The following is a 55,293-nucleotide window of genomic DNA, read 5'->3' as shown; positions in this document are numbered from 1 at the left end:
GATAACTTTGGGATGACATGGACACATTAACTTTAAAGTTTAACTGATAATTTTGAGATGATTTGGATAAGTCAATGAACCCCCAAGGTGGCAGAGATGCATCCATTCCCCTTACCCCCAAAAAGCTATAAAAAATGAGGCCTCAGGCTCCCACCCCTCCCCCCAAAGATTGTTCCATCTCCATTGGGTCCATGCTGCCTAGTGGTCCCAACTCAAATCCATGGATATGTGAGCAATCTTCTCTGCCTCTCCCTTTTCCCTTCCCCACCCTCTTCCTCACAGTGTCTCCTTTCAGCATCCAAGGCAGTTCCCATTCTGTATCGCAGTAGCTACTTGTCTCTGTACCCTCTGTTAAGTATGATTGCCACCCTGTCTCCCCACTGCCAATCATGGTTTTCTTTCATGAATACCCAAAGAACTGAACTGCTCCCATTTCATAAATCACCAATTCTTATTTGTATTCACAGCACCTAGCACGTAGTAAGCACTTAATGAATTCTGGGTTTGGCTGTTGATTTCCAGTCCATGCTAGAAATCATCATTCTAGGAAGCATCCCCAGTGGAGATACAACCTGGTAACTGCTCCTGCAGGTGTTACAGTCACATCTACTGAAGACCTAGAAAAGAAAGTCCTTGCCACCAAAACCTTTGGCACTATCAAATGGTTCAACATTGGACATTGGCATGACTTTATTGATGGAAATGATAATGAAGAGGCATTACCATCTACTTTGCCACTGCACTCTAAGACCAGGAAACTTTCCACGTGTTGACTCCCATATTGGGAGTCATCTTGTTTTTCCACTTGTATGCACAGCACAATGCTTTGGACATAAATATTTAATAAATTTTTCATTCATTCATTTGACAAGCCTACCCCACCAATCCCTTGTGGCCAACCCCGCCAACCTGAGAGATGTAGCAGCCTTCATTTGAGGTTCTGAATCAAGTGAGGGTTGGAGTAGGAGCCTGAGTACATACAATACTTGCACCCCCAATATCTAGGCAATACCTGGAATATTGCTTAATAAAAGCTGGTTGACTAAAGACCTGTTTTCACATAAACCACCGTTAATGGCACAGAACCAAGGGCAAGTCTTTGGGGGCACTCCATTAGACTCCTCCCTCTAAGTTGACATTGATACACTAATTATACTTTGGACCTCTCTATTCTAGTCCATAAACAAAGCATGAGGGGATTTCTCAAACATTTTGCTAAAATTGAAGTATACCATATCTACAGAATTTCTTTGATGGGGGGAGGTTAGCATTATGCATTAAGATCTAGGAATATGACCAAATAAGAGATAGAGAACATTATGAAATGCAAAATGAATAGTTTTGATTATATTAAATTGAAGTTTTTGCACAAAGCCAATGCAACCAAGATTAGGAGGGAAGCAGAAAATTCGCAAAGAATTTTTACAACCAGTATCTCTGATAAAGGCCTCATTTCTAAAATATATAGAAAACGGAGTCAAATTCATAAGAATATAAGTCATTCCCCAATTGATAAATGGTCAAAGGATAAGAACAGGCAGTTTTCAGAGGAAGAAATTAAAGATATTAAAGCACATGAAAAAATGCTCTAGATCACTATTGATTAAAGAAATGCAAATCAGAACAACTCTTAGGTACCATATCTCTCCTGTCAGATTGGCTAACATGACAAAACAGGAAAATCACAAATGCTGGAGAGGACATGGGAAAATTGGAACACTGTTACATTGTTGGTGATGTTGTGAACTGATTCAGCCATTCTGGAGAACAATTTGGAACTATGCCCAAAGGGCTATAAAAATGTGCATACCCCTTGACCCAGCAATACCACTTCTAGGGTTGTATCCCAAAGAGATCACACAAGTGGGAAAATGATCCATATGTACAAAAACATTTATAGCACTTCTTTTTGTGGTGGCAAAGAATTGGAACTCAAGGGGTACCCATCAATTGGGGAATGGCTAAACAAGTTGTGGTATAAGAATGTAATGGAATACTATTCGTGCTATAAGCGATGAGGAGATGGACTTTGTAATAACCTGGAAAGACTTACATGATCTGATGCTGAGTGAGGTGAGCAGAACCAGCAGAACATTATACACGATTACAGACACAGTATCTGTGATGACTAACTTTGATAGATTTGGCTCTTCTCAGCAATACAAGGTTCTAAGACAGCTTCAAAAGACTCATGGAAAAAGCAATTCAAATCCAGAGAAAGAATCACAGAGTCTGAATGCAGAGCGAGGAAAACTATTTGCTTTTTTTTTTCTTTCTTTTTTTGGTTTTGTTTTTTTTCATGGTTCATTCCATTGATTATAATTCTTCTTTACAATTGACTACTGTGTAAATAAGTTCAATGTGAAGGTGTATGTAGAACCTATATCAGATTACATGCCATCTTGGGGGGTAGGGGGGAGGAGAGGAAGGGGGGAGAAAATTTGGAACTCAAAAACTTGTGGAGCTGTGTTGTAAACTAAAAATAAGAAATAAATTAAAATAAAATAAAATTTATATGAATACAAGTCATTCCTCAATTGATAAATGGTCAAAGGATACAAACAGGCAATTTTCAGAGGAAGAAATTAAAGCTATCTAGTCATATGAAAAAATGCTCTAAATCACTATTGATTAGAGAAATGCAAATCAAAAGAACTCTTCGATTCCACATCACACCTATCAGATTGGCTAACATGGCAAAACAGGAAAATTATAAATGCTGGAGATATGGAAAAATTGGAACACTAATTCATTGTTGGTGCAGTTGTGAACTGATCCAACCATTCTGGAGCACAATATGGAACTATGCCCAAAAGGCTGCATACCCTTCTAGGTCTGTATCCTAAAGAGACCATAAAAACAGAAAAAGGACACACATGTATAAAAATATTTATAGCGGCTCTTTTTATGGTGGCCAAGAACTGGAAACTGAGGGGATGCCCATCAATTGGGGAATGGCAGAACAAGTTATGGTATATGAATGTAATGGAATACCATTGTGCTATAAGAAATGAGCAGATGAACTTCATTCGTTCTAATTCTTCTACACAACATGACTAATGCAAAAATGTTTAATAAGAATGTGTATATAGAGCCTATATCAGATTGCATGCCATCTTGAGGAGGGAAGAGAGGAGGTAGGTGGAGAATATTTAAAACTTGAGGAAATGAATGTTGAAAATTAAAACTATATTAGTTTATTTTTAAAAAGATATAGAAATGACAATAGAGGAAACAGATGGGAAAGTGTGATAAGAGTATTTGAAAGATCAATGGAAGAAGAAACACAAGGGATGTCATTGGTGTATATTATAAACCATTTGGACAGAAAGAGGAAATTGGTGAAGTGTTTGAGGAATAATCATAAGCCTGGCACAAAAGCATGATTAGTTATGATGGTGACATGTTCTGAAGCTCATTCTACCCCCAAGCAAAGCAACTGACACACACAAAAAAGCAACTGACAATTTCTTGACTTACCTCAATGACAATTCTATCTTTCAAAAAATGGAGAAATCAAAAAAAAGGACCTTCCATTCTGGATCTGTCACCAGAAAAGAGGAACCAGGTGTACTTGGGTGGGGCGGGCGTGTTTGAAATGTTAAAAGCCTTAGAAAATGACCACACATGCCCTTGTAGAGTTTGTGATGAGGTACTCCAGGCATAGTCTAACATACATTCCAGATCACTGGAACGTAGATTTCAAAGTGTTCATAAAAATACAGGTAAGATCCAATGGAATCTATAAATGCCAAGCCCAAGGGAGAGATGAGCTCTAAAGAATTAAATTCTCAAACTTTTGAGGTTGTGGAGCAGAGACAGAAAGCTAAGAGAGGCTGCTCTATCCTGGGGTGAAGCTTCTTGTGGCTCTGATAGTGCCCTAGTGTGCCTAGTTATTCTTACTAACTAGACGCTGAGCTGTTGTTTGTGGGATGCTCAAGAAGTTTAAGGGTCGTCAGTGCCCTCTAAATCAGCACCATGGGAAAAAGCATCGGCTGCCCTATCCTAGGTGTAGTTCTACATAACTTTACAAAACAAGCTTTATTTTTATTATAAAACACAAGGAGGGATTCATTAAATTCTTCATTTAAAAAAAAAAGCTGACGGGCAGCAACCACGATGTAACTGTTTTCTGTCCTATAATAGCTAGCCCCATACCAAGCACACTGTGGGGGTGTCAGAAATGTTTCTTGCTTTCAAGCGGCTGGCAGAAGCGATGTGGGAAGCAAGAGAGAGGCTACAATTACCTAGGACATGAAAGTTTAAATAAGCCCTATCTTTCCGCCTCTTAGTCCTTTCTGGAACCGTATAGAAGCACATCAAAAACCTTTTGGGTTCAACTGAAAATAATAGTATTTCCTCCAGCCTAAAACTCTTTGTGGACATTGCCCTCTAGGAAGGTAGGGAGAACAAAAGCTAAGGCCTCCCTCTTATTTAAATGGATTAAGGGTAATAACCAAACTTGGGTCTAGTCTTGCTTAGATCCTGGCTTTCTCCATCCTCTGAAGCAACAGGTCAAAGAGCCAAGTGCCCTCTTCTGTTATTCAGAAAGCACTGCAAGGGCTGGGAGCTGGCTTTTTCTTCAGTCCTTAAAGGGAGTGGCCCGGAAATGAAGTAATGACTATTGCTCTGGAATGTTAAACAAAACTGTATTTAATCGGTTTTATTTTTCTTGTTAGCAAGTCCCCCAAGTGCTCCCCAAATTGTTTTGGGTTAGAGACATGCTTGAGAATGATGCCAGTTTTGACATTTCTCTCAAGAAAAACTGGGATTAAAGAATAATGTTAATTTTTTTGTGCCTGAAACAAAAGTATGGTACCAATGCTTTTTCTTTGACAGCCTCCAACGCACCAGCACTGGCTGGACTCTTCCTTATCCTAATCGTGACCTCTTGGTGAATCAACTCTATAGTCTCTTCTGTAAGACAGAATAATCGCTAACCTTGTCTTGCCAACCCCCAACTGTGGATTACTTCAACCATCTCCTCTTCTTACTCATGGGCTGCTTTAAAACGTTGGAGAAAAGTCCCCAAATCACATTGAGTGGGGCTGCTACAAATTTATGTTACACAAAATCTCGTCTAGGCCCTCACTGAAGCCAGGAAACCTCAGGGTGTTCCCAAACCTTTACCTCGATCCTCTAACTTCCTTCTCTGCCTACCCTCACAGATGAAGTTCTCAACTCACACTTCATTGAAAAAAAAAAGAGGCCATTGCACCAGTCCCCTCTTCCTTTCTCTCAAACTCACTCTACGTGGCCAATGTTGCTGAGTGTCATCTTTCCCATTTCACATTTACTCTAGGCCCTCCTCACCTCTAGCCTGGATTGTCATCACCATAACCTTCTGGCTGGCCTACCTCAAGTTTCTCCCCACTCTAGCCTATTCTCTACCCACTGTCAAAGTGACGAGATAACCATACTGAGGCAACAAGCATTTATTAAACACCTACTGTGGGCCATGAATGGTGTTAAATACTGGGGATTCAAAGAAAGGCAAAAACCAGCCTCTTCCCTTGAGGAGCTCATGGTCTAAAAGGGGAGGTAACACATGAACAGCATCTGACAAATGTACGCGTGTGCACACACATGCAGGATAAATTGGAGATAAAGCAAGAAAGGCACTAGCATGGGGAGGACAGCATAGATGGTCTTTTGTAGGTGAGATTTTAGCCAGCACCTAAAGGGAGACAAGGGATGTCACTCCCTACTCAGTATCTCATGGCTCCCTATTATCTCCAGGACTCAACATAAAATCTCCTTTGGCATTTAAAGCCTTTCCAGTATTCTTACCCTTGACATACTCTATTCAGGGAGACTGGCTGTGACTCATGCCTGGAATACTCTGCCTCCTCCTGGCTGCCCTCAAAACTCAACCCAAATCCCACCTTCTGCAGGTCTTCTCCCTCCTTCTATTACCATCTGCTGTTACACTGGTCACACCTTGTCTCTCCCCTTACAGGTGACTCCTTTGAGGTGAGGATCATGTTTTTGCCTTTCATTGTGGCCCTGGTGCTTAGCACAGCCCCCTGCAAATCCTAAAGACTTAATAAGTGCTTGTTGAATGGGTTTTGTTCTTCCTTTTATTGAGCCACTATCAGCAGCCCTGAAGCTTCTAACCAGTGGTCCTTGTTCTATCTACATTGGGCAAAGGAGAATCAATCCAAACTCTCACCTATAGGAAAAGTCTTCAAAAAATCTGAGGACAAAGATAATGTTTTCTTCCTTTCCCCTTCTTTTATTAAGCTAAACATTCCCAGTACCTTCAAACAACCCTCAGCTGGAATGGTTTCTGCTCCCTTTACCATTTAGGGTGGACACCACAGCGTAGCAAAGACTGGATTTGGAGTTAAGAAGACTTGGGGTTGAATCATAGCTATTACTTCCTGTGTACCAAGGTCACCACCACCACCACCACCACCAATTCACATTTCTATGGAGTTTTAAGGTTAACCACTCAAAGCTTCAAATATCTTCATCTGTAAAATGAAGGGCTGGACTGAGGTACGTGATCTTTAAGGTACCTTCCAGCCATAAATCATGTGCCTATGACTAGCTTCAAGCTTCAATGCCTTTCTCAAATATGTCACCTAAAGAGGGAGGAATGTATAACATGAAGGTGACAACAATTTCAGGCAGTGAGCATAATGCTCAACTTTGAAGCTTTCATTGGAGTTTTAAAATTAGTTTTTAAATTAAAACTCACTTTAATGTTTCATTTTACATTTTAGTATAGAACTTTACAGATGCATCTATACTAAAATGTAAAATGAAACAGGGCACACTATCATTTTGATAATCTCTTATCATGACTCGCAAATCTAAAAATTACTGTACAGTAAGTACATTCATCTTTATAATGCTCTTTTAGAGCAGAGGAGACAAGGAGTCCTTGGAAAATGCTGGTACTTCCTACACTGCTTAAATAACCAGAAGACACTGCACGCTTTACAAAAATTTCAGTGATAGAAAAACATATTTTTAAACATCCTAAGCCTTTTTGGGTCTCTAAAAGATCTACACATTTTTATCCTCAAATCACATGATTTATTCTCTTTCCTCCAAAAAACAAATATACCAATTCCTGTTACAAATACAAAGAATCCACAAAAAAACCCCATTCTTTCCTAAGTAACTTCCTCCAAGGGACAAGCTATACAAGTGGAGCCAGCCCTTTAGTACATTACTAGTATGACACCAGCAGCCTTCAACTCCTCTTTAGTGAATAAAGGAAAAATGAAGATGAAAATAAAAATCTTGAGAGTATGTTTAGGCAACTAAATCTTAGTTTCGAAATTTCTTCTTTTTCCGAAACTTCTTTCCAGCTGCATTAGTGGCCTTTTCCATCATGATCTCCGTGTATTTCCTTTTATTGTACCTGAAAAGACATTGAAATGTCAACTAGGTATAACATAATAAGATAAAACTAAAACAAAATAGAAAAAATCTTGACTTTTCTAAATCTATCAAATGTCTTCAATTTCTCAGCAAATACTACTTTCAGATGCGGCAAAGCATTTTAAATGCAACGAAGCATGTGGAGAAATAAGGACTGTAATACCGTAAAAAGAAAGGAATTTTACTTTCATTTGAGGAAATAAATGATTTTTTGAAGAATCACAACCCGGAGCTTTCCCCTAAGTAAAGCCTTGCTGATGTTTACAAATGATGTTCTTCTCTTGGATCTCAGAAGGGCTTAAGTCTTTCAGTCTAAACAATAGCCACTGTTCATAGTAACTCAAGAGGTTATTAACCATTCTTATTAAAAACTGCATGGCCAACACCTCTCAAGGAGCTACTGGAGCTTGCTTTTGTTTTTAGCCATGTCCTCACACCGTCACAATGATCTTTTGATCCTAACCTTCCCATGATTTAAACAGCACACATGCCAGACCAAACCAACAGAGATGAAGTGGCCCATGGAGGGGAGGTTGGGGCGGGGCGGCGGCAGGGAGGGCTGGGCAGAGCCTAAAGCACGGCGCCCCCTCCTCCATCTGCCACCCGGCTGGCCCTCAGTGATCGGCTCTCCTTGGATGTGCCCATAACTCTACTCTGCATGTGGTTTGAGTCATGCTTGTTATCTGTCATCTGTGTACAGGCCTCGGCTCCGCTACTAGACCTTACACACCCTATTCACTTTGTACACTCTTTCCTAGCCACAAGCAGAGGTGTGTGGACATTTGTAAGCACTAAATTAGAGGACAGAAAGGAGGAGTAAAACCTGATTCCATCTCCTTTCCTCTAGGCCAGGAATGGGGAACCTGCAGCCTCAAGGACACATGTGGCCCTCTAGGTCCTCAAGTGCAGCCCTCTAACTGAATCCAAACTTCACAGAACAAATCGCCTTAATAAAAGGATTTGTACTGCAAAATTTAGACTCAGTCAAAAGGCTGCAGGTTTCCCAGTCCTGCTCTAGGCCAAACTATCCCCTTTAACAAAATTAATATTAAAGTTCTCTTAAAGGAAAAAAATCCCAAAACCTCTCTAGGCAACTCATCATTTTGTATTTACTCATCTGTGCATATGTTGTATGCCCCAGTAGGATTTAAGCCAAAAGCAGGGGCACTGACTTCATATACTGGTAAGTTCTCCGAATAGTAGGCTTTATTCAAAGCAGCTTTAGGCTCTTTTGGCATCTCCTCATGCCCACTTCAATTTATTATTAAACAAGTCTTCCCATGATTCACACACAGTGCTCCTGGCTCCTGCCATGGAGCTGTACAGCTGGTAGTTAGTAAATTAAGTGACAATTCACCAATACCACAGGCAGAGTTTACTGTAAGAAAGCATATTATAAAAATATGCTTTTCGCTAAAGAAACATTGTCAAGTAACCTTTTGCTTTACAAAATAATTATACAAGTCTTTTGCTTCTCAAACTCCTCTAATATATTTTAAAATGATTTGAATTACAAAAATTCATTTCCAACACTTTTAAAATAGGAATACATTGATAGGATGAGATTTAGAAATAAAAGGGACTGAGAGATCACCTAGTCCAATGCTCTCATTTTACGGATGAGAAATTGGTACAGAGAAGCTACATGACTAACCAGGAGAACTTGTAAACGGTGTACACCTGAATAATTCTCACCTTACTGAGCCTGCTTCCTCACCTATAAAATGGGGACACTTCATGTGAAGAACTTACCTTACGGAGTTGTGAAGACCAAATGATAAATGGCCAATTCTAAGAGGGCTCACGTAAAGCTGGTTATGATTAAGTAGTAGGACAGGTATTCAAACCCAGGCCCTCTTTCCACTATTCCATGGTGCATTTCTGAGATTTATGTAATTAAAACCCAAACAAATGATTCTACCTTCTGAATTCAGAATCGGCCAGCAATTCTTCCACAATCGTTCTTTTCCTTTGCTTCTTAGGGATTCGTGAATGATAGAAGTCAGCGGGATTATCAGCAATTGTCCCAACCTGGAAAGATGTAGTGAAATGGGAGTCCCAAAGTCAAGTCAAGAAGCACCGATTAAGTGTTAACTCTGCGTCAGGCACTGGGTGCCAAGGGCTAGGGGTGAAAACAAAGGCAAAAACAGTCTTTGTCCTCGAGGGGGGGGGAGAAAAGAGGCAAATAACTGCACATACAAGACATAGCCAGGACAAATGGGAGGTAACTTCAGAGGGAAGGCTGGGGGTCATGGGGAGAACTGAAAAAGGCCAAGGACACTAGGAGTAGTGGGGAGCATTCCTGGCCTGGTGGATGGAGTCAGGAGATGGTGTATTATGTGTGAGAGAAGCAGCTAATCAGGGCAGACTAGGAGGGACCAGCTAAGGTTAAGGGACTGACACTGGCCCCACAGCAGAGCATTATCCAGCAGGAGTGAGGTGCAAGAGCCAAAAAACAGATGGTAAAGCTTTATCCAAGGATTCACAGGCTGAGAATGGACCATAAGAGCTTCTAGGACAGGAATCAGTCAACTATGAGAGGGGCAAACTAAGGGGGCCAAGTTAGGTAAGGAGGACAGAGAATGAGTGGAGAAGACTTAGTGAGGAGAGATATTTAGGACAGAGTAGGGTCAGCGAAGAAGGAGAGAAGATTGCACCAACTTTTGATCGCCGGTACTAAAAACAACCAAAAGAGATGTGCGCAATCACTTCTTTTTGAGGGCAGCTGGACTCCCAGCTATTTGTTATCTCCTCCTGGGTTGCTTCAGAAGCGCAGTGGAGAAAAAGCCTTCAGGTGTCGAGTCAACCACTATTAAGTGCCAGGCACTGGGCTAAGCCCTGGGGAAATGAGGAGAGGCAAAAACAGTCCCTGCACCCGAGGAAGTCACCAAGCTACAGCCGGGAGAACGACGTGGGGGGCAATCTCAGAGGGAAAGCTCTAGCATTAGAGGGAACCAAGAAAGCTGTGCTTTAACTGAGATGTGAGGGTGTGGATAATCCTCAGGGCTGAGAACAGTTTCCTATTTCCAAAGGGTGGAATGATAAATCCTCCACTACAACATGGAAGTGGAAAGTGTTACGCATGTCATCTGAGAATCAGACTAATTTGGAAAAGCTCATTCATTAGGAAGTTGGCTATAGACCGATTTTAAAAAGCCGTAACTATTTTCAAAAACTACCTCCTAAGTCAGAGGGACTGAGAACTGAAGGAAAATACCTACATGGACAAGAAGCCACAGGCCTTTAAGGACTGTCATCCCAGCAATGAAGTAAACATTTGGTTTTCTGAAGGCAAGTTCCCCTATGCGTATCAGTAATTCAAGCAAATAACAGGACAAGAACAGAAGGCCAAACTCCGTCTCATAACCAGAAAGGTCAAGGCACAGTAAGTTTTACTAATGAGACATTGTGACATCTTATCCTACGATGCATGGCACAGAATCTTGCTCAGCCCATAGACTGTAACATTTCATCAACTTTGAACAAAGCTGACACTTTCTGATGTCTTTTTATGAAAAATAACTTCATTTTGGAAAAAGCACCTGCAGAAAGTCAATGAATACTTTACCCCAAAATAAACTGAATGAACAAATCCGAATAGAAATTTTAGAATACTAGCTATTTCATTAAGGTGACGTACCAGACAGGATACAGCAAGTCTAAGTAAATAATGAGGATTCCAAAATTTCATCTAAAAGAAGTCTGACAGCTCCTGAAAAACACTCTGAACTGCCAGACTTCCTTTTTCTGGAACCCTGCACCATGGCTTCTATTTTAAAACGATCAAGAAACCTTACACTTTTAGGGGGTGGAGGGAATGGGGAGGGGTTGGAAGGGTCACACGTGAAAAGCAGTGGCTGCTTAGTTAGCAGAAGACCAATGCCAAGGCAGCTGCTTTTTGGCCTAAAATTCTAAGGCAAGACCGGATCTCTGTATCTGTCTCCTTCTCTCCCTCTCTCTGCACTTAGGCACCTAGGCAGAATTACTAGAATGCCAGGCCTGCAATCAGGAGGACCTAAGTTCAAATCCATCTTCGGACACTTCCTACCTGTGTGACCCTGGAGGAGTCTGTTATAGGTGTTTCCCCACCTATAACATGAGCTGAAGAAGGAAATGGCAAACCACTCCAGTATCTCTGCCAGGAAAACCCCAAATGGGGTCACGAAGAGCCGGACACGACTGAAAATGACTGGACAAAGATTTTAGCCGCTGACTACGCACGGAGGGTGTACGAAGAAACTCTTTCCCCTCCTCTTTGTTGCTCCTGATGATGTCCTGACTCTGACGAGTACTATCAGCATTACTGTTTGGCTGTATTTTGGTTGAAATAGGCTTTTCTCCTCTAGTCAGTAACCTATCCCATTTTTACAAGAATGCCCTGGAAGTTCCAAACAACCTAATTAAAAAGTTCTAGAACACGATCCCTTTGTAAACTCTTAACTACTGTAGGGAATGATTTCAAAGACTGGACCAGATCTGCTCTCTGAGGTCTTTCTGATCTAAAATTCCCTAATTCTGGCCACTCTTCTGGGGGCAGACAATATAAAAATTAAACTTCTGAAGGCCGTAAAAAGAAAATAAATTCCAGTTGTTAATCCAAATTAAAATAAAGGAATAGTGTTTCTTACCTGGAAATATTTAGGGAAACCATCTCTGTCATTTTTCTTATAAAACCTTTTAGGGTCCATACTGGCTCTCATCTGCAGTGCTCTGAGATCATTTTTTAGTTCAGTTGTCAATTCTGGGGCTTTCATGCCAAACCAGCCATCTCCTGCTGTTTTTTTCCGTTCCTCCTGAAATTCAGATTGCAGAATAAACATCATTACATCTTTTATGTGCCAGTGCAAAACACCATTTTCCCTCAAATTGCACACTGAAGAATATTTTGTGAATTGGCATCAATTAATAAGATTAAAATTTGGGGAAAAATTATCTCCTGGTTTTTCATTTTATATAAAAAGAGAATGAGCATGTGAATAGAAAAGGGATTTTTCAGACAACTGTAAGTATACTGACTATCTGATAAAGGAGAACAGATGGGAGAAGAATGGAAAAGAGTTATTACTCCCACAGTAGTTTTTCCATTAAAAATACTGCCCTTCTAATTGTCCATGTAACAAATAACTTGTAAAATACCTCCACTCAGGAGTTTAAGAAAAACAAACACAACCAAACTTTTCATTCCATCTTCCGTAGTTTAGAAAGCCACTTATTCCTATTATTTTTAACAGTGCAGAAAAAAATAAAAATAAAAGAAATAATTGTTCTTCCAAAACTACCCAGGGGCAAGATATTAAGTGTGTATGCCCTCCTCTGTTTCACATTAGTGATAGGAACCTTCATCTATGGTTTTTAACAGCTCTACGATTTACTCATAAGGGTATTCTGAGAAGATAGGGCCCCTGGACTTCATGTAACAGACCCTCAGAGTGTGTTCAAATGCAGGAAAAAGTTGAAAATGGCATATTTTACCACTATGTTCATTAAAAACAGAACGAGATTCACTGACTGAACTTCACTCTGTTGAACTGGCTACCAGCTGATAAATGCGAATTGCACTGTTTCTCATGTGCTATGTTGTCTGGCCACATCTCAGTTATTCACAGCCATAAACACTACTCTGAGCTCTCTCCTTAGCCTCAACACACCATCATTCACCATTTTTGGTGCCACCTAGGTTCTGTAAAACACAAATTACTCGGTATTCTACAGCCAGTGAATCTTAAACCGGGATCGCTGTACTTACTCTCCGTTTTTTCTTAAGTTGAAATTGTGATTCCTTGTACGGCGGGATGCAATCCTTCTTTTCAAAATCAGGAGTAATTATGGATTTCTGTAAGAGCTGATAGAAAGAGAATGAACAAGCACCTGAATGCTGTTAGAAGAAGCTAAATAACCAAGTGATAGTTTGTGTCTTAAATTGACTACACTTAATATCCTCCAAAGGCTGGAGTCTGTCTTATACTTTGTTTTAAGCAATATTCCTAAAAAGCTTTGTGTAAATCAGACCATGCACTAGTGGTGCTATGAAGAACAAGCTTGGGGAATTCTTTCATAAAACAAAGAAATATTCCTTTAATGTTTATGAATATATACATTTTTCTACCTGTGTAATCTTGGGTAAGTCACTTAATCTGTTTGCTTCAGTTTCCTCAACTGTAGTCTCACTGGGTTGTTTGTAAAGCACTTATCCTATGTACTGCTCATTCTGTATATATTTGTTTGCACGTTGTCTCTGACTGTAAGCTCCACGATGGCAGGGACTGTCTTTTGACTCTTTGTACTCTCTGTGCTTTTAGCATAGTGACTGGCACACAGTTAAATGGGGCATAAATGCTAGCTATTATGCTGATTACTCTTAAAAATCTAGATTCCTGTGACAGACTTACTCATTAACACTGTGCTCATTTTTTTTTATATTTATCACCATAAAACCAACTACCCACATAAAACAACAGAAATATCTGGAATACGTAAGGCAACGGGGGAGGTAAAAAGTCTCTTCTCTTACCAGAATCTGACCGAATCATAAGTGACATATCAAAAAAGCTTTTTTTCCTGTTAGTCTAACACAGTTATAACTCATCTTAACTTTCTGTGGCTAGAGAAAAAAGTATGATATATTAAAGGGATAGCCCTAGAGATACCCATTTTGGTGGTTTTAGCAGGCTGTAGTTTGGGAGAGCAAATGACTATCTTTTGGCAACATCGTAGATTTCCACCATAGTTGCTCATGGCTCTGAGAAAGAACCACAAAATCTTAAATGATCATTTTTTCTGAATATGAGCTAATTTTCCCTAAGTACAGATAAAAATCCTCTTGCTCCATTGGCTGTTTGAGGTTGTAATCCCAGATACTGACATCCAGTCAGTTACTCAGTAAAGGCTACAGGTTTACACAATTTGGGGAGATTGCTTCCTTGAGTTTCCTATATGCACTGCGGCAACATCCTGGGAAGACCTAATAGCACAGGGTAAAGAACATGGGATTTGGAGTTATAAGAATTGGGTTTAAATCCATGCTGATTAGTTGTGACTGCAGACAAGTCATTTAACTTTTAAGCCTCAGTTCCTCCATCTGGATTTGGGAGGAAGGGGCACTGGGCCAGGAATCCCTAGACCTTGATTCTAGTCCTAGAACTACTGCTAACTGGCTGTGAAATTTGTGGAAACCTTAACTTCTGAGTCTGTCTCTTTATTGTCAAATGAAGGGAGTTGAAAATTTTTCCCAGCTCTAAAAATTCTATGAATTATTTATAGAGCATCTACTACCTTACTTCACCATCTCCATACTTTGATTTACTTTTAAAAGTTTTAAGATTTATTTGGACATATGTGTTCACAATTACAAAAATAGCATTCCTACTCCACATCATTACATTCCTTCTGTTTTTTGGTATGCCAGAATAACACAACAGATGGCTGAAGGGGAGTTGGAGAAGACTGATGGTAGAGGCCCAGTCCGAGGACAAAGCTAATGAACCTACAGGCACTTCTAAAACTGGATTTGATGTTAGCAATCAGTTCTGAGTAATGTATTAGTGATTTAGAGGAGAAAAGTCCAAACAACACGTCTTAAAAGCTGTCTTCAATTCACCAAACATCTATATGTGTAAGGTACCATGCTAAAGGCTGTGGAGGACACAGAGCAGTCCCTATTTATCCACTACAGAGCATGTGCTTTGAGGACCACGGCAGACCATAACACTCATTATATAGATTGAGAAGTGGGACCTGCCCTAGGTCATAGACTGAGTAAAGGTCAGAGCCAGAGAGGTCTAATATTCTTGGTGACAGCAGAAAAGCTAAAGCCTGGTCACAAATCAAAAGAAAGCAAGATGTGAGAAGAGGTAGAGAGGTGATAGTAGCAAGGCACGCCTGGCTCAGAGGAGGGAAGAGAGAACTTCCTGCTTGGGGTATGCCGGCTGGGTGTGGCTTTCAAAGAGACTGTTTCTGAGGAGGTCCTTGAAAGACAGGTAGGATTTCAACAGGTGGATGGAGAAGACAGGACAGCACAGCAAAGGACAGAAGAAGGAAAACACCCGTGAAAACAGAAAGCAGCAAATAGTTCATAATGGTTAACGTGCAATGTATGAAGAGAAGAAGTAGGGAAGGCAAGAGAGGAAAGCTCTGGGAAGCCCTTGGATAGTCTTAAGACATTTGGACATTATTTGATAGATGACAAAAACCTAACTGAAGGTTTTTGAGCAAAGGGAATGAAACAATCATTTATGTTTTATGAAAGTTACTCTGGCAGCAATGTGAGACTAGCGGATGTGGAGACCAATCAGGAACGTGTTAAAATAAATCCAGCCAGATGGATTCTTGAAGGGCCCTGGCAAGGATGGAGGAAATAAGAAGGGACAGAGCGGTCTGCAGCAATATGAACAGAAGGGGGCAGAGGACAAGCTGAAGATAACACATCTACATGACAGAGAACTAACAAAACCAGGGAAAATGAAGAAGAGCCAGCTTCAGATGAGAGTGAGATGACCTTTCATTTGAAACACCTAGGTACATACAGTTAGCATACAATAGGAAACATGGGCCTGGAATCTGGAGGCTAAAGATATAAATTTGGGAGTTTTCTGAATCAAAATGGTATTGAAACCAGGCTCCAAATAAAAAAGGGAGAGAAAATCATTTCCCAGCAACAGAGTGTTTCAAGAAGCTTGAAGCAAGCAGTAAAGTTCTGTAAATGGAACTTAAAAATAAACGCTGTAGAGAAAGAATGAACATTATTCCCAAATTCACTTTTTAGTACCGCAGTAAAGAAAATACTCATCAGATTGAGCATTTAGGGGCAGCAAGGCAGCACAGTGAATAGAGCACGGGCCCTGGAGTCAGGAGGACCTGAGTTCAAATTTGGACTCAGACACTAGACACTTAGGTAGCTATGTGACCTTGGGCAAGTCACTTAACCACAACTGCCTTGCCTTACACACACAAAAACCAGGTTGAGCATTTAACCTTTAGACAAATAAAGGAAAATGTAAATATGTTCTAGAGGTTTGGGTGTGTGAAAATATAACTGGATATGTTAGGCAACTTACCTCCTTTTTGTTTTTCTCCTTTATTTGTGTAAGGGCATTTTTGCTGAAATCCATTTTTTCTGCATTGAAGTTAATATACAAGCCTCCAAGTTGCTTAATACTCAGACCAGGGTCTATGCTGCTACTTGACAACTTCAAGCTGAAAGAGAAATGATCACTTAATTAAAAAGTTAAACCACTAAAGAAGGAAATAAAAGTGCAGAACAGTGTGCATTGACCTGAAAATAGTTTATCTTTCCCTCCCCTGACCTATTTTACTTTCAATATCTCACATTCCACAAAAGATAAATTCCTCCTAAATTACACACAAATTAAATTTTTGTATATGTTTGTCTTAAAATTTCAGTACATGAATGGAATTTTTGAAGTAAAAGAAATACGGGAAATATGCTAGAAATTAATAAGATAAGTTTATAAGTTTGCATGCATACATTCCCCAAAGCCTTATCCTTAAATATATCCTACTTATGTGAATTCAAATGCCCTTAAAGATCACAAACAATTTTTTTTAACTCCTAATTCACCTGTGTTCAAAGACATTTAGTTCTTCCTCTAAATGTTACGGGGAAAAAATGACCACTTTGGAAATATCCTGTCAGATTAAGATTGTATCTGACCTTATCAAGAACCTTCAAATAGCCACTTTCTTTCCGATCACATGACAGAAAACATCTAAATAATCCACTTCATTTTACTGTGCTGCCTCTGGAGTGCAACGACCCACTGACCCACTTCCCTACTTGGTCCCTGATCCCCTCCACTCTAAGTCCTAGTGTTGAGAACCTATAAATGCACCTGGTAGGTAGCAGAGCCCTAGGTAATTGCAAACAGGTAACTTATTCACAAATCTTCAGATATTAACTACTTTGCCTTGAGACCAAACTATTCATATTACTAAATATTTACCGACTGCAAACACTTTAAGGTATGTCTGGGTGTATTAGACACCAGGGAAGGAAACAGTAACCAAGGGGAAAACCTTCTAAGAACTATTTATTCTCCATTTCAATTCACCAATCTTGGTGGCAGATAATGTCCTACTTAATTGCCTATATTCCCAGGTACTTACTCTGCCCAACAAAGTGGCTAAAAATGACAGCTTCCCTTCCCCTTTAAGTTGGCCCCAATTCTGATGCCCAAAAACCCACTGTTAAAAGCAACCGGATGCTTCTCTCCAACAACTCAAAATACCTAAGTGGGTGTGCTTCAGAGATCTCACGTCTACACACCATATGCCCAAGCACAGAAACAAGGCTGATTGAGCACCTCTAAGGCAGAAAATACTCATCCTGTAGATTCACTGTCCAGCTTACCAGTCTCCTATCATTTGCTGAGCAAGTTAAGGGGATTTAATACAACATACAGGCAAGAAACCCAAATTCTTCAAATAAATATACAAACTTACAGTTTAGACTTGGTGTTATTTAATATGTCATCTTCATCTATGAACTCATCTTCATTTTCTTCCTGGTCTATAGGTTCCTCCTCTTCACTTTCTTCTTCCTCATCTTCCTGCTCACTGGCTACTTCACTTGTTTTTTCTTCCTCTATGTAATAATTCTTATCAGAACTCAATCCAGGGGTTTTATCAATGACAAAGAATATATCATTTGATGGGTTATCTCCTGAGTCTTTTTCCGATGAAGGCTTTTGCTCACTACTCTCAATAAAACACTCTTCTTCTTCTTCATTCTCATTAACTTCAGATACCTGGTCCTCATCACTGCTGAGAGCTAACAGGATAGAATTACTGTGATCAGGGGAACTGCTGGAAACAGAGGGAGGGCTTGTATTACTTTTTAAATGTTCTTTTTTGTCATCAGTGTCTTCAATGACACTGATTTTGCTGTCACTATTCTCACTGCCAGTAATTTCTGTAACATCACTGATTTCCTCTGCCTTTTCATTCTCTTTGCTCTCCTTCTTACACTCAACTGAAAGCACAAAATCTTTTCTTACCCTGTCAGTACCTGCTTTTTCATGCTCTGATTTATCTAGTATCAACTGGTTTTGAGAAGTAAATTGTTTTTCAAGGTTGCTTTCCTTAAGTTCTTCACAGCCTGTTTCTCTTTCCTCCTCCAATATATAAAGCTCTTTGTTTAAATCCTTTCCTTCTGAAGATTCTTTTGCAATAACATCTTCCTCCCTTCTTGTCTGTACCTCTGGTATTTCTTCTGAACTTTTCACTAAGCATTCACCATCAAATACCTGAATTTCATCTTCACATTGACTGGGCCTATTCCCTGGAGAAGGAGCAGTCTGTTCAGTATCTGAACTCACACATGTGGACTCACAGATGGTCTCTAGATGGGAAGGAACTACATGTTCATTCTGGTTTACATTTTCCCACCTATCCTTATTATCTTCTGCATCTGCATCAGCTTCTTTCTTTAATTTCCTCTGTTGGCTTCTTGTTGTCCTCTGGCTTCTGATGGATGAAACACCTGAGCACCATGACTCAGCATCAGAAGTCTCCTCTGCCAATAAAGCAGAATTGGGATCCAAATGGAATTTAGACTCTCTCTGTCTGGCCCTTCTGGTTTTAACAGGAGATGACAAAAGGGAAGAAAGAACTGAGGAGCAGGACTCGGTTTCGGACACTTCGCCTTCATCACCAGATTTGATGGATCCGCTCCGGGTGGTCTTGCGCCTACCCCTGCCTTTGGACTCTGGCTGGTAGGGGATTATGATGCGCCTTCTCCTGGTGACCCTCACTGTTGGCTCCTGTAGTTCGGAGGCGTAAGAACAAGTGGAATCGGCCTCGGAGACCTCTCCATCCGTCACCGATTCAATGGTCTGTGCTAAAGAACTCCTACTTCTACCCTTCGCCGCTCTGACTGTGGGAGGATCCTGCAGGAGGGGCTTGGAGTCAGCCTCGTTTGGGTCGTCAGTCTTGGGGTCCTTCATGTCTTCTGGCTGTCTGTTAGTCCTCCTTGTTCGGGCGGAAGGTGAACTCTGAAAAACAGGCAGAAGTAGAAATGCTGTTAGAGTGACGCGGCAGGGAGCACACAGAGCTCCAGCACGGGAGTCAGAGTCGGACTCTAGTCCCAGCTCTGCAGCACACACCGCCCTGCGGAACCCCCGACAACTTACCGGACCCCTCTAGGCCTCAGTTTACTTATGTGCCACAGGGAGGGGCGTTGGAGGAGATGACCTCCGGCCTCCTCTGCAGCCCTCCTCCTCCACTCTAGGGCAAAGGTTGGGCACCAAGCCCCACCTGGGAAGGCTGCTCGCTCTGCCTGGCCGGACCTGATCCCCGAACACGGCCCGGACCTGAGGTCCCAAGAGCTTTGGGATCCGCGGCTGTTTTAAGCACCGGAGCTGAGGGAAGACTTTCAAACTCTGGCTGCCAGCCACGCTTCAGGACGGGGCGGGCCTAACGGAAAGGCGGGGTTACGCACGGCCCGCCCCGCGCGCATGCGCCCTGACGCCACTACGTTCTTCCCCGCGCCTGCCAGGCCTGGGGTCTGAGAGCTCGCGCTATGTTACTCAAAGGACCCCTCGGCGCTCCGAACCGGTTCCTCTTCCCTAAAACCGAGACTCGCCTCCTCGGGTCGGGCTGACAGTTTGCAAAGCGGAGGCGGGGAATGGGGAAGAGGAGTAAAAGCGAATGCCCGTCTCCTACCCTGCACCCCGGGGATTCAGTCATCTCAATTCGTGTCGGCGAAGGCTGCTTCGGCCGCATGGATCTGGTGGCCACCATCCTGCCGCGTCTCTCATCCGCCAACTGTTGCAGCCTTCACGTTCTGACACTTCCTTTTTTTAGGACGCCCCGGAAATACGTTTTCTAATCCGGTCTTAGCCATTTTTTCCAGCCCCGGAGCGTCCCTCCCTGGATGACGTCACTCAGGGGAGGGGAGTGCCGAAGTCCCGCCTTGCGCCGGCGTCTCCGGCTCCCCTTTTGGTTCCGCTTCCGTAGCCGGAGGTCGCTGAGCCCGGGAAGCCGAGGAGTGAAGGAGGCGTGGACACGCCCCTTCCGCCATCCCGCCCCTGGTGGCCCCGCCTCTTCGAATCCTTCCGGGTGGAAGTACGAGGGAAGGAGGCGGAGACTCGGGATCGAGAGATTGGCTCCTCTGGGTCCTGCGTCAAAGTCTGGGGAAGAAATGAGCGCGGTCCATCCCACTCCACTCTAGGGCCACCCCGGGCCCCGTCCAGTCCGAAAGCTCTAACTCTCCGTATTCCCCCGTGGTGTTTAGATAACTTGCTTGTTGAGGCAGCTTCAATCTGCAAACCCCAGGTTCTGATGCTGATTCGACCACTTTTTGTGATCTTGGGCAAGTCATTCCTTTCCCCCGCCCCCCTATATATTTTGTATTTCTATCATCCACCGTATTAAGCACCTTCTATAAATCAGGCGCTGTGCTGGGCTCTGGCCTTACAAGTACCAAGGATGAAACGCAATTCCTACTTGAAATTACCTTACATGCTAATGAGATAAGAACATACCAAAACACAGAAATATAAAGTGAATGTGCAAAACTAGTTAAATATAAGGTAGTTTGGGAGGGTTGGCACTAGTAGCTGACATAAGGAAAAGTTTTGCCTGAGCTGCGTCTTAAGTGAGGTTATAGGAGGCGAAAGTAGATGTTCTATCTCCACCCATATTGAGTGTAGGCTCCTAGATTGCAGGGACTGATTTGTCTTTCTCCCTCCATCCTGGTACAAGATTGTTTAATAAATGCTTTTTAAATTTAGTTGTGCTTCTTTTCCCCATTTTAAAATGAAGGGCCTGGACTATATGTTTTCTTAAAACCCCAATTCGGTTTTCACATCCCCTAATGCAATGAAATGGATTTGTTCTGCTTGGCCTCAGAACGATGGTTAAAAGTTGGAGAGAAGTATTTTAGTTTATGGAAAGTATATGGAAAGTATATTTAGTATATGGAAAAGGTTCCTAACAACTAGAACTCTTCAAAAGTGGAATAGGCTTGTGTTAAAAAGCATAGGATCAGAGATTTGCAGGTGGAAGGGACTTTTTAAGTCCTTTGCAGATGAGGAAACTGAGGCTGAGAGAGCTGGTGACTTCCCCTGGCTCACACTTCCTGACTCCCAAGTCCCTTCCAGACCTTCAAACCGGCTTTTCATCGCAGAGACATGCATAACAGGAAATCAGTTATGTTTATCTGTTCCAGGGCACCAGGTCTTACTCTACATCCGTGATGAATTTCATTTCTGCAGTGGCGGTACCAGAGAATTGCACAGAATTTAGACTATGTAGTCATTCATTTAACTATTAGAATGCTAAATGTAAAATTCTTTTCAAAAGACCAACAAGTCTTTGAAGGAAATTGAAGTTATTGTTAAAATTATTGAAGGAAATTGAACTATATCAATAGGGAATTTTTGCTATATGTGAAACCAAAATATAAAAGGCATTTGTAGCTAAATGAAGATTGTTCATGAGTTTTCCTAAGAGAGGCAAATGAAAGAGTTGACATAATCAGTTTCATCCTACCACAAAAGGTGGCAAGAAGCATTTTATGAGGTGCTTGGCTCTTACTTCTTGCAGTGCTCATGATGAACTTAAGCAAAAAGACCAATATGAAGATGGTACATCTTACGTGCTACGTATGTTACCAAGGATGAGGTAAAGAAATTTTACAAAGAACTCAACAAGATCCTCTAAACCAAGAAAAACATAGCATTAAGAGATGAGAGGTTAAATGTTTATAGATTACTCAGAAATCTCATGTCTATGTATTATGAATACTTTCCTAAAGAACATAACCAAAGTCTAGACTTAATAAGAACTGGTCACACACACGAAATTGACTGTATCTTGACAGGAAATGTCTGGTTACCGATGAGGGAGACATCTCTGAATCAGCAGTCTGTGTGAATTCAGACAATCAACTTAAAGATAAAAAAATCAAAACCAAATTACAAAAACGTCCAGAAAAGAAGGAATTAAAGGGTCTAGGATGGCAAATGATTAATTGTGGGAATTGAGTGAACTGCACTGGAGCTCCATCTTGTGATTCAGTTCTGGAGCTTGCTCAGTTCTCTTTCTATTCAATTACAGGTCTAGTCCAGGGGTGGGGAATATGTGGCCTTCTAGGTCCTTAAGTGCAACCTTTTGCCTGAATCCAAATTTTACAGAAAAAAAATCCTTTTATTAAAAGTTGTAGTGAAACAATAGAGGTCCTAGTGTATAAACTACATTTGAGAAGTTTGGCAGTAAAAGGAAGGAGATAATAGAAAAAGGAGGTTATAGAACACGGGAAATTAATTGCTGTCACTTAAAACAAAGTATAAAAAATTGGTTTATAACACTTAAAATAGGATTTCTTTTTTCTCCTCTCATTAATTTGCATTTTATCAGAAATACCAGATTCATGTTAAAAGGATAAAGCCCTTACTAAGGAACTTCAGGCATATTCTGGACCTTCTCCAAATCACATTAGGGTAAATGGACAGGCAGCATGTTGTGGTGGTGGATAAAGTTGGGAAGACTTGGTTTCAAATCCTGCTTCAGACACTGTAACCACAAATTTGAGTAACCTTTCTGAGTTAGTTTCCCATTTGTAAAAAGGGGAATAAAGAAATGCATAGGACCTATTTAATAGGTCCTTACTCTGAGATTTAGAGGAGAAAGTGGGATGGACTGTCTCTACAATGGTTGAGGACCAAAGAGCTTGGTCCTCCCTTACTAGATCTCCAAGGAAAGTCTAGATAAACCTCTATTGGGAATATTGGAAAAGATTCTTGGTCAGGTACAGATTGGTCTTTCCTGTGGTTCCTTCCAACTCTGAGGTTATGTGATTTTTAATATAGGTAAAACCCTTAAAAGGGCTAGATCAGGGGTGGGGATTCTTAATATAGGTAAAGCCCTTTAAAGGGCTAGATCAGGGTGGGGAATTTGTGACCTTAGGGCCACCTGTGGCCTTCTAGGTCTTAAGTGTGGCCTTTTGATTGAATCCAAATTTTGCAGAACAAGCATTGATTATCAAACTGGTCACAGCCTACTTCCAAGGTCCCCACCCTGGTGCTTTGTAACCACCTTGGGGCTTTCTCAATGGAACCTTTTGCTCTTGCTGCCCCCAGACAGAGTCCTGCAGGCTATACATCTCTGGTCTCTGTGGGAGGCTGTCCTGCACTCATTGCTGGAGGGATCTTTTTCCCAATTTCACATGCCTTTTTATGTAGTCCTGTGTAGTCAGAAGTCACTTGCTAGAGTATCTTACTGGATTTCTTGGTCATTATTCATTCTGGTTTGAACTTCAGGGTTCTGATGGAACAGAAATGTGGAATATAGGTAGTTACTTTCCCTCTCCCTGCTTCCCGTGGCCCTCTTGGGAGAAAGCTTCTTCACATTATGTGTGAAGCACTATTCTAGGTGCAGGAGATATAAAGACCAAATGGAAGTAGTCCAGTCCTCGAGAGGTTGACATTCTATTGGGGAGATAAAATACATACACAGACAAGGAAACAAATAATAATGTTTAAAAGGAGCGTCGTTGTCTTCCCCTCCCTCTCATATACTTTTTCCTACTTCAGCCAAGGATATCACAGTTCTTCCAGTCACCCCTATGTTCACAACCTAGGAGTTTTCCTCAGTAATTCACTCTCACTCCCCCTTCTCCAACCTTATCCAATCAATCGCCAGGCATTGACTCTATCTCCATGATATTCTTGTGTCCGTATGCTTCTCTCCACTCACATGGGCATTGCTTTAGTGCCATGATTTTAACGCCAATAGCCTGGACTGTTCTTGTTGCATTCAGTCTCTCCCCTCTCCAATTCATCCCTCACATTGCAGTCAAATCGATATTCATAAAGCACAGTGACCATGTGACAACTCAGACTCATGGCATGTACTTCCCAATCTGGTGCCAAGCTGATTATAAAATGATCCTGCCTCCCACACTCATCACTTCAGCCACATGGGCCAGTTTGTTTTTCATACACCACATTATCCGTGTGGCTATTGTCTCCCACCATCCCCATGTATTTATAAGGATACTACCCCCCAGCAGAATGTGAGGGACTAAAGTTTCACTTTATTATTTCTATCAGTGGCACCTTAGCACAGCCTGGCACATAGCAGTCACTGCTACTTGGCTGGGTGAAAGCGGTGTCTTCTAATATCTCTACGTGTAATTCTAACCCTTTCATAATTGACACTGACATATGGCTCTTTTGGGAAAGCGCTTTTCTCACAACCACACAAATGAGAAAACAAGAGACTTGCCTGTGGTCACACAGCTAGTAAGGAGTGGGATTCAAGTCTAGCTCTCCTGACTCTTTAGGTTTAGCATTTTTTTTTTCACTTTGACATACTACCTCTTATCATTTGTTTAATTTAAGCACGTCATTGCTACTGTAGGCAACAAATATGGATTTATAAGTTTTTAAGACTAATGCATTTAAGATATTTTAAGAAATTCTGAGACTTTTCCCATTTAACTTTTAAGAGCACAATAAGCCAAATGAATACTGTAATTTCATTTTTTTCTTATGTTTTTGTCCATTATCTGTGATTCCACTGTTGAAGGGAACTCTCCCCACTCCCTACTCCCATCAAAAAAAAATGCAGACTGGCATCTGAATTCTAACAAATTATAGTCAGAGAATTGCCTGGAAAACTGAGCATTAAATGACTTGCCCAGAGTCAGCTAGCATGTTAGAAGTAAGACTTGAATTTATATCTTCCTGACTCTGAAGCTGGTTCTTTCTTCATCAGTAGGCAAGCTTAATAAACGTATTGAACAAGCTGGTCAATCAATAAGCATTTATTAAGCAGTCACGATGTGCCAAGTGCTAGTGCTAGGACTTGGAGATACAAAGATGCAAATGCAAGAGATGTCCTTAAAAGGCTTACTACCTTTCCCTGGGAGGGACAAGATAAACAAGACACCTAAGTAGATACAAAACAAAAGGGAATTTGGGGGGAGATTGCAGTAGCAATTGAGAAAAATCAAGAAAGACTTCTAGAGCTTAACTTTGAAGGAAAGCAGTTGGAAGAGATGGAGGTGGGGGTAGAGGAGTCCATTCAGGGCACAGGACAGCCAGGACAAAGGCAGAGACTTTTGAGGAATGGCAAGAAGTCAAGTTTGGCCAGCCAACAGATTTGTGAAGGAGAGAAGTAAGTCTAGAAAAGTAGCTGAAGCAGATTGAGAAGGGCTGTAAATGCCAAACAGCGGAATTTGTACTTGATTCTGGAGCCTGAACAGGGAGCAGCATGGTCAGACATGAGCTTCAGGGACATCATTTTGGCAGGTTTGCAGTGATGGACTAGAGTGGAGGAGAGACTTGAGGGAGGGAGACCAATTCTGAGGCTACTGAAATAGTCTAGTAATAGGAGCCTGGACTAGGGTGGTGGCTGCGAGAGTGGAGAGAAGGGGACAGGTGAGAGAGAGTGACCGTGGAGATAGCACTGGCAAAACTTGGCAGCCAAGCGGAGCTGAGAGAGTGAGGAGCGGGGCATGAATGGTGTTTAGAAGCTAAGTGACTGGAAGGATAGTAGTATCCTCAATAGAAACCGGGAAATTTGGTGGAGAGGGAGGTCTGGGGAAAAGATGAGATCTGTTTTGGGTATGTTGAGTTTCACACACCAAGAGGATATCCAATTCTAGTTGGCAGTTGAGAGAACGTTAACGTTATGCTTTAAGGCCCATTTTATTACCCCAAAGGAAATGCAAGACAATTCAAACACATTCAATTCACACTTTTAATTAAATTCATGAGGCAAAATTAAAAACTATTATAAATATTGTAATATGTTTTATTTTACCTTAATTTTATAGCACACCTCTGAAGAGATATATTACAAGAAAATGCAGGACTATCTAAATTAAAGCATTTACCCCTCTTAAATAGATTTGTAATTCTGTAGAACTATAAAAATATCATTAAAGCCATGTTACATTTTTTTTTTAAATACCACCAGCAAGCTACCCTTTACCAACTTAAAAAAATCTGCCCTTGGAAAAAGAAAGCTCTGATACATTATACAGTTAACTGGAAAAAAAAATATGGTCAAAAAAGGTAATGTAGATGACAGCAAGAGCACACATCAGTTTATTAAGACAAGAGTTTAAATTCACAATCAAACAGTTTAAAATGACCTAGAAGTTACCTGACGACACGTCATTAGCATGGCGACTGCTTACATTCCCCAAATACAGAATACACTGAGTAGGTGGCAATGTTAAAACGAAAATCTGCTATCAATATACATAATTGAATGGTCTTTGTATGATTAGTACTTCTAGGAAAACAAAGTCCTTTTTACGTCGGTCATTATCAGGGAATAGGAAAAAAGAGACATTCATGTAAATAAAGAAAAAAGCCGTGTTCTATTTTACATTTAGTCATCCAACTGACTGACTTCTTAAGACAACAGTTTGAGATAGGAACTTCCAATTACAATGTAACTTAATTTCTTTTGAGTAGTTATCTCTAAATAGGTATTACACTGGAGCCTTACTATAATGTAGTTTTCAGAATCAATGTTATGAGACTTTGGTCCTTCTGGAACTAAACATTCTTGGATGAGGTTCAAGACAGACCCATTTTATACATGATAGCACAATACTACTGGTCATGTTATAATAAGGCTTCGACACATTTTGAAAAATCCAATTTCCACTTTGACAGCCTCTTTTATGGTTTATTAGAAAGAGGTAGTAATGTAAATTATTTATACTTGGGGTCACTGAACATTCATCTCCCATAGAAACAAATCCTTCATGTATGATATTGATAGCTATTTTTTTAAAAACCCAGTTTTCTTTTTATAGTGTTATGATTCTTACTTAGTGTTGGAGCTTTGTCACTCAAACAAGTCCTAAATATATAAAAGAAATTAAAGGTAATCACCATGTTCTAATATTTTTAGAAAAAAGGATTATGGAAACAAAGCACAGACAACTAGAAAGGCTTAAAAAACAATAAGCTACAATGGATTTGTTATTCAGCAACAAAAGGAACAAAAACTCATTTAAAAAATAACACACATGATCCTTCCCCCTTCACAGAATGAATCTGTATTCTTTAGAAAGCTCAAATCAAAAGAAGGCAGAAGCGTCACCAACGGAACTAAGAACAAAAAACCCCCAAACCCAACAATTTCAATTTTTACATACTAAAGGTTAAAAAAAATTTAATATAACATTTAAACTGTATGTTTTGAGAATAATTCATTTTACAGGATTATACAGTTATTGTAAACTTTGTTAGATGGAAAAATGTTTCACATTTCTAAAACTACTGCGCTTTTGAGAACACAATATTAAAAGTTAATATAAAAATGCTATAAGGCTTAAGCGAGCTCAAAGTCTAGATAATAGTTACATCTCTAGGAATAAAATTAGGTAGCTGATTTCAATGGGGCAATTCCTATTATCAAATAAGTTATCTACTGGCATAAAAAATTCTTGGGATGGAAAGAATGTATATGATATTTTAAATGTTGGTACATTTATATCTAGGTCTTTTTCAGCTAAGCTGAGAAAGCTGAAGCAAAATGAGTTCTGGAATTTCCTCTGGCTTCATGAATCAAATATATTGAATGCAATCCAAAGAATATTTGGTTAATACATATTTTTAGGTCACAAGCAAATTCAACTACTATGGCCTACTGCCTATAAAAAAAATTTAGCTTAAGAACCAATGAATGGCAAATGAATAAAATGTACTTAGATGGTTTTTAGGGTCCCTTCTACTACTAAAATATTATTTTATTCCCTGTTTTGGAATAGTTGGACTATACCTTAAAAAATTACAACATGTAACTTTGGCTCTGAATTAAGAGCATTTAAAAAATCCCATTTGTAGCTTTTAGTCACCTCTTCCAGGTAGTCATTTACATTTATGGTGGTGATCATTAGTAGGGATTGGCACATAATGTACTCAGCTGATCGGGCAGCCAAATCTACTCAGGACTATTCAGGATGATTTAGGAGCTGATTGTTGTTTTCCCAAAAAGCTCAGTCATTTGTGATTAAAAATGCTACCGGTTTCTCTTCAGTTACATTGATTTATTCTTGTAGGAAACACAAGTGAGACGAAATAAGGCATAAGAATAAGGCTAAATCACTATAGCTTAACTATAAGGGTCATAGTGCCAGGGAAAAAGCTAGGTTTTTATCCATGTATTAAAAAGAAAAAATATACCTATAGTATATCAGAATCCAGCTACTCTATTTACTTTGAGATGTAATTTTAATCAATGATAGGAAGAATATTTTCCAGTGTTTTAGTTTTAACAACTGTACTTAAACATCCTTGTGGCCTTAAGAATTAAGAAGTAATTAATTTTTCTTGGTAAATAAAAAATATAGATAGATATATAGTTCTATCTATCTATATATATCTATATCTCTATCTTACCCTGATGCCTATGGCCAAAATATATCTAGCAACAATTTTCTTGATTTATATTAGTCATAAAAATAAAGACTATATTGTAAGTATTTTCTTTATAGACAATTTCTATTAGAAAACAATAGTTTAATGAAAACAATACAATGTTTCATATATGACTTGAATTGGTCTAGAGACAAGGAAGGAAGCATACAGTATTTGAAAACATACTGTGTCAAAATACGATTAGACTCTTTGCCTCACCGATACAATTTAAAGTTTGTAACTTTTGGTTTTTTTATCTTAGGGATTTTTGACTTGGAAAAAATTACTTTTCTGCAGTGTAAAGTCAGTAGGCCACCCTCCAATGAAAGATTAAGAATCCCTTCTTTTGGCCTGTATGATGTAGCCTTTTGATTTGATAATTCCTCTGCTTTTAACAATGACCGAATACCGAAGTACCCACAGGGGCACCCATTCATTTGCTCGGATGTCGGGGAGGCTCTCCTGAAGGGCTTCTTGGAAACTCGCTTCAGAAAGCAGTTCTAGGGAGAGAAATCATCCCATGTGATCAATAGTTAGATAAGCCCTTCCACCACATACATAATACATGATAACACATACATAAGTAGCAAAGATTTAAAATACAAACTAAAAATAGGTAGAATTTAATGTGTATGATGTTTATCAAAAACTCATAGAAATTCTTATGAAATATATATTATTGCTCTGGGCTGAAAGATCAATACCCAAGTGACTATCAAAGATGCCAATTTATATGTGAAGCACCTAGTTCAGAGAGGAACACGATATTAACCAATTAATCATATAGTAAGCACCTAATCTGTGTCAAGTGCCATTAACTCTTAGCTCTATTAAGAATGTAGAAGGTCCAGGTACCTTACATTTATGTAGGGCTTTCTACATTCTCACACTCATCATCACATTTAATTCTCATGGTAACTCTGAGGTTAGCCGTCATTCACATTCTTCGTGTTTCAGTGCAAGCAGCTAAAGGAAGCCCGATGTCTTGCCTTTAAAGCTCATGCCACCAGAGTAGAGGAGCCAAGATACAAAGCTGGCTTCTTCTCCTTCTCAGTGTAGTGCTAATGTTATATCATAAAAGTGATTCCTCTGCCTTTCCTACTCAATCACTGACAAATCTTTGTAAAAGAGTTATCCTAAAGACCCTGGAAACTGATATAATCAAAGCCGGTAGAGAAAAATCCATATCTACCAGAGAAATGCAAAAAATATAGTAGCAAACTACCCACAGAACAAAATTACTAATTCTGAGAGGAACCAAAATCAAGTTTGGATCATTCTGAAACACAGGAGAGACCCAGGGGGAAACACCACCCCTCCCTCCCCACAGATACTGCTATAATCTTATAGAAAGTGACCACTGCCAATAGGATGTGAAATGATAAGATAGACTGTCTACATTTGCCCAGGACCCTCAGGTGTAAGTTACAAACTTCGACAGCCTAACCTGGATTTTCTAAATGAATGTGGCAGGGGGTATGGGATAGACAAGCCTGAGACTGGGCATTGGGAGGCTGGATGTGAACATCCCCTCTGGCCCAAGAGATCCCTGGCAAGTTCACTTTCTCTAACACGTGGGGACGATGCCACCCGCCTCCCAGGGAGGTTGTGAGTATCATCAATCACAGATTTAGCTCTGGAAGTGATCTTAGAGATCTGGTTGAAGCTCTAATTTTACAGATGAGGGCTAGCCCAAGGCCACACAGCCAGCAGATGGCAAAGCTAAATCTGAACCTAGGTCCTCTGACCCCAAGGCCAGCCAGCTCTCCACTAGTTTACACTGATTATCTGGACTTTATGAGCCCTGAAGCACTGCACAAATGTCAAATGCTATTGTTACTGCTAATAATACAGGAACAACAGTCACATAGTTAATTTTAAAATCCCCTGTTTTGACTCGGGTATACATTTCTGTATTTTCTTTTAAAGCAGACGGACCTTCCTAAATTGGGTTTTACTTATGTTAATAATCAAATGAGTCTGTATGATCCCGAGCGCATGACCAATCAATGACAAAATCAGTAAAAAATGTGCTGCGGGCTCTTTTTTCCAGACCAAAACGGTCTTTGTGGCCAGTTAACTTATTCTTCATATAGTTTACAACAGCAGAATTAGCCCTCATCGAAATGAAGCTCAGGATTCTAAAAGCCATTTTGTTTCGGAAGTTTATGGACTAACTTTCCAGGGCCTCTCTCCTAAGAAAGCAGTACTTCATTGTTTCAAGCCATGATGTCATCAGTGTGGGAACTAAACAAAATTAACATTATCTCGATCCAACAGCGATAGTATTCATTAACCTAACAACTTCATCAACTTCGCAGGAACAATGACAGTAACTGCCTTTGACACTCCTTGTAAGAGAAGAATTTCTCCACTATGGGTCAAAATTTATTATGAATTTTTTTTTAGCACTGTACCCAGAACCGATCTAGACAAAGTTCTCTTGCCTAAAGGTTTATAATCAAAGCTATGAAGACAGCACAGTGCCTGACTGTCAATAACAGATGACACATATTAACATTTATGTGCAAGGTGTTAGCTAGCATATACTGAGGGGGATACAAAGATAAAGAGTGCACCACATAAAGCAGTCAATAATCTCTTCATATTTTTATTCGCGTGTCTATGTATATATAAAACACCTCTCCTTACATACATGCCTACTCAAAAGAGTGATGGAGATTCCTGCAGGTATTTGTTTTACCATTATAATGTAGTGGCAATTTAATCTAAATGTCACAGAGAAAAATGTCATATGGAAGCAATGTACTAGCAAAAGCAGTGTTTGTTCCTATTTGTATTCTATTGAAAGGTCAACTTATTAAGTCTGTTAAAACCTCTATAAAAATAACTCTCCGACAAACTTCCTGTACTTCTAGAATCAAGTCTCCAATTTAGAGAAATAAGTATTACTATTTCCACAACAACTATACTCTTCTAGCACACAATGCTATGATTCTATCATATGGATATAAATTTTATGAAATAGTAAGTGTTTTTCAGGTCTACATATTTTTAGATGAAGATATAAAAAAAAAAGAGATGGGAGTAGCCTAAAAAATAGGTGGATTTATCGACTACCTCGAGGATCTATGGTTTTATCAATAGAGATTACTCTTTACACTGATAAAGACCATCTAGTAAGGTTGCAGTCTGTGAGTTTCAATGGTTGAAAAAATTCTTCTCCCCATAACTAGCCTGCTGGGGAGCTAGGCTGCTTCTTGAGTCACACACCCATCACCAGGCCCAGGACTGAAGGCTCTTGTAGCTTCTCCAGGAGCCTGGGCTCTGCTGGCACAATCTTCCATCTTTATAGCACTTGGTGGAGGTTTATTCAACTGCCCAGCATGAGTTAGCTAATAACATGACACGTACGCTTGGACAATACCTAGCAAAGATAGTCTGTTGTTCAGTCATGTCAGCTGTGTCTGACTCTTTGTGACCCTTTTTGGGCTTTTCTAGGCAGATACTGGAGTGATTTGTCATTTCCTTTTCTGGCTTATTTTACGTTTGAAGAAACAGAAGCAAATACGGTTAAGTGACGTGCCCAGGGTCACACAGCTCATGAGTGTCTGAGGCTGGACGTGAACTTAAGTCTTCCTGACTCCACACCTGGCACACTGCACCACCTAGCTGCCCAATCCGTCTATCCCTATTTTGTATAAAAATAGATTCAATATAAATCAATCTGCCTATACCTGTTTTGTATTTATACTGAATGTACATTTATATATACATGTATCCCTTTGCCTAAAGGTTTATAATCAAAGCTATGAAGACAGCACAGTGCCTGATTGTGTTCTTGGGAGTGGAGGCTTTGATGTTTGTCTGTGCACTCCCCACTCCTAGCAGTGTCTGGCACATAACAGATGCTTAATAAATATTGAGTGAATCTCAGAATGTTATCCATTAGCACACTTCAAAGTGATGAAATCAAATCCAATCATCACTCTCTTATATGGGAAGCTGGGGTTAACTTTTAAATGCTAATAGAGGATTTATTCCTTTTACCACCCCCTCAGAACAGTCTGTATGAGTGTAAAGGGGATTTTAAAAATTTGATCAACACTCGGTATCAGTGACTTCATCAGCGTGGGTATATGTTCCAGTGCAGATGGCAGCCCCCTCTTCTTCTCTATCACTTTTACCCTTACTGCTCCAGAAATCTTCATTTCTCTAACATGACAGACCTACCTCTTCCTTTCTTGTATAAAAGATATCATGTCCTTTTATACCACTTTTCAATAGAGTTCTTCTACGGTAACATGCTATACAGACTACTTATGCCTACACTATGCCCTTTTAGTACTTCTAATTATCATTAAGATCCTAGATTCTTGGAGTTTTAAACACTTCTATAAGGTTTTTTCCTGATAATGAGTGAAGTGGAAAAAAAAATTTATTAATTGCATAGCATGTGCCAATAGAGTGCTCTGCACTCCTGCCCTCACATAGACATGCCCTATATATAGAAGAAACATGTGGACATACAACTATGAGAATACTCTAGGCTTCAGCTTGATGTGGCACATATCTGAAAGCTACGCTATACTCTCTCACTCTAACTGCCAACGAAGCTCATTTGGATTGTGTTGCTAACATTTTATAAAAGGTGGATTATTTCCTCTCATGCTCAGAATGCCTTGATTCAAATGATATTTCAGATCAATAACTACAGGAGTCTGATAACTGTGAGTTGATAGAATGTGCAGTTACACATTACTCAAAATAAGTATTAAGTCATAAGTATTAAGTTTTCAATTACTTATGATTAAATGGCAAGTACTTTTTCTAGACACCCATCTTTTTTAATTAGGTGGCACCATGGTTCTCTGAAAATAATGTTGCATTAGATTAAACAAGCATAGTGTTATTTAGGATAACTTAGGAGGGAAAAATTATTCAACCTTTTCAATTATGATTTAAAGTTTGCTTATGTCAACAGACCAGACTTTCAGAATATGCTGCGCTCTCTTTCTGCTTATCCAGAAAGAAATGCAAGACTTTCAGGGAACAAGATTCAAAGGTACTTATATTTTGAATTCACTCAGATGAATCATTTCAGACCCCAGAATTGCATATCTATCATGGCACATGGCTAAAAACTAACAGGCTTTTTTGTGTGGGTAAGAGATATTTTTCATCTATCTTTATACATGGAAATATCAGGCTCACCTTTGGGATCATTGTGTGTTAACAGCTGGATGTCAAACTCCTTAGCAAATGCTGTTAAATCAGGTGGCATCACACAGCAGGAGGCAAGATTAACTTGGTTACTATTTGGTTTCACCTACAAGCGAAAAGAATTTATTTGACTAAGATTTTTCTAGATCAATCTTAAATTCTTAGGAATATACAAGTCCCCTCCCCCTTTCATATAAAACACCTCCCTAGCACAATTCCAACCAGCTTTATTCAGTTCCTAGCTCAAGAACACATGTGGGTCACTGGTGTACATAAGAAAAGTATACACATTACAAAGAAGTCAAAACTCAATTGACAGGTACAATCAGTTTCTAAAGTTCTTTTAAGGTGCAAATTAAAATGGTGTATGATTTTACAAGCTAAGATCAGTACTGTCACAGACTTTGATTGTGAAATTCGGAGGCTGTCCCCATTTATGATTCTCACTGTAGAAGGATGTCATGGTGGCAAAAAAAGGGAGGGGGAAGAATGGTCAAGTTTTTAAAAATTACTTAAGGTTTCACAAAAGTTTACAAATGATGCTGAAGAAAAAGAAAAGGAATGACACTAAGGTACTTCTCTAGTTGCTACAGTGACAACATTTAATCCCTAAGTTTTCAAATATTGAAATTGTGAATATATTCACTAACCTATGTCAATGATAACTGAGTTAGGGTAAATGGGTCCAGCCTTTCTTTTACACTGGGGAAACTGAAGCCCAACAAATGAACTGACTTTCCCAAAGTCACAGAGGCAGTAAGCAACCAAGCCACAATTTGCACCCAGGCCCTCTCACTCTAGATCCAGCATTCTTTCCACTGCACCACACTCACTGTTTGGTAGTAGGCACTTCCTGGACCTAGGGCTCTCTGAGACACAGTAAGATTAAAATGCTTGAAAGGGGAAGGACAGAGGTGAGTAAGGCAGTAGGAAAGAGAAGTGGGAGATAAAACAAAACCTCCCAACGTCTCTCTCCTACTTACATCTATAGCATAAGGAGCCCTCCCACAGGCAATTCTACCCAGTAAAACTTTCAGTAAATAATGCTATCAACAAAATTTGTTATAAGAGATATTCTCCCGCTCTGGCAGATCAGTCTAACGTAGCCTATACATGAAGGATAGAATATTTTGACCATATAAGTAGCAAAGAACCAGTATCTTTTCATCTCTCTATGAATTATTTCAATGTACATTTAAAAAATATTTTAACTTATTCAACTGAGGTTAAAAATAAAAATATTAATCGCTAATATTAATCAGGGATATGAAGTCACTTTATTAAGTCTCCCTTTTATGCCTTAAAACTCTTTCACTCAGAAAAACCTATGGATACTGAGTTCCGTGCTATGGGTAAAGGCAAAGAAGTTAAAAACCCCAGTTCCTTTCTTTGAAATATCTACAATCTTCCTAACAGTCTCGGTCCTTTACCTGTGCCCACTGGTACAGCTGCTCCAACTGGGCTTTATCAAGATCAGAGGTCCCTATGGCCACAACCTTTTTGTTCTGAACCAAGCTCTCTAGTTCTTCCCAGTAAGGCTGAAGATGCTCCAAGGCAAGATTAACTCCGTCCTCAACAGGGGGTGAGGCGATGATCACAGAATCCAGCTGGGCAATCCCCAGAGCAGAGCAGGCTGAGAGGAGAGCAGACAGAGCAGAACATGCAGACAGTTCTGGATCACACATTTGAAAGATGCATTTCCGGTACCCTCAAGGCAGCTCCCAAGATCCTGTCTACACACCAGGCCAGCTTTTGATCCAATTGGCTCTCTCTCTCCACTCCCCCGCTTATAATTCATCTCCTGTCTTGTTTAGTCTAGCAGACAGGTGGCTATTCCTTCCTCCCTGTACTTCCAGAGCACAGACTTTTACATGAGGCGTCTAACCATGGACACTGAGGCCCCCTTCTTCTGTGTCTGAGACCCCTAGGCTCCTGTAGGGAAGCCTCCATTTCTTCACTGCTATTGCTGTAAAGGTAGAAAGAAAAAATATTCTACCTACCCAATGCTACCTCAAGGGTATGCCTCTAAAGTTTCCTAGCTAATATTCTGAGACTCTTCCTTATCTAAAGTTAAGATTCTGGCAAATGAATTTGCATTCCTGACCTACATTTATAGAAATAGGTAACTGACTGTTCCTTAAGGTGTAAGAATTTATCAGCTTCAGCATGTTTTTAAACATTACTGCTCATTCTAAATATGGAAATTTATAAACTGTTTATTTCAGTTGTCAACATCAATACTGTTTCATTAGTTACGGGGAAAAAGATACATAATATACACCTAATACCAAAGTGACTATGGAGCTATAAGGACAGACTGCAGAAAATTAGACAAGGTAAACCATACATTTTGTGCCACTTCTCAAGTAGCAACAAAACACTGCTAAAACACAAGCTTGGTATAACATGCAGCAATGCACTTAGTTGCAAGATAGACTAAGCACATTTTTCATATACCAAAATAATAATCTGTTATTAATTCTATATCTTAGAATGAATCATGCTTCCTGTGTCTGAAATTTATCTGGGTCTTTAAAAGAGAAAATGATTTCTCTTAAGATCAGTCCACTTTCTTTGATGTTGACCACTGGTGATTTATAAGATTGTATTAACATAGAGTCCAATGTTAAGGAAAAAGCAGCTCAGTTCTTGCTTACCCATTTCAACTGCACTTCTCATTGATGAAGAGTTTGATCCTACAATAAACAGTTTTGCTGGGCACCAAATAAAAACAAAACAGACTGGTAAGTATTCACTTTCAATGCTAAATAAAAAAAAAAATATACATTTAAAAATTAATATGCTCTGAAGTACTCAAGAACCTTTCTAAGTAATACAAAAGAAATTTTCTTCTGTTCTCACTTTAATTCATTGAATTAAGTTTTCTAATTATAAAGTTTGTCTATAACAATTCCCTAATGATATGCATATTAACAGAAATCTACTCATCAAAAAAAAGTTTATATCACATTTACATGAGTTGGAACAAGGCAGAGTAAGCGAATAATTCAGATCAAGAAAGTTAAGAGTTTATTTGACAAGAGTAAGAAATCAACACTTTCTATCAGTATGAATCCTTCCCATCAAATAAACTGCTATGAAAATCTTTCCCTTCTTTCTATGGGAAGAACAGAAGAAGGGGCACGTAGCTGTCTACAAAACTGTTAACATCCCCATAGGTAAGAATATGAACCCTTCTTGACCTGGAGTCACCTGTCCGTGCCTTATGCCAAGTCAGGGCAAAGAACTTGTTCACCTTTTGGGAAGGTCAGACAACTGGGATTTCTTTTGTACTGTCCAATCGAGGCTTTATTTACTGAAATACATGCAACTTTACTGACCACAAAACACCAGTGTGCCATGGAGATAAATACTTTCTGGCATCAAAAATGAATGCATTAAAAATGTTTTTATAAAGTGTTCCTTGTTTCATCTTTTTGTAGGCAGCTAGGTTGCCTAGCTTGCCTATCTTATGATTCCAGCTCTGACCTTTAATGATCCCTTCTCAGGAGTGGATACCCACAACCCCTCTGGGGAAGAAAACAGAGAGGCAGCACTGATGCTGGACTGGCACCCCTCAAATAAGGACAAAGAACATCTTTGTGCCTGTGTAAACTTGATCATCTTGCACTCAGTATTTTATTTTATATTTCAATTATTCAGTAAAGCTATTTGACATTGACTGTTTCAGTTTTCTTAAAAACAGGAAAGTCTGCATATATGTTAACCAGGGAGGAGAAGTTCTGGCAGGTTTACTTGGGATTTAAGATTAACTTAGTAGTAACAGAAAAATAAGAAACCCTTTGGTGGCAATGGTTTTTATTTTATGTAAAGTGGCCACTGTTTTCAACCCATGAGATCCATTTCTTCCAATAACTCAACAAAAACACCATGAGTACCTAAATTTATTCAAGGGATCCATTGAGAAGAGAAAAAGTAAGAAGGAAAGAAAGGCAAGGGCTATTCACATTATTATTAGATTTTTTTCTATTCTACTCCCCTCTGGGACCTGGTTCTCTGGCTAGCAATCTCAAATCTCTTCCTCTCTACTTGTTCCTTCCCATTTACCTTTAACTAGGTATAGGTTTTTCTAAATCTGAAAAAGTATTCACTTAAGCCAAGTGCCCCTTCAAGTTACCATCCTCAAAGGGGGCTCTATCTGCTGGCACCAATACTCTTGAAAATGGTTCATACAATATTCTCATATTGTTTTTTAATTTTTTCATGTATTTAACTCATTTTCCCTAACTAGACTGTAGGCTCCTTGTGGGCTGGAATTATGTGTACTCTCAATGTGCCTAACAGCACTATGTACAAATTAGGTATCTGACATTTGATTTAAAAATTAAATGAGTATAGATTCACTACAACATTACTTTAAATAAATGACCAACCCTTCCACATTTGAAGTATTCATTTTAATATAATTCAATTCATAGAACTTTCCAAGAACACATCGCTACATGTGTAGCCCTCTTCTTGGGCCATGAAGGCCCATCCACGGGGCACCGGAACATTACCTCTTTTCTGGACTGCCACCTGGAAGAGTTAAGAGGAAACGCATATCACCAGCATCCAAGGTCAAGCTCAAGGGCCAGTGATCAGAGGGAATCCACTGACATGGGCCTGCTCAGAGACTAGGTCCTGGAAATTCTCCCATTTTATAAACCAGGAGCTTAACTTCTTGGCTGAGCATTCACAAGGACAATCAAGCTGGCGCCGACCCACCTGTCCAGCCTGGTCACCTGACCTCCCTGCAAACACCATACTCGTTGAAGTAAAATAGAATGTTTAATCTCTCGTTCTCTTGACACCTGGGCCTCTGCACACACTGTCTTTCACTGCAAGGCCCAGCTCAGTGACTACGAAGTTCTTCTTGAGCTTCTGCCTCACACCTCTTACAACGCTGGATCTGACCTCTCTCCTATGCTCACGCTCATTTGTATCATGTTGGGTTATGTTGCTGACTGAGCCACCTGGCTAGACTGTGAGCTCCCTGAAGGAAGGAGCAGCCACTTTCCATCTTTGTGTCCCTAAGGTCTAGCACACTGCATACAGCAGGCGCTTAATAAGTGTTTGCTGAACTGAAGTTGCACAGCATGTGCAAAAAGGATGCTCACTATAATAGTCCTTTATAGTACAACTAAAACGATGCTGTCAAGAGGCTGTCTCTAGGGGGAGCATCACTTTTTACCAAAGCTCTCATTTCCACAGCAGTGAGCAGGAGGCCCGGAGTCAGGAGGACCTGAGTTAAAATCTGACCTCAGACACTTGACACACTTAGTAGCTGTGTGACTTTGGGCAAGTCACTTAACCCCAATTGCCCTGCCTTCCTCCTCAAAACAAAAAAGGGATGTTCGGAGTAGGTGCTTCCATTTTGATGTGAAAAGAGAAGAATCCTATTAAGAAGCAGCCTCTTCTCTCCACCCTCCCCATAGCTGCCAGAGTAGAGTTCCTAACACACAGGTCTCCTTTATCATTCCATAGCTCAGACAGCTTCAATGGCTCCCTACTGCCTGGAGAATAAAATCCAAAGACCTCTGCTTGCATTTGAAAGCCCTTCACAACCTGGCAGTTTGACTCCTTTAAGTATGATGCTGAGATTTCACTGGTGTGCAGCACTCCCAGGGGAGGAAACTCCCTCTACCAATGCAGGTTACACCTTCTTTCGAATCTTCGACAACTGAGAAATTAAGACACTTGGCCCAGGGTCCCAGAGCTAGGATGCGTCAGGGGTGGATTTGAACCTAGGTTTTCTTGGCTCTGAGGATACTCTCTCCACTAGGCCATTCTGTCCCTCTTAGGGCAGAGTAACAACAGTTCTGTTTGTAAAAAAAAAAAAATGTATATGCAGTAGCTGCAATCCAGAGCAGCTTTCTTATCTAGGAGAGCACTTCATCAGTGGGTACCGAGGGCAGAAGAAACACTGCTGTCAAAGTCAGGGCCTCCCCATTCCCACTTGTCCTCCGAAAAGCCCAGGTCTGACCAGGCTATTCTCCTACTCAATCACTGCCGGGATGAGCTATCAGCCCTTCCCTGTGGCTTTTAAGGCCCTTCACAGCGTGGCTCAAACCCATCTTTGCAGCTTCCTCCTAAGTATTAGTCTCTTGCTCATCCTCTGTGATCCATCCAGACGGGCCTGTTCCCTGTTTCTCACACACCATCCTCTACGTCCTGCGTCTGTGCCTTTGTCCAGATCATCTGAGAGAATCCTCCAAGACAAACTCTCCAGCCCCCAGATCCACCCTGCATTTATTCTGTATTTATGTACATAGCTACAAATCTCCTCCAATACAACCTAAGTTCCTTGACACCAGGGACTGTTTCAACTTTTGGCTTTGTATTCCTAGCTCCTGTGCCTGACACACAGTAGGCATTCAATAAATGGTTACTGATTGGTTTTAATTCATGAATTAAAGGATAGTTCATCAATTCGAATTTTAAATGCATGGGTAAAAGGCAAAGCTAGAAGAATAGCCAAATCAATCAAAAAGCATTCACAAAGCACTTATTACTAGCTGTATTTAAACCTGACCCTAGGCAAGTCACTTCACCTCTCTGTGCCAAAGTCTCCTCAGATGAGGAGGTGGTTGTACTCAGTAGCCTCCAAGGTGTCCTCCAGCTCCAAATCTATGTTGGGTGTTTCCGCTAGTATATAAAAACCCCACCCCCCAAATCCTAAATGGGCTGAGATCCTCATTCCCAGAGAGCCGTCCAGCAAGGAGGAGAAGGGGAGAAACATCTCCTCTAAAAAAGGAACAATGAACTTTGTATTTTATTCTTCCATTTCTTCTGCTCCAACTCCTTCTTACGTAATCATCCAAAGCCAAGCACAGGGAGAAGGTGAAGCAGCACCATAAAAAAAATATAGAACTGAGATTCATCCCCATGACTGCACAGCACACCCCACACATATGATACCTGACTGATGTGCAACTGATTTTTTTGAGCTTTGATTAAATCCAAGTCTTAAATGAATTTCATTCTTCCATTTCTACCTGGCATTGCATTTGTATTACCTACATGCATGGACTGAGTCACATTCTACTAAGTAAGCAATATGGGCTACTTCTGTTCCTGACAAAGATCTGGATACTGCATTCATTGTATAGGTAACAACAGGATGGGTTTTAAAGACTGGACTTTACCAGAAACTTTCATTTCTTCTCTTTCATCAGGATTTATCTTTTCTACTGCATGAGCTACGGTACATTCCAAGACATCTGGCAACTCCTATAATAAAGAGATAAGGTTTAAGAGTAGAGTCCATAAGATAATTACTAATGAGTAACTATGCTTTTCCTCCTTAATTTTGTTGTTGTTCAGCCGTGTCCAACTCTGTGACCCCTTTGGGGGTTTTCTTGGCAAAGATACTCAAGTGGTTTGCCATTTCCTTCTCTAGCTCATTTTACAGAGGAGGAAACTGAAGCAAACAGGGTAAAGTGACTTGCCCAGGGTCACACAGCTAGTAAGCGTTTGAGGCCAGATTTGAAGTCAGGTCTTCCTGACTCCAGGTCCACCTCTCTATCCACTGTGCCTCCTAGCTGCCCCTTTCTCCTTAAAGCCAATTGCTTGAGAATCAAAACAACCTTAAGGAAACATTGTATCAGTACAAAATGAAAACAAAAGGAAAATTTTGACTAAAGTATCATACTTACCTTAAAAAATCCATATGCAAAGCGACAGCATTTCAAAAATTCTGTATTCTTCAAAATATGCCTATTAGGTTAAAACTATTTGGATGGAAATATGTATTCTCTATAAAAACTCTTTACAGAGCAGAAAAACTTTTAAACAAAATTATTATTACTACTAATATTACCACTGACATAGTATAATCCATAAAATAAAAGAGCTGAACTGTAAGTTCTATTGTGCCTCCAATATTCTTGGACAAAATTTCATGTTAAATCTTAGTCATAGAAAGAAATATTTCCATTGTAATTAAAAATGCTATGAGATGATAGTAATAAATTGTTGGTAAACATGGATTTAACACACTCAATTAACATTTGTAATATTTCTTCTCTGAAGGTTTCTTGCATGGATGGAGATTTTTTTTTGCAAATGATCACAGAATCACCAAATTTTAAAGTTGGAAAGTATCTCTAAGGTCATCTAGGGACAGAAGGAAAATGGAGCCCACCACTTTCCAGGGCCTCCCACTTTCCTTTTAGATAGTTTTTCTTTACATCAAATCTAAATTAGCCTCTGCAATTTGTAACCTTAGCTCTGCTCTCTGAAGCCAAGAAAACCAAGTCTAATTCCTCTCTTACCCCAATAACAGTCTTCCAAAAATACCCGAAGACAGCCACCAAGTCTTCTCCTTTGTAGACATCAAAGTTTTTCCCTTCTGGGCCAAGTATCCCCAGTTCCTTCAACTGATCCCTACAAATTACACAATCTTGAGGCTTTTCACCAAGCTGCTTGTTTCTCCCCCAGATGCACTCCAGCTTATCAGTGCTCCTCCCAAAATGAGGCACCCAGAATTGAACCTGACCTTCCAGGCCCATCCAAGGCCCTGCCTCTTCTGTTGTGGTCTAAGATTTGACTCTACCTTACAGACTGAAATAGAAAACTGAATGTGATCTCATGCTTGGAGGGGGAAAAAACGTTTGAATGATTAATAGTGTTTAATTAATGGCATAACTAGGGATAATCCGTAGAAATATATGCAGTTACTGAAGAGTCCTTCTGGCTTATGGCCCCTTCACATACCTAGTATAATTTACATTCTAAGGACTTTTGGCAGTGGTCAGTAAACTAGTAGAATATTTAAAATGGCCATCTACAGGGTATTCCAAAAGTCTTACTGTAGTTCTTGACTCAAATAGCTTAAAATTGGAATACCATCTATACCTGTTTATTTACACATTTATACATATTTACATGATATATAAGCATAAAAAATTGACTCTGTGGCTTTCTCTTGTCATTTTAAATACTACCACCAGAAGCGAGCCCATGGACGGCTAGTTGTTCAAAGACCTCCATTTTTGAGACATGAAGCATCATGTTATGGTGGACAGAGAGGTAGCCTCAGGGCTAAGAACATCTAGATTCAAGAACTGCCTTTGACCCATCCTCCATGTGTGACTCAGTCCTCCAGAAAATGTTCTAAGACTATCAGTTGCAGAGAAGATGCCAACCTACACTGGTAGGCACGCTTTCCTCCCTTAATAATTCTCTATGCTAATTAAATCAGAACTACATTCTCCCTCCCTCCCACATGTATAAATGCACATATGTGCATTATATATGTATATACAAATACACAAACATGCATATATACCTTTTACCTCAAATAAAACTCCCATCATATCATTAGAGCTTTATCAGGAACAGTTTTCTTTTGCCACAAGTTCTAGTGAAATGTTTCTGGATCAGTTTGTCCTTGCCCCCAGTAGTACTAGTAAAACAAACTGCCATTATAAATTATCAACTGGAATTTTTCTGTTAATTCACTGTGACTTCCTCATAAAAAATGACAAGTTCTTCTGGCAAGAGACAAGTGAACTTTATGCTTATTTCACTATTGATATGAACAACTCCAGTACTAATGTTTAATTATTTACATATATTTAAACTTTAAAGAAAGTCATTATTTTACTTACACGAACTAGATCAGGGCTGATTTGGGAGCTCCATTCATTCAGGGTTTTTTGAATACAATCTCGCAGCTGTAAAATAATACACCATTAAAATTATTATTCCATATTTAAGTGTAGAGAAAAATGAGGTATTCGACAGTCTCGTGTTGTGCTGAGAACAGGCCCTCACAAGTTCCGGCTTTGAGACCTGACTGCCGCCTCCTGGCTGCGTGAGCTCAGTACCCCAGACAACCACTGAAGTCTGCACAACAGCTTCTTGTCCACACTGATAAAGGGAGTCACTGGTCTGGACAGAAAAAGAATAAGCTTAATAATAAACAGGAATAACAAAAAGCCATCACAAACTCAGCCTTTATGCTATCCAAAGAGTCTCTCCCTTCAATAGGGTCAAATCTATACCTATTGTACGTTACATTCTAGAGCTGAAGTTGTGGCCATTTTATTTTTAAAAACTAAACAACGCTAGTTAAAATGTCTAAATTTTTAAAAGTTCATTAATACATAAAAGCATCCAGGTAGAATTATATTTTAAAAGGCAACATTTAAAACACCTTAAAGTCCTATAATTTTAGAACCAGAATGGGGAGGGAACTTAGTTAAATTATGCCTTTCTGATCTGGCAGAGTTCTGAAATATCTAACATGCAGGAATCAACTTGAATAATGCGCGGTAATAGGTGTGAGTTATTCACTGAGGGTTGAGAAAGCATCTCAAACAATTACTGAACAACCGTAACAAAAACCACAAACTCCTGTGCAACGATGCCTAAAAATAGATAAAACAAGCATTAAAAATAATGGATTACAAACTAAGGGCAAAGACTCTGTCCTATTCATCTTTGTAATCTGCTAGCACAGTCATCAGAATATACAAGGCTCTCAACAACTGTTGAGTAACTAGATTCAAGTTCCTGAATTACAAAGCGTCCTTTCTGCTGCAATAGGATATAGCACGGACCAGGGGCTTCCTCTTTCATTACCTGGACTGAGATTGCATGTGACCAAAAGCTTGGTTAATATTATACCACTTCCTAATGTTTTACAAAAAGATGAGTATTTATCATATTTTTTTTAAGTGAGTATAATTTATTGGTTCGTCAACCACTATACTTTTTTGAGGGAGGTATATATGCTCATCTGTGGACACTCTTAGGGGACTATGATGCACTAAATATTGTGTTTGTGTGTGCACTTGTACACGTGTGCACGTGGGTGTGCAAATTCTTCTTCTGCCACTCCTTTTGTGGCCTTGTACCTCTGTTTCCTCATCTGTAAAGAGATGATGTCTAACGTCCCTCTTCCAATTCTAAATCCATAATCCTATTAAAAATTCACGAGACACATGCAGGACTTTCTGGAGATCACTGATCTGCCCAGAACTGTGTGAAGACATGAGGCTACAAAGAAAGGCAAAAAAGAGTTCCTGCCCTCAAAGGAACTCCCAGCCTAATGACAGATTAGACTGCAGAGCTCGGTCTCCAACCATCCCAGAAGGGGCCTGCACTGCTGGAGCTACCATCATTTGTGTACAAAAGACTTTCCTGCCAGGTTTCTTCAGGTTATGTGTCCATTATCTACAGACCCGCCTGGCTAAATTCAAGGAGGCTCAGCATGGAGAAAGCTGGCCACCAGGTGAAGTTTTTTTTTTTCCCTCCAAAAGAACACATAAACATAGAAACCATGTCTGTAAAGTGTGGGAAATGAATCAGGGATCTTATAAAGTATTACTAATGACATGCTTCAAACTAGCCAAATTTTCCATTTCAACAAAAAATGTGGGTTAAAAAAAGGATTTCAAAGTCCCACACATCATGGTCCACTTATTTCATATAATATTTGATAAAATTTAACTCTAGTAAAGCAAAAGAAAGCAAGAGTCTCCTGGAGTTAATGGCAATGGGACTTACAGAATAACTTTTTTCATCCAAAGATCTTATAACATTTTTCAAATGCAGGACAGTGTGGAAAGCATGAATATAGTTACTGAATCTAGAAAAGCATATCCATTTAAGAAAAAAAATAGCAACTATTGAGATAAACATATAATGGTTAAGATAGAACTTGGACACAAAAGAAGGTACAGGACCTAATCATTTATGGCTATTAAAGTTACATCCCAAAGATCTTGTCTGTAAAAGTGCATTGATTACTAGCATTAAGCTTAGCTTGGCTCAGGCCCAGCACAAATGAGAAATACAGCAGTTTCAGAATCAATCATTTTTGGCAGGTGTCCCTTAACAATGCCTAGGGCTACATACCTCGCAGGATAAGAAAAAACAGTACCTTACAATTTTGTTTTTCTTTTTAACAGGGTAATAAGGTCTTATGGGTATATTTTACACCCTCCAGCAGTCTTCAACATATTCACAGCAAATTTTTAATTGTGGACCAAACTCCCCAGTATGTACCTAAGTCTGCAGGTAGGTGGCACAGTGGATAGCGTACCAGGTCTGAATCAGGAGGGTTCATCTTCCTGAGTTCAAATTTGACCTCAATTACATCCTAGCTGTGTGACCTTGGGCAAGTCACTTACCCTCTGTCTACCTCAATTCCTCACCTGTAAAATGAGCTGGAGAAGGAAATGGCAAACCACTCCTCAATCTCTGCCAAGAAAACCCCAGGTGGGATTATGAAGAGTCAGACACTACTGAAGTGACTCAGCAACAACAATGGACCTCTAAGCTCCCCCCTCCAGGGAATACAACTTAATTTTATAGTCAGCCTAGGGAGGTAAATTGGCTACAAGAAGAGAATATACTGTATTCTAAAGGGAAGAAGAGCCAGGCTTTCCATCTCCTCCTGGGCTCAGGTAACCAAGGGACTGGCTGAATGTCTTCCAAAGCAATGACTTCCCTCGAGGCTAGCACAAGGCATAGTTGGTCTCCCCCTGCCCCTCCTCCCCGATTTTCCATTTGGGCAGAAAGGAGCAACCTACCCTTTGACCTCAGGCCTTCCATCTCCTGCTGTGCCTGATTCTTGGGGAAGAAGAAAGCTGATACGGAAAGGGAGGAAAGAGACTTCTCTTTTGGAGCAGGTTCAACTTTTCATCTCCTGTTAAGCCCTTTCCTGCCTAATCTCCACCCTCTGGAGGGAAGAAGAGGAGTGAAGCCTCCCACCTCATATGGCAATGCCCTCCAGCTGGAACGCCAACCCTTTTGGGAAGAAGGGTGAGCCCTCCACTTGGTGATGAACATTCTCTCGTTTTCCAGTGATTCTGAACCTCCTCTGTAAGTCATCATCCAAACCCCATTCTCCAGTCCCACCACCCAATTCCTCATTCCCATCTATTCAACCTTCTCACTTCAAAGTTTCAACCAAAAACCTCCCAGCCCTTCACTATTCCCTCTGGAATGCCTGGCTTTTCCCTGAAGACATAGCCTCCTTGGTCACCCCTTCCAGTCCTGGCTGCACCTTTACTCATTCCCCTCAGATGAATGATCAAGACTGGGAAGTTGAAATACTCCTTGCTCCTCACTGTCATTTCCAGGTTCTTCCTCCTACCTCCACTACTCAGTAACTTCTTGTCTTTTGCTTTTTCCACTATTCACATCTACCACTAGTAGCTGTTGTCCTCAGACCCCCCCCATGCCACTCCCCTTCCTTCCTCAAAGAGTCTGATACTTGGCTCACAGGCTTCAGTGATCAAAATTTGTATTCCTTTGGACCAGCTGGGTAGTGTAGTTAGTTTATGGGCTAGATTTCTTTTCTTTCTTTCTTTTCTTTTTAAGGACCAAGCCTTAAACCTAAATCACTCTGACTCTCACTGATTGGCCAACAATAGTACCCAGCCCAAGCCTACCTAGGTTGGAGTGAATGTAAATACCAATTGTTTCTGTTTGGGTCAGAAACCCTGAGGTTCTTCCCCTCCCAGATTGAATTTTTCTTTTTTGACTAGGTGAAACACGTCATTTTTTGCTTCATTTCCTGCCTAGCTTTAATCACTGAATGGGCCTTGCCTCAGACAAACTGAAACCTGGGAAAGACCTTAGCTTAAAAAGGCCAAGGTCTCCCTTTGCATCTGGGGCCATCTCCAGTTGTCCTGATTCATATCTTGCCACTGGAGCCTTGTGAGGCTGGGGACTTTGCATAGCTCTCCCTCACTTAAATCCAACTCACTTTCAAGTCATGCTATCGCCTTCCTAAGGATGAACAACTAGGCTCACAATTTTTCTCATCTCCCTAATCACTGTGCTGACCTCCAATCTCACATCTCCAGCTGTCTTTCAGCTATCTGGAACTGGATGTCCGGTAGACACCTTAAACTCAACATGTCCAAACAACTCATGATGTTCCCCGATAAACTCTCCTCACCTCCTATCTTCCCAATTACTATAGACAGCAACACCATTCTCCCAGTGTCTCAGGTTTGAAACTTGGCTGTAGTCCTGGATTCTTCACACTCTTTCATCTCACTTCACCCCACCCCACCCCACCCCACTCTAATCCAATCAGTTGCCAAGGCAGGTCACCTTGGCATCATCTTTTGAATGGCCCCCCTTCTCCCCTCCCAGTCAGCCACCCCTCCAGCAAAGGCCCTCATCAGCTTATAGCAGGAACACTCCAAGAGCCTGAGGGTGGGTCTGCCAGCCTCAAGTCTCTCCTCTATCCAATCTATCTTGCATTTAGACACTAATTTTCCTAAATTGAAGGTCCCTACTTAAAAAGCCCCAGTGCCTCCCTATTGCCTTCAGGATTAAACACAAAATACTGTTTGGCACTCAAAGCCTTTCATAACCAGCCTCCTCCAACCTTTCCAGTCTTTTTACATCTTACTCCCCAACCCAAACCCTTTGATTCAGTGACACTGGTCTCCCCGCTGTTCCACAACCAAGACCCTCCATCTGCTCTGGGCATTTTCTCTGGCTGTCCCTCATGCCTGGAATGCTCTCCCTCCTCAACTCCACTGCTGACCCCTGGATTCCTTTGGGTCTCAGCTAAAAGCCCATCTTCTCCAGGAAGCCCTTCCTGACCCCCTCCTAATTCTTGCCTTCTCTTTGTTAATTATTTCCTATTTATTGAGTATACAAGCTTGTTTGTATATATTTGTTTGTTGTCTTCCCCATGAGATTGGGAGCTCCTTGAGGACAGAGACTGTCTTGCCCCTTTTTGTATCTCCAGCACTTGGCATAGTACCTGGCACATAGCAGGCGCTTAATGTTTATTAATTCTAAAGCAAAAAACATATATTTTAAAAACCCTTAAAATTATTTCCACCATAGCTCCCCTCTACTGGCATGGCACAGTATCAAAAAAGTATCCAAAGTGTAACAGAAAAAGATCATTAATTTGACAATCATACTGCTAAATGTGAAAAAGACCCCTTTAAAGCCATCCAGCACATGCTCTAAAAGTTCTACTCTGATATCTTGTCAAAGAAAGGCAATGATCCTGAGTTCTGGATGGCCACGACAACCAGATGGCTCTGGTGGGTCCTGCAAGGCTGTAAAGACTTAATAATATAGGAGGCCAGTTTACTAGCTTAGCTCTAACTTCAGAGATGCTCATCACCAAGTTAGCCACCAAGTAATAAATTATTCTTTCTTTCTCTTTAACATAGTAGACAATCTTAATTGGTGGAAGGAATACACACACAAGATATATCATAGCCAAAGTTAAACAAATTTAACCAATATAATGAAAACTGACATCTGAAGCATTTCTTACAGAGTGGAAGGCCTTTGCCCCCTTCACTTAATGAACAGGAAGACTACAAGGGGAAAGGGATCTGTTTCCAAGGCCACCAACACCGGAGATTAGTGTTAACATATTTGCATGTTTTAATGTCAGCAAGGCAGCTGGGATAGTCTTTTGATTATTTTTTTAAAACTTGGACTCACAAAGTTTTTAGAGAAGCTCACTTCGAAAGACAAAAGCATACTGCATTAAAATTGGGCAGTTAGAAAGTGTCTTATTCCCCCAAATATTAAACTTGAAAGGTGCCAATCATGATGTGCTTGCAGCACTTCCATTCTCCTGGAGGTCTCTCTCTGGCTCTGGGATTGAATGGTGCGCCAATTTTTGGAGCTCAATTTTCCGGGTCCTAGGCAAAAAACAGCATCAGCTCAACCCGGGAGCTAGGAGGACCTGGGTGGGAGTTCTAGCTCGGACACTCACCAGCTCTGTGATGCCTCCAGGCGAGTCTCATGCTCAGAGCCTGTTTGCTCATCACTATTTGTAGTACCTAGTAACAGCCTGCAGAGCTGGCCTCGGAACCCCGACCAGCCCGGCCTCGCCCAAGGTAAGTGACCCGGGGAAGTCACTCGGCCCTGGGTGACCTCGCAAGTCTAAGCCCACCAGATGCATTCTGCACGTGGGAACTCCCCGCGGCCACGCCGTGACAGGTCCGGTCCCTGTGCCTTTGGGGTTTCCGAACCCTGGTGCTCTCCATCCCAGCTCCGGGTGGTGGTGACAACACAAGCCCTACGGAAAACGGGGCAGTTACTGTGTGTCTGGGAGGCTGAGCAGCCGGGCCGTGGCAGGTCTTACAAGCACTCTGGCCTCCTTAAGGAGCGTTATAGAAGACCGATAAATAGCACCGTGCAGGGCACACAGTAGGCGCTCAATAAATGCCTGAATTCCCAGACGTACAGGGTGATCTATCTTGGGGCTGAAGGTCATCTTTAAAGATTGTAAATTCTTTCGTATTTCCTGCGTCTTACACATATACACACACACATACACACGCGCGCGCACACACGTGCACACACACGCTCGGAGACTCTGCACCCTGCCGAGGGGAGGGAGGGCAGCCCCGGCGCCCGCAGCGGCCGCGCTCCTTCTGGACCAGCCCTTCAAGCTGCTCGCCACCCCCCCCCCCCCACCCCCGGGGCCGGGAGAGACCCGGGCAGTGCCGGGAGGCCCCAGCGCCCTGCGTCCCCCTCCCCCCGCTCAGGGCCCGGCGGCGGCACGGCGCTTACCTCCTCGCGGTGGCTGGACGAGCACTTCTTCCGCAGACGGCCCCAGTTGAGCAGGTTGCCAGTCTGCAGGTGCAGGGTGCTGGCCTGGCGCAGCAGGAGCCCGGCGGCGCGGCTGTCCGTGCCCATGGCGGCGGTTTCGGGGCCAACCGGAGCTCGGGCGGGCGGAGCTCTGGGCCGCCCGGAGGGAGGGTCTGCGAGCGCGACCGAGAGGAGCCGCGGGAGGGGACCGGAGCGAGGGGAGGGTCCGCAGTGAGGCCCGGCCCGGAGGAGGGAGCGGCCGCTGCAGCCGCCTGGGCTCTGACCGTCACCGGGGGCCGCCGCCGCGGGAGTCTGGGCCTGGCCCGCGGGAGAAACTGTTTCCTGGAAGGCAATGACTAAGCAAAAACGGCGGCGGGAGAAAATGCTTTGTAACCGTTACCCGTCACCCGCGGGAGGGGGGCCTGGCCAAGCCGGGGCTGGGAAAGGGCGGAGCTGGGCCGGGGGCGGAGCCGGGCCGGGCTTGGGGCGGGGAGAGGGTGGGGCCTGGCTGGGCCCTGGCCGTGGGGCAGATCGGGACAGGGAGGGGGCAGAGCCGGAGAGGGAAAGGGCGGGGAAGATCACCTCCCGTCCGGGATGGGGCCTAGTGAGCTGAGGGATCAGATGCGCGACGACCCTCAAAGCGAGGCTGCGGTGGCTGGGTAGGCACCTGGCCCTGGCCTTGGCCTCTGGGAGCCCACAGCGCCCCCTGCCGTTCCCAGGACGGCCTCGGGCTTGCACCCGGGGCAGGCCAGATGGACGGACGAAGGACAGATGCCTTTCGCCTGGAAAACCTAAGGGTTTTTTTTCTCTTTATTTGCTTTTGTTCAAAACTGGCACAAAAACGGGGCCTCAGCCTTCCCGCCCAGGCCTACTCACGGCTTCGGACTCTGGCAGGGAAGAGAAAAGAGACAAAGAACCAAGACCTAGATGAGGAGTGCGGGAGCTTCCTCCCGCCTCCCAACATCTGTACCTGCAGCCTGCCACTCACGCCTGGAATGCCGCCTTGCCCCGCCTCTGACGTCACCTCCCCCCTCCTCTGAGCCCGCCTACTCTCCTCCCCAACCCTAGAGGCTTCGTAGTGCTCTTGTACATATCCCGTATTGTCACGGTATTGAATCCCTCCAATAGAGTGTAAGCTCCTTGAGGTCAGGGTCTGGTTCACGCCCTTTTGTGTTTACATCCTCTTCGGGGCCGCTCTGCATTTAGTTATCAGCGAATGGGGAGGTCTTGACCCAGATTTGGTGAGTAGGTGGTAAAGAAACACCTAATCGTCCTTGGTGGTGGCCCAGATAAACTACATCCTCAGGTCCTGAAACTACTTTGTGTCTTTTTGTATCCCCTTAGTTTAGCGCAGTTCCTGGCACGTAGTAGGTGCTTAACAAATGTTTATTGATTGAAGGGATTGTTGAACCACTGTCAGTAATATTTGAAAAACTTGGAAAAGGAGGACGGTATCACTGTCGAGGTTTAGGGGACTCCAAAATACCAGTGTACTGGGCCCTGCCGACTGAATTCGACCCAAGCCTTCTTACAGCCAAAGGAAAACAAAGTTTATTAAAGATCCGCCCTATCGGGTAGAGTCTTAGAGAGCCTGAACATTTGTGAAGCATGTATAACCAGTGGGCCAGATTAATCTGAAGTAGATTGAATCTGAGCACCTTAATGGAGGCAAGATGAGATTTAACAGTTGACCTGAAAGTTTGGTTAAAGGAGGCAAACAGGCTAGGTGATGTGTAAATCCATATTGTTTGTTCCCTTAAAGCTAGCAGCATACATACATGTGTGGAGCCAGATAAAATCTGACTGTCTGAACAAAAGAATGAGAAGACTTAAATGCATTTCAGGACAGTCCCAACTCAGCATGTCTGTGTCACTCAAAATTTATGATCTCCATGTATGTTTAATCACAGTATGAGAAAGGAACTTCTTAATTAGGTTGTAAATACAATAAGAGAGTTGACAAAATGTTGATTGAAATTACGATCCAGGACATCTGTATTTTCTTTATCATTAACATACCATAACATAGTATATGTCTATAAAATATTAAGATAAGAAAAAGTCCCATTATTCAAAATAGTGTTTTGGGTTAAGGGCCTTCCTAAATGGTCATGAATAGAGGAAAGAATATTCTTAAGTCAGTCCCATCTGGGCTTGTTGACATAAGAAGAGGTAATTTGCTGAGTTTACTCAGAGAACAAAGAAGTTGTTGGGTCCAAACTTTTCCTCTGGTTAATTAGTTCAGGCCCTGGCCCTTATTGGAGTTACTAAATTGATATTAAATGATTATCAATACAGAAAGGTTGTGGGAGGGATCTAGGGTTGTCCAAGTGATTTCCAGTGATAGGAGGAGGGGTCCAGAGAGGATCTTCATGGGACAGGGGTGACTTGAGGTCGGACTCCAGGAACTAAGAGAATGGGATTAATAGGATCAAGGGTGGGAAGTAGCCTAAGGCAATTCAGAACAGAAAGTGAGAGGGCTAGGGTAACAGATTTGGGTATGAAGGGAGAGCTCAAGGGGGTTCCCACAGTCTATACCTCATCAGTATCAGTAAGCTGTACTCCATTACCACCAGGCTGGAGAGGGGCAAAGGTTCAGATTTTCAAAAAAGAGGGGAGAGTACAACCTGTGGCTAAGCCAGTGAGCTTGGGAAAATTCTAGAAGAGGTTGTGCAAAAGGTGAGTTTTGAATATCAGTCAATCAATCAATAACATTAAGTACCTACTATGTGACAGACACCGTGTTTAGCCTAGAGCAGTCCTGCACAACTTGAGCCAGAGGGTGACTTAAGGCCCTCTGGGGCTTGCTGCATGCCAAAGGATTTTCTCTACATACAAAGGATGTTTTCCTCTACTTTTTTCTTGAGCCTCTCTAGCAACGGCCTGACGGCCATAAACTGCCTGCAAATTGTGAAATCCTGGCCTAGGGATACAAATACAAAACAGAGTTAATCCCTGCTTTCAAGGAATTTTTAAGGGGTAAACAAAACATACAAGGTAGAGGTGGCTAGGGAAAGGTACTTTGGTCTGGGAAGTCACCAGGATGGATGGTGGAACAGAGCCATAGGGGAGTTGATTAATACCTGCTTTTCAGAAACAATGTTGTATTGATTACAGTTCTCAGAGCAAGAGGGGAACTTACTGGGAGAGGAAAGTGTCTGTGAAGCTGCATGGAAATTGGCAATTAGATGGCTGGTGTCATGGTTAGAAGCATGGTCTGGTGCTCTGGGGTCAGCTAAATACAATGGGTTTTATGAATTTTCACTTACCAGTCAGGGCAGTTGGGCCCTTGGGTGGTAATTATGACCTCATGGCATGGATGATAATGGTCTCCGAAAAATTGAAAATTAATATAATCCAGAAGACAAGGAAGAAGAGCATGGTGGGCATGAACAGTCTGCGATGAAAGATGGCATCAAGGAAATGTACAATAGGAAGAAAAGCAGGGCTGGTCTCATGGAAAAGATGAAGGATGACAGCCCAAGGCCTTCACTAATATTCTCATGATGTCATTTTGGATTTTTTAAACTTTTGTACCGTGTCCATACATCACTGGGAAATAGCATCTTGCACGATTCCATCAACCTCGTTACTCATACTTCATCTGTACTTGTATCAACAGTGGGACTAGCAGCTGCTGTGGGGGCTGTGTAAGGCCAATAACACCTCACACAGGAGGGCTGCTAGCATAGGTTCTTTGATCTGCTTTTCTAAGGAAAGCAACTTTAAAGGGTTAACAATCTTACTTTAATTAAGCATACATTTATCATTCACTTAGTTCAAGGGGAAAAGTCAGCACCTGGAACTTTCAGAGAAAATACAAACAGGAATTATAGACAGGCTTAAAAAGAAAATATACAATATAAAAAATGCTCTGAATCACTAATAATTAACAAAATATAAATTAAAACAACTTTGAAGTACTACTTCACACCCATTAGATTGGTAAAGTTGGCAAAAAAAAAAATGAATATGATAAGTATTGGAGAGGCTGTGTAACCCTAGGCAAGTCACATAACCGTGTTTGCCTCAATTTCCTCATCTGTACAATGAACTGGAGAAGGAAATGGCAGAGCACTCCAGTATCTCTGCCAAGAAAACCCCAAATGGGGTCGCAAAGAGTAGGACACAAATGAACAAAAGCAACAACAATTAGATGAGATGGTCTCTGGGGCAAATGTAGTTGGCAGGGGAGAGGGGGAAACAGGGAAGGGTGACAGTACAGAGGACAGTTCCACCATGGGTGAAGATGTACTGGAAGGAAGGGTTGGCCGGTCTCCCAGAAGAGCCCTTCAGGGGCAGAGGACAGCAAGGTAAGGTACTGGGACAACAGCCGCTACATGTTTTCCCAAGGAGAAAGTGCATTTCCTCTCAGCCCCTAGAATATTGGCGTCATGAGACAAAGCACCAATTATCCTTGTCAATTACTGCTCTGCTTGTGAATTTCAAAACTATAGGCAAGAAATCTCTTTGAATCATTTCCTAGCCACTGTCTCGCTTATTTCCCAAGCTTCAGGAAGAGATCTTTATGATACATTGCTGTTTTATTTAACCCTATGGACTTTGCTCGACTTTCCTCAGAGTTCTTTTGTTTATTTTCTTTTTTTTAATGTTCGTACTTTGTGCTTGTAACTGATGCCAATATCTTAGTCATCTAGGGCTTATGGTTTTTCTATGATCTAATGTAAAAATTTTTATTTAAAATTAAGTTTCTTTTTGCCTAAGGCTGCTTCTGCCTAAGTTAAGTTTGCTTCATAATCACTGA

At 41.2% G+C, this 55,293-nt stretch overlaps 2 protein-coding genes across 3 annotated transcripts; both read right to left on the bottom strand.

The window, feature by feature from the left end:
* Window positions 1–4,630: 4,630 nt before the first annotated feature.
* Window positions 4,631–20,230, bottom strand: DNTTIP2 (deoxynucleotidyltransferase terminal interacting protein 2). 2 transcript variants are annotated; one of them, XM_036766843.1, is made up of 7 exons: window positions 20,074–20,230; window positions 17,854–19,403; window positions 16,449–16,587; window positions 13,142–13,237; window positions 12,024–12,188; window positions 9,317–9,426; window positions 4,631–7,375 (listed from the first exon to the last, which is right to left on the bottom strand). In XM_036766843.1, exons 1-7 carry the CDS (start codon window positions 20,149–20,151, stop codon window positions 7,282–7,284), a joined length of 2,232 nt encoding a protein of 743 aa, XP_036622738.1. In that variant the 5' UTR covers window positions 20,152–20,230; the 3' UTR covers window positions 4,631–7,281. The 2 variants fall into 2 exon arrangements, with proteins under 2 accessions (XP_036622738.1, XP_036622739.1); XM_036766844.1 differs by lacking the exon at window positions 20,074–20,230 and adding an exon at window positions 19,542–19,910.
* A 5,870-nt stretch (window positions 20,231–26,100) lies between these two features.
* Window positions 26,101–50,983, bottom strand: GCLM (glutamate-cysteine ligase modifier subunit). The gene is made up of 7 exons (XM_036767273.1): window positions 50,511–50,983; window positions 43,598–43,663; window positions 41,132–41,216; window positions 36,641–36,697; window positions 35,414–35,616; window positions 33,975–34,089; window positions 26,101–29,299 (listed from the first exon to the last, which is right to left on the bottom strand). Exons 1-7 carry the CDS (start codon window positions 50,634–50,636, stop codon window positions 29,130–29,132), a joined length of 822 nt encoding a protein of 273 aa, XP_036623168.1. The 5' UTR covers window positions 50,637–50,983; the 3' UTR covers window positions 26,101–29,129.
* Between the last annotated feature and the right edge of the window lie 4,310 nt (window positions 50,984–55,293).

This window comes from Trichosurus vulpecula, chromosome 7 (genome assembly GCF_011100635.1).
Source record: "Trichosurus vulpecula isolate mTriVul1 chromosome 7, mTriVul1.pri, whole genome shotgun sequence".
Classification (NCBI taxonomy): domain Eukaryota; kingdom Metazoa; phylum Chordata; class Mammalia; order Diprotodontia; family Phalangeridae; genus Trichosurus; species Trichosurus vulpecula.
Note: the sequence above shows the minus strand (reverse complement) of the source record. Positions and strands in the feature narration are given on the sequence as shown.

Coding starts and splice junctions, on each gene's coding strand:
- DNTTIP2 (XM_036766843.1), bottom strand. CDS start 20,151: ATGGTGGCCACCAGATCCATGCGGCCGAAGCAGCCTTCGCCGACACGA. Junction 19,404..20,073: donor CTGAATCCCCGGGGTGCAGG/GTAGGAGACGGG, acceptor CCTGTTTTTCAG/AGTTCACCTTCCGCCCGAAC. Junction 16,588..17,853: donor AATAACACCAAGTCTAAACT/GTAAGTTTGTAT, acceptor TTTCTCTTTCAG/CTTGAAGTTGTCAAGTAGCA.
- GCLM (XM_036767273.1), bottom strand. CDS start 50,636: ATGGGCACGGACAGCCGCGCCGCCGGGCTCCTGCTGCGCCAGGCCAGC. Junction 36,698..41,131: donor AGAAGAAATGAAAGTTTCTG/GTAAAGTCCAGT, acceptor TTTGGTGCCCAG/CAAAACTGTTTATTGTAGGA. Junction 35,617..36,640: donor GAGAAGTGCAGTTGAAATGG/GTAAGCAAGAAC, acceptor CTCTCCTCTCAG/CCTGCTCTGCTCTGGGGATT.